This window comes from Zingiber officinale, chromosome 6B, assembly GCF_018446385.1.
Source record: "Zingiber officinale cultivar Zhangliang chromosome 6B, Zo_v1.1, whole genome shotgun sequence".
NCBI classification, from domain to species: domain Eukaryota; kingdom Viridiplantae; phylum Streptophyta; class Magnoliopsida; order Zingiberales; family Zingiberaceae; genus Zingiber; species Zingiber officinale.
Genome location: NC_055996.1, coordinates 79,962,465 through 80,034,553, shown reverse-complemented (window position 1 = coordinate 80,034,553; position 72,089 = coordinate 79,962,465). Strand labels below are relative to the sequence as shown.

At 43.5% G+C, this 72,089-nt stretch overlaps 3 protein-coding genes and 1 non-coding gene across 5 annotated transcripts; 1 reads left to right on the top strand and 3 right to left on the bottom strand.

Annotated features, from left to right (window-relative positions):
• Positions 1 to 38,634: 38,634 nt before the first annotated feature.
• Positions 38,635 to 42,090, top strand: LOC121992820 (SRSF protein kinase 1-like). The gene is made up of 4 exons (XM_042547408.1): positions 38,635 to 39,014; positions 39,724 to 40,503; positions 41,283 to 41,330; positions 41,393 to 42,090. Exons 1-4 carry the CDS (start codon positions 38,835 to 38,837, stop codon positions 41,708 to 41,710), a joined length of 1,326 nt encoding a protein of 441 aa, XP_042403342.1. The 5' UTR covers positions 38,635 to 38,834; the 3' UTR covers positions 41,711 to 42,090.
• A 1,846-nt stretch (positions 42,091 to 43,936) lies between these two features.
• Positions 43,937 to 44,242, bottom strand: LOC121991155. Its single transcript, XM_042545174.1, has one exon. It carries the CDS (start codon positions 44,240 to 44,242, stop codon positions 43,937 to 43,939), a length of 306 nt encoding a protein of 101 aa, XP_042401108.1.
• Positions 44,243 to 44,540: 298 nt separating this feature from the next.
• On the bottom strand, positions 44,541 to 44,612 carry TRNAT-CGU. The gene has a single exon. It is a non-coding gene; the product is annotated as a tRNA-Thr (tRNA).
• A 463-nt stretch (positions 44,613 to 45,075) lies between these two features.
• LOC121992819 (protein RNA-directed DNA methylation 3-like) lies at positions 45,076 to 52,455 on the bottom strand. 2 transcript variants are annotated; one of them, XM_042547406.1, is made up of 11 exons: positions 52,145 to 52,455; positions 50,599 to 50,687; positions 50,213 to 50,406; positions 49,190 to 49,229; positions 48,257 to 48,338; positions 47,432 to 47,509; positions 47,203 to 47,328; positions 46,688 to 46,806; positions 45,850 to 45,889; positions 45,499 to 45,573; positions 45,076 to 45,422 (listed from the first exon to the last, which is right to left on the bottom strand). In XM_042547406.1, exons 1-11 carry the CDS (start codon positions 52,399 to 52,401, stop codon positions 45,266 to 45,268), a joined length of 1,257 nt encoding a protein of 418 aa, XP_042403340.1. In that variant the 5' UTR covers positions 52,402 to 52,455; the 3' UTR covers positions 45,076 to 45,265. The 2 variants fall into 2 exon arrangements, with proteins under 2 accessions (XP_042403340.1, XP_042403341.1); XM_042547407.1 differs by having other exon boundaries at positions 47,432 to 47,506.
• Between the last annotated feature and the right edge of the window lie 19,634 nt (positions 52,456 to 72,089).

Below are 72,089 nucleotides of genomic sequence, written 5' to 3'. Positions count from 1 at the left end.
TCATCAACGATTACCAAGCAATATCTACTTCCATTCAATGATATTACACTACTGCAATCAAATAGGTCCATGTGCAATAAATCTAAAGCAGTAGATGTACTTACAATGCTTTTACCTTTATGAACACCTTTTGTTTGCTTACCCTTTTGACATGCATCACATAGTTTGGTCTTGTGGTACTTGATGCTGGGTAAGTCTCGCACTAATCCTTGGTTGGCCAACTTCCGGATGTTCTTCATATTGACATGTGCCAACCTTCTATGCCATAGCCAAGACTCTTCTTCTTTTGACATGAAACACTTAATCAAAGCATTAGTAGCACTTTTAAATGATACTTGATAAATATTATCAACCCTTGTGCCTACTAGTACCGTGTCAAGTGTGTCAATGTGTTTAACCAAACATTGACTTGAATGAAATTCAATTGTGTAACCCGTATCACACAATTGACTGACACTTAGGAGATTAAAAGTCATCCCCTTGACTAGAAGGACATTCTTGATATGGAGACATTCGGATATATGAATGTCTCCAACTCCTACAACCTTAAGACTACCATTGTTACCAAATGACACATTACCTCTATTTTTTTTTTGAATGGTAGAAAATAGTGACTTGTCCCCGGTCATGTGCTTGGAGCATCCACTATCAACAAACCAAGTTGATAGACGCTCCCCCTTTACCAATGCCTACAAGACACGAAAGATAGATGTTTTAGGTACCCAAATCTTGGGACCTAATGCATCTACAATGAAAGACTTAGGCACCCATGCCTTTGTTACCTTCTTTCTAGTCTCATGAACCCTAGAAACATGCGATCTATGAAATTGGGTTCTTGACACTAAAGAAATAAAACTAGACTCCTTAGGTTGGTATCCTAATCCAGCCTTGTTGTAGACCGCCCTTTGGGCATTTAGAATCATGTCTAAGGTCTTAGAGCTGGTTGAGAATTTCTCAAGCATTTTCTTGAGCTTCTCAATTTCACCCTTCAAGGTTTTGTTTTCATCCTCTAGGGCCTCTTGATAAAGGTCATCGACCTCATCTTCCCTAAGGGCCCTTAATTTCTCTATTTCATCTTTTAGCAGTTTAGTTTCTGTTTTTGATTTTTTAAGGGAAGTAGACAAATGTGCAATTGTTTTATAACACTTTTCTAAATGGGGAGATGTTACCTCTTCATCATCCGAAGATGATGAAGTCGCGGCTGAAGAGCTTGAATCCTCACTCTCGGACTCGGACTCCTCTCTTGCCATGAGGGCTAACTGCCGTGTACTCTTCTCCCTCTTCTCCTCCTCAGATGAACTTGAAGAAGACTCATCCCATGTAGCTTTTAGAGCCTTTTTCTTCTTGACTCTTTCCTCCTTCTTTTTGGCTCGTTCCTCCTTCCTTTTTAATTTCGGACACTCGCTCCGATAGTGTCCCTTTTTGTTGCACTCATAACATGTAACATTAGTTTTGTCAATATTTTGTTCACTAGGTTTACCTTTCCTTTGTATCTTCTGCTCCTTCTCATGATTCTTCTCACGAAGTTGGCCATCTCGCTTGATGATGATTCACCTTCATCATCGGACTCGGAGGAGGATGAAGATGAAACAATTTCTTTCTCCTTCTTCTTTTCTTTCTTTCTTCTTCCCTCCTTGCTCTTTTCTTCTGCAACCAAAGCAATACCTTTCTCTTTTTGCCCTTTGTTAGCAAGTTCATGTAATTCCATTTCACAAAAAAATTCATCTAACTTAACAATGGAAAGATCCTTGGATACCTTGTAGGCATCCACCATGGATGACCACAAGGCATTCCTGGGAAAAGCTTTTAGAGCATACCTTACGAGGTCACGGTTTTTTACTCGTTCATCCACCGAATGAAGACCATTGATGATCTCCTTGAACCTTCCATGTATCTCACTTACAGTTTCATTTTCCTTCATGACAAGGTTCTGTAGTTGGTTTAGGAACAAATCCCTCTTGGCGATCCGAGAGTCTCGAGTCCCTTCTTGGAGCTCGATGAGCTTGTTCCATAGATCCTTCGCACTTGTGAAAGGACCAACCTTGACAAGTTGATCCTTGGCTATCCCACATTGCAAAGTGACAACCGCCTTGGCATCGGCTTGTCCCTTGCGAGTTTGCTCGGTTGACCATCTCGATGAGTCAAGTTCCTTACCTTCTTCGTCCTTTGGAGGTGAGAATCCCTCCTTGACCGAGAACCACATGGAGATATCAGTCTTGAGGTAATACTCCATGCGACTCTTCCAATACTGGAAATCTGCTCCATCGAAGAAGGGTGGTCTGTTGGTGCTGAATCCTTCCTTCATGGCCATCTTGTTGCTCCTTGGAATGTTAGTCCAGATGAAGAGCACCAGGCTCTGATACCACTTGTTGGGATCTTAGATGGCTAGAGGGGGGTGAATAGCCTCTTTGAAAAACACTAAACAGAAATTTCTTCAAGAACTTTGTTAGCACAGCACAGCGGAAATAGAAAAACTAAAACGAAAGAAAACAAACACACAGCAGACACAAGGATATACGAGGTTCGGGGATAACTTGCCCCTACTCCTCGGCGTGTCCGTAAGGAGGACGACTCCTTGATCTTTCGGTAGATCACACCCCGGACAAGATCCGGCTAAAGATGTCTCCTTCTCGGTGGAGCAACCTCTCAACAAAGTCTCAGATGATTATAGATTTAAGCACAAGACTTACAGTGGTGGCTGAGAAAAATATTAAGATGAGCTTACAGCCACGCGGAGAAGAGAGCGCACAATCAACCTTCACAGCAAGGAGCTCACAGCTTCACCAACTTGCTCTCTAGAAGGCTTGATCACAAAAGACAGAGAATTCAGAATTATCTTTCTGAACTCCTCTTCTTCCTACTTATGTCTCTCTGATCGTATCACCGCCGTCTGCAGAATCGCTGCTGCCAGCAAGGCGTAGCCAATCACCTCTCCTCCTCTTCTGATTCTCTGAACACATGCCAATGGAAATCACTGGCGTCTCTGGATACCAACCAATGGGTAGAAGTCAAACTGAGCAGCCCAATCGTAATCGGATTTCGCCAGTGAACGTTGATGCCCCAAACGTATCTGTTGCAGCAAATTACAGTGAAAAGGGTACTTGTCTCCTTCTATTAATGAAGCTTAATTTGAATCCAAACATGAGAATGTGACCTGCAACCTGCAAGCTAGAAAGACTCACAGCAGATGGTTAAAAACAGATGGTGAAGACAAATACGGCAATCAGAAAAAGTACATGCAAAACAAACAATACTGTGGATCGGTCTGCGATCCATTTGTCAGATCTCCGATCGGTCTACGGACCGATCGGGAACTAATCGATCGGTCCCGCCGATCGATAGCGATGTTTGAAAATACTCACGGCTCTTGATCGGTGCGGACCGATCAGAATTAATCTGATCGGTCCCGGACCGATCGATAGCGTTCTTCCCAAAGCGTTTACGCTTCACGATCGGTCGGACCGATCTGATGAGCTCGATCGATTTCGATCGGTGCACCGATCGAATGGCGTTCGTAGCTCGATCAATTCTGATCGATCGGCACCGATCGGTATAAAAGCTGGATCGGTGCCGCCGATCCGGTGTCAAGTTTCGATCGGTCTGCCGACCGATCCGACCGCTCCCGAGCTCCGAGCCCTCTCGACCTAGTCCGGAGAAACGAGCTCCCTAGCTCTCTCCGACTTCATCCGGTCCTAGAGAACGAGCCCGAGCCCTCTACGACTTCGCATGCCAAGCTTCCTTCTTGGACTTTTCAACACCAGATGTCCGATCACCCTTGATCCATCTGGATTTTCCCTTGCCTGGCTTCACTCACCAGGACTTGCACCTAGCTTCACTCACTAGGGTTTTCACCTGGCTTCACTCACTAGGATTTCCAATCTGCCTGGCTTCACTCACCAGGACTTTCCAACTGCCTAACATCCCAGTTAGGACTTTCTCAATCAGGTCAACCTAGTCAACCTAGATTAGTAATTAATCTGAGTTAAATATCTGATACAAACTTAAATCAGTGTCAACAGCAAAACAACATCCAGGTCAGACTGTATCAACAGCTACGACTTAAATTCTGCAATTGTCGGTATAGCTTTATTTTTGTACTGCACTTTAATTCTGTAAGATAGTAGAAGTGTTACTATCTTACATATCTGTACTTGTACGATTCACTTCTTTTCGAGGAGTTCAGAAAGAAGGATTATAGTGTTTTGCCCATCAGTGCGGTCAAGGACCGCGGGCCTCCGAGTAGGAGTCGAGTTAGGCTCCGAACGAAGTAAACGATTGTGTCTCCTTTCTTATTTTCCGCTGCACGATTCTGACTTAAAAAGAAAAGAATAGTTTTAAAAAGAAGCGATATACACCCCCCCTCTATCGCACCCCTCGATCCTATCAATTGGTATCATAGCCAAGTTAGCTCTGAAATTTCTTAACCGATTTTCTAAGCATCTTTAAAATCTTTTCTTTTCTTCAAATTTATTTAATATTTTTCATTATCTCTATTTTTTTCAAGCACTACTAATCCCAAGACAAAAGTCTTGGAAATATTTTTTTTCCTGTGCCTTGCAAGGATGTCGAATTCATATCAAGAAGGCTATAGCAAGGTCCGACCTCCACTATTCAAAGGAGAAAACTTTAGCTACTGGAAGAATAGGATGAAGTGTTTCCTGAAGTCCGACATCGAGCTCTGGTTCACAATCTTGAAAGGTTATACTCCTCCAACGAAGGACGGAACAACTCTAGAACCGGAAGAATGGACTCCACAAATGGTCAAAAAGGCACAACTAAATTACAAGACGATCAACACCATTTAGTGTGAACTCACAATGGAGGAATTGAACCGAGTTGGTCCCTACGACAATGCCAAAGACTTATGGGACTCACTAATCAAATTGTACGAAGGAACCGATGACTCAAAGGTAAACAAGCGAGATCTTCTTTTAAATAATTTACTTAATATAAAAATGTTTCCTGAGAGACAGCCTCGCAACTACACGCCCGACTAAAAGACATCCTCAACGGTCTTCACCTAATCGGACACGAACTCGAAAATCGCGACACGATAAGGTACGCTCTGAACGCCTTTCTAAGGAATGCTTTGTGGGCATCAATTATAGATGCATACAAAGTTTCCAAAGATCTTTCAATTCTTAAGTTAGACGAATTGTTTTGCGAGTTGGAATTACATGAGCAATCTAACATGAGCCATGTCGAGAAAGGAGTTGCTTTGTATGCAGGTTCAAACAAAGAGATAAAATCAAAAACGAAGATCGAGTCTGAAAGCGAGTCAGACTCAGATTCAACAAACGAAGAAGAACTAGTCAACATGGTCCGAAGATTGTTGACTAAGAAAAAGTTCAGAAGAAATACCAAAAAGATTCCACCGAACCAGATCGAAAACAAATCAGAAATGATTTGTTATGGATGCAACAAAAAGGGGCATTTCAAAAACGAATGCCTAAATCGGAAAGAAGAACGACCCAAATCGACAAGACGGAAGAAGGCACTTCAAGCGACTTGGGACGAAACCTCTTCCGACGAATCCGACACGGAACAAACGAAGCACTCGAGTCACCTTGCATTTATGGCAAGGAACGAAGATTCTGAGTCCGAGTCCGACGAAGAATATGAGTCCGAGATCGACCTCGATTCCGAGAGAAGCCCCGGATCGAAAGATTCGAATATGGTAATGATTTATTCAAAGTCAAATTTACTTAAAGTAGTTAAATGTTTGTTTAAAAAATTAGCAAATTCGAAAAAACAAAATAACTTGTTACTTAAGGAAATAGACCACCTTAAGCAACAAGTTAGCTTGAGTGACTCGACTAACCAAGTTCAAGTCAGAACTTCGACTCAAGTTGAAAAACTCTAGGAAGAAAATTTTGATTTGAAAGGTCAAGTCGAGCGACTCAAGAAAACTTTTGAAAGGTTCGAAATGGAATCCAAGTGTCTAAATATGGTACTTGGATCGCAACGAGCCGTGTACAACAAATCGGGGCTTGGTTATAAACCGAACAAAATAAACAAATCATACATGTCTCTAATCAGTCAAAATGTTAGAAGTCAAGTCCAAGCATGGGTTCAAACAAAACACTTAACCAAACCAATCAAACCAAACCACTACTTGGTCCCTAAGAGTCAAATCAATTACTTAGATAGACCTTATCTAAGCTATGACTCAGGGGGAGCAACTAGAAAAATAATCCAACCAACTTAATTAAACCAAACTCAATACTTAGGATTAGGATTATTAGAACGGTTAGATGAAAAAGGTTTACCAAACCCTATAACATAGCACCGGAATGGATTGGGATGATAATACGTCAAGGAAACTCTGTCGAAGGCATGTCTAGGTTGAATATGGAATTCTACCTGGTGCACTAGACTTAGTGGATCTGACCGAAGCTACCCCAGTCAAACATGGGCTAGTTAGACCAAAATTTAGTATTAAGTGTTTTGGGCAGGAATAGTTTGGAAAGTCTTCAGCAAGTGGTCTAATGATATTCAAGTAGGTCATATGCCTCGCCACTGAACTGAAACTTATCCTTAGGACGCCTGCTTGATTAACCCAAAGCTAAGTTTGAATCTAACATGGGTTCAATAACCTCTTTCAATAAAATTATTTTAAACTTAAATTATTTTAAACTTAATTAAAATTATTTTAAACTTAATTAAAATTATTTTAAACTTAATTAAATTATTTTAAACTTAATTAAATTATTTTAAACTTAATAAAATTATTTTAAACTTAATTAAATTATTTTAAACTTAATAAAATTATTTTAAACTTAATTATTTTAAACTTAATTAAAATTATTTTAAACTTAATTATTTTAAACTTAATAAAATTATTTGAAACTTAATTAAATTAAAAATCATTTTAAACTTAAAACTTATTTTAAAAAAATTAATTTAAATTTTATTTAAACTTAATTAAAATTAATTTAAAACATTTTTTAAATTTAATTAAAAATCATTTTAAACTTAAAACTTATTTTAAAAACTTAATTTAAATTTAATTAAAACTTAATTTAAACTTAATTAAAAAACATTATTTAAACTTAATTTAAACTTATTTTAAAACTTTATTTAAACTTAATTAAAAATTATTTTAAAACATTATTTTAATTTAATTAAAATTATTTTAAGACATTATTTAAACTTAATTTTAAAACTTAATTTAAACTTAATTAAAATTATTTTTTTAAAAAAAATATTTTGGTTCCGTCGACCGATCAATTGGTTCGGTCGACCAAACCATGATGAGGATGAGGATGAGTGATTTAAGGATTTATCTTTTGTGACTTATTGTATCTATTACTTACCTTGAATTATGACTATGTTTAATCTTCAGTGTTTCTTTTTTCAATCTTTAGTAGTTTTTGATAAATTTTGTAGAATAGGTTCTTTGATTTTGAAAATTACTACCTAGTTTAATTTTCAAAATTTATTTTTGTAAAATTCCCATTTCAAATTTTTGTTTCAAAAATACTTTGAAATTATTTTTCAGTTTATGAAATAGCCTAGGTTTTACCGTAGAATTGCATGATCCTATAGTTCTAGGAGCCAACATCTCACAAGCACAGTAGGATCCCTTGTTTGATAACTTAGAATGGGTGAGATGCTTAGATCCTAGCCCTAGATTTCAGATGCTTATGTCAGTGCATCGCTATAAATTTGGGCTTTAAATAACAAACATTGATCAATTTGAGTTGACTAGTAAGTAAAACCTTGCTAGTTATAAATGCTCAAATTGACCAACCTGAGTCTATGGCTACTATCCTATGGTAGTTAGCATTGTACAAAGGTTGGACATTTCATCATAAGGATCTTTTTTCCTTAGTTTTATTACCCATGCTTGGACTTTTAGGATAAATATCATTTTTAGGGGGAGTTATCTTTACAAAAAAAAATATTTTTATACTTTATTAGTGCTTTCTTTACAAATTTTCTCAACTTAGTAAATTTAATTTTCCAAATTGTTTTCTTTAACATCTTCTTCAAAAAAAAAATTTCTTTAAAATCTTTTTCAAAACATTTTTTTTATAGTGTAATTTCAAAATTGTTTAAAAAAATATTAAAAAATATATATATATATATTTTTAACTTAGTAGATATACTCACAAAACACTTTAGTAAAATTATTTTTCCTTAAAAAATATTTTTCAATTAGTCTTTTTTTCCAAATTTATAACTTAGTAAAAATATTTTCATTAGACTTTTTACCTTAGTAAAATTACTTTACCTTAGTAAATTTTTGAATGGTTATTTTTACTAAGAGTTTTCTTTTTAATTTTTCTAACATTTAGTTTTCTAAATTTTTGTTTGTTCTGTCTTCTCCTATTTTTGATGTGTGTCAAAGGGGAAGAGATAGTGTATTCAGGGGGAGAGGTTTATTTCAGGGGGAGAAATAAGAATTGAAATTGCTTGTTTACTTTTTGCATATTATTAACTTAACTTTGAACCGTGGTTGCCAAACATCAAAGAGGGGGAGATTGTTGGTGCAAGCTGCACCAGAATCAAACCTAAGTTTTGATGTTGTCAAAGGTTTAAGTTAAGTCTTGTTGTGATCTAACAAGTTTACTGAGTGTGCAGAATGTTTACTCAACCGGGAAAGACCTAGTTGGAGGCTAGGCAGGAGAAATCTTAGCAGATCGTGGAACCCAGGTGAAAGTCCAAGAAGGTCGAGGGGAGACGAAACTTGGCAGTGTGATCGAGAGGTCTAAAGGACCGAAGATCAAAGGAAAAGTCCTGGGGAGCCGATCAAGGCTGAGTGAGAAGTCCAAACTAGATCTGGAGAATCAAAGTTTGGCAGGTAGGTTGAGGTAAGCAAACTGGAGGAGCGACAGTGAGGTCGGGTTCGTTGAGGGAACAACCTTAGGTCGTTGATCCAACTGAAGAAACCGAGAAGATTTTCAAGTTGAGATCAAGACAGTTCTATTGTCTTTTATATTATTCATGCATTATAATATTATTGTGCTAATATCTGTTTTGTAGGATGCTTTGTCTAACACTATTTTGTACGTTCGGTTGGATCAGTCGATCAAATAGGTGAATTGATCGACCGAACAATGAGAGATCAAAGCAGTGATCAGATCAGACCAGAACAGACAGAGTCCGATCAAGTCTTGATCGGTCGACCGAACCATGATGACTCAGCACAGGCCAGTTCATCAGCATCGATTAGAAGCAAAAGGAAAAAGGGTTGATCGATCGACCGAACCCATGGATCGGTCGACTGAACCAATCAACCATTAATGCAGCATTAAAAGTGGATCTTGATAAATTTAGACGAATAGGGAAAGAGCCTATTCGGTCGACCGAAAGGAAGGAACCATTGAAGGCAAATTAAAGCACAATTACGAGCCAGATCAGATTCGAGGTGATCGGTCGATCGAACGCGAGGATCGGTCGACCAAACCCTCAGTACTCCTATAAAACCAGGCTCGAAGACAGAGGCGGTAACAACTTTTCTGATCAACTCTTGTGCTCATTTGCAATCTGTCCACGCTACAAGTCTTCATCAAATTTGCAAGCGACTTCATCCGATTGTCGACCGAGCTACGACTTAAATTCTGCAATTGTCGGTATAGCTTTATTTTTGTACTGCTCTTTAATTCTACAAGATAGTAGAAGTGCTACTATCTTACATATCTGTACTTGTACGATTCACTTCTTTCCGAGGAGTTCGAAAAGAAGGATTATAGTGTTTTGCCCATCGGTGCGGTCAAGGACCACGGGCCTTCAAGTAGGAGTCGAGCTAGACTCCGAACGAAGTAAACGATTGTGTCTCCTTTCTTATTTTTCGCTGCACGATTCTGACTTAAAAAGAAAAGAATAGTTTTAAAAAGAAGCGATATTCACCTCCCCTCCTTCTATCGCGCCCCTCGATCCTATCAATAGGGGATCCAAAGGGCGCATTTAATGAGCGTCATTACGGCGCACAGCGCGCGTGCTTGGTCTTAATGGAGAAGATATGCATGAATCCCGAGGAGATCCAAAGGGCGTCAGCAATGACGGGCTACACGGTAGCAGAGCCAGCGCTCGGAGGAGGTCGAGCGGCCGAGGGAGGAACATTTCAGAAGGGGGCAGGGCGATGTCATTCAAGTCGACCGGCAGTCCAGTCAGTCGAACTTAACGCCTCCTTCGACTAAACTTGAAGGGGAGACATGTGATCCGGTGATAAGGAAGGGGGATCCTCATCGGCGGGGTCAACGGCACGTGGAGGTCAAAGGTCAAGAGAGTCAACCCTGAGATCGGCCGACCGGCCGACCGGATGAAGCGGGCTGAACGACCGGGCGAAGTGGGTTGGACGACCGGGCGATGCAGACCGACCGGCCATGAATCCCCCGAACCGAATGAAAGACAACCCGACCAGGGGTCGGGTTTCCGATGCTCGAGGTAAAAAGGCTTCAAGGGTCGAGCGGGATGTCCGTTCGGCCGGTGCACAAGGCAACACAGGCAGGAGCAGTCTCATCCGAGCATATGACCGATGTAGAAGTGATATGCTTGCCGAGCGGCCGAGCCACTCGGCCCTGGAATAGACAGGGAGCGCAAGAGGACAAAGAAGACAGGGGATAACATCATCCTCGAGACACCTGCCGCCGACAAGCAGCAGAGTTAGCGGCCGAGCCGTACACAGAATCATACTGTGGAAGCTTCCACCGTCACATCCGGGATATGCTCAGACGATTGCAGAATGGCGCCAGAGGTACTTTTCTGGCAGAGACTTGTTAAGGTATGTTTGGGGAAGCGTGCACGCATAGAGAAACGTGCCCGCACTTCCCCGAGGTCCTATATAAGGAACCCCAGACGTCGACGAAGGTATGCACACATCTCTACTGTAGCCTCATTACGCTGTCTCTCTCGTTGCCTTACTTGAGCATCGGAGGGCCGTCGCCGGGAAACCCCTCCCGGCTCGGCTTCCTTGCAGGTTCGTCGGAGAGCTACACCACCAGTCGGAGACAGCGGAGCGTGCCACGTCCCCAGCGTCCGTCGACTCAGCGCTCGGACAGGATCATTCACCATCTTAACATCTCACTTATATCTAACGTGTATTAAAACACATACAAGTCACCTTATAGTTCTTTGTGAGATGTATATTTAGTCTTGCCCTAAACTAAGGGATCATGCATCTCTATCTAGGCATTGTAAAAATCATGATCATCCATCTAGGATGTCATTTGATATGATCCCTCTGTTGGGACACTTCCATACATAATAAATGTCTTTTGTCCTTAATTACAAGGAAATTGACATACTGCATGATGATTAATGACATACATCAAAATAAGTAATTTTCAAAAGCAAAGCATGTTATAGTTACATGATGTATGTATGACATGACATGGTATTTTTGTATTTTTCATAATAAAATGTGAATGCTAAATATGATGTCATGGCATATGATGGGCAAACAATCATGGCAAGTTAGCATAAATAAAATTTACCTAGATTACCTATCTAAGTTTCTTAACCCTAGCTAACTCAAAATTTAACCCTAGATTGCCCAATTTCATCAAGAAAGTGTCAAACCCCAACTTGACATTTCTTTAATTTCTTTCTAAATTTGTGTCATTTTAAATTAAACAAATTCCTCAAAGTATGACACATTTTACTCTTTCCAAGAGTAAATGAAATCAAATTAAGACTTAGATTTGCCTTTAACCTTCTAAGAAAATGTCAAAACCCCAACTTGACATTTCTTATCCTTTTCTAAATGTGTCAATTTAAATTAAGTTCAAAACCTCAAAGTTTGACACATTTTACTCTTCCAAAGAGTAAACATCTTACATTATGACCTAGATTTTCCTTTAATTACCCTAAGAAGATACCAAAACCTCAATTTGGTATTTCTTATGTTTTTCCACATTGTGTCAATTTAATTCAAACATAATTCCTTAAGATTTGGCACATGTTACTTTTTCCAAGAGTGACAATTTGGATTAAGGTTTACATTTCCCTTAATTCCATAAGAAAATGCCGAATTCCAAATTTGACATTACTTTTACTTCTATCTAGTGTGTCAATTTAAATTAGATTTAACTCCTCAAATTTTGACACATTTTGCTCTTCAAGGCTTTAATCACATTTGATTAAAGCATGAGTTTTCTCTTAATTCCTTAAGAAAGTATCAAAATTCTAACTTGATTTTTCTTATACTTATCTTAAGTGTGCCAAGTTAGATTAAATTCAACTCTTCAAATTTTGGCACATATATTACTCTTTCAAAGAGTAACCCTAGAATCCTTTTCATTTTCAAAGGTTAACAATAACCATGAAAATGCTCTCAAGTGTCAACTTTAACAAGTTTGGATTAACTACCCTTCCAATTAGAGTTGACACTCTCTAAACCTATCTAGGGTGTAGAGAATATGCTCCTAGGAACCCACAACCTATTGGTGCTCCTTGGATGCTCTAGGTACTCACTAGGGATGACTTCCCTAGATACATTCCTAAGGACCTTTCTAGGCTTCTTAGAAGCCTTGGTCACCTCTACTAGGTCACTTCTAGGAATAACTTTCCTTGTAACCTTCTTTGTGACTTTATTAGGCCTTTTTGGAGCCTTAGTCACCTTTACTAGATCAACTTTAGGGATGACCTCCCTTGCGACATTCTTTGTGACTTTGTTAGACTTCTTAGAAGTCTTTGTCACATTTGTCTTGTCAAAACTACTCTTAGGGATTCCTTCCCTAGTATCTTTGACTTGACCTCTACACCTAGGGTTGGCCCCATAACTATATGGAACCCTATGAAAGGAAGTCACATCCTCCTTGGCTTTAGGTTTGTATCCCAAACCCCTATCGCCATTGGATGGCTCTTGTCTAGCTTTTCCTAGGTTATGCTCATTTTGACCCCTAAGCATGTTTTCCATTCTTGCTAAGGTCCTTTCTAAATTATCAAGTCTTGTCCTCAAGACTTGATTTTCACTCCATAAATCCCTAGATTTTGGTTTTTCATTGAATCCCAGAGCATTTCTATTTTTAGGCTTATATCTAAAATCCTTGGTGTTATTGCCTAAGTTGTTATTTACCTTCCTAACCTTAGGTGTGGTAAATCTAGCACGAGGAGGAATATATTTATCCTTAAGGTTATCATGCCTCCTATTCTCATGATAAATAGCATTAAGATGATAAGAGTTATTTCTAGCATGCTTTTTATCATGTGTCAACGGAATGGATTCATTAAATGATACCTTGGTTTTTACCTTGGAAGCTCCCTTCTTCTCCCACTTCTTCAAGTGCGCCAATTTGTTGAGCTCTCCTCTCCTTGGGCACTTTGTGTGGTAGTGACCCCACTCACCACATGTAAAGCACCTAATGTGCTTCTTCTCCTTCTTCTTCTTCCTACAACTCACATTAGTTTCTAAATTAACTTTAGTGAGTTTAGGGTTTACCTCCTTTACCTTCTTGAGCGAAGGACACCTACTCTTGTAGTGCCCCATCTTACCACACTCAAAATATTTGATGTGGTCCTTTGTGCTCTTCTTGGTAGTTGAGGTGGAGGGTTGAGCTTCCAAGATATCCTCTTCCTTGGATTTCTCTTCTTCCTCTTCACTTGAAGATGTGGATGATTCCACTTCTTCCTCCCTTGAAAATGTGGATGATATCTCCTCATCTTCCTTCTCCTCCTCGGATGTTGAACTCGTGTCAACATTCGATTGGTCCTTCTCTTCTTGGACCAATAAGTCCTTCTCCTTGGGTTCCTCCTCTTCTTGGATTTGTGTAGGACTCTCATGAAGTGAAATTATCTTTTTCCAAAGGTCGTTTGCATTCTCGTACTCACCTACACTCAAAATTATGTTAGAGGGTAATAGATTTAACAAAATTTTTGTTACCTTCTTATCTGCCTCTGCTTGCTCTCGTTGCTCTTCGGTCCAATGTCGAGGTCGGAGGTGTTTACCCTTCTTGTCCGTAGGAGCTTTAAATGGGTCACTCAAGACAACCCATTGGTTCCAATCCATTTGGAACCATGTCTCCAACCGCTTCCTCCAATAATTGATGTCTTCTTTGTCGTACGGAGGTGGAATTCGGATATCCCATCCGAGCGGTCCTTCGGACTCCATCTTCTTCTTCCTCTAGCTTCTTGTTCTCTTGGCGGTTAATCCGTAGAAGAGTGACCTCGCTCTGATACCACTTGTTGGGACCTTGACGCCCGCTAGAGAGGGGGGGTGAATAGCGTCTCACCCAAATCGATCGCTTCCTATAATGTTAGTGCACAACGGAAATACAAAAACAAATACTAACAAGAGAAAGCAAACCTAACACGTTGATTTAACGTGGTTCGGTGATAAAGCTCCTACTCCACGGTTGTCCGTAAGGTGGACGATCCCGATCCATCGATGGATTACTCCCCGGAAAACCTCAGGCTAGCTCAAGCTCCTTGTCGGTGGAGAAACCTCGCCACAAACACTTGAATACAAGCACACCGATCACACAAAGGCTTGGGAGACTCTAATAGGTTTTAACCAAGTCTATTTCGTCAACCATGCCCAAGCATCTCGAGCTCTATTAAATAGAGCTCGAGAGGAAAACACTAAGCTGTTTTCCCGCAACCAGTCGACTGGTGTATGCACTAGTCGACTGGTCCTTTAAGTGAAGCCGACCGTTACCCAACGTTCGGCTACCAGTCGACTGATATAGTGTACCAGTCGACTGCTACAGTGTACCAGTCGACTGCTACAGTAACCATTCGACTGCTATATTGCTACTACAGTGTCGCAACAATACTTCTACAAGGTCGCTACAGTACTGCTACGATAAATCCTAAAACACATAGAATTTTGCCCTGAGTACAATCACTCAGCACTCGTCCTCGCCCGACCAACCTAGACCTAGCCTTCTAGCCTCCTCCATCAGCCTCGCGTCCCTCGGATGTCTCCCCATCCTTCACGTCTTGCATTCTGGAGATTCCTTTGGCCTTGTCCATATTTTCGGGTCTTCCTTTGCCAAGAGGCTCCTCACCTCCGGGACTTCATCCATTGCCAAGTCACACTTGGACTTACGTTGCCAAGACTACATGCTTGGACTTATACCACCAAGACTCATTCTTGGACTTTCCTCCTTTGTCATGATCACACTTGGACTTTCCTTGTTGTACCTGTATCCTGCACACTCACAATGCATATCAAATACAACAATAAACCTAACTTAAACATTTGCCCAAACATCAAAACCTATGGCACCTAGATTGCTCCAACAATAAGGAGAAGGTCGAAGGACTTCAGATCAGCTTCGGCCTCAATGATCTGGAAGGGGTTGAAATCCCTCATGATGATGCTTTGATCATCCGAGCGGTGATCGCCAACTACACTGATCCGGTGGTAATAGCCCGGGGCCCCATAATGAGGGGTCAACGCCACGTGGAGGTCAAAGGGCCAGGTGGTCCGTCGAAGAAGGGTGAGCCGACCGGACTCATGAGAAAAGGGCAGACCGATCGGTCTGCCAGTAAACATCTGAGACACCCTGACAGAGATCGGGGTTCCGACGCTCAATGGAACAGTAAATAATGACCGAGCGGAAGGGTGCACCGCCCGGCCGGCGCAGGGAATAAGGTGTCGTCCGGACGGCGCTCTTCGTCAAGCCGGCCGGACGGACGGACATCCTGGCCGGCTAGGGGTAAATAGGGACAGGAACATCTGCTGACAGCCGTCAAGTCCTAGAGCTAGGCCATACTCCTAGTCTGACGGCCAGGTGTTCTCTTGTCCCATCAAAGACATGCTTGGACTGTAGCAGTATGGTGTCAGGTAAGCCTTCTGACAGGTGCATACCGAGGTATGGGCTGCGGACACGTATGCGCCTCGGTGGACGTGCATTGGTTCTTTCACCGCTCTATATAAAGAGCCTCTTACTTCGCCGGAGGTACGCGTTCTACAAGCTTTGGAGCTGCTTTTTCCACCATTTGCTTACCTGACTTGAGCGTCGGAGGGTCACCGCCGGGAACCCCTTCCCGGCCCGACTTCTGTGCAGGTCCGCCGGAGCTTCGGAGGCCTACTCCATCGACTAGGAGCGCGCCACGTGCCCAGCGTCCTTTGGTTCGGCGATTCGGACAGGATCAATTTGGCGCCGTCTGTGGGAACGCTCCTGCATCCGATCGGAAACAATGGATGAGGCTGGACGACAACACATGGTGACGCTTTCAAACGAGGAACTCGACGCTCTGATCGAGATAAGGGCCGCCAAGCTCGTGGAGCAAAAAATAGAAAGCCACGGCCGAGCGGCCGGAGCAGCAGGCAACATCAGCGTCTGGTGGTCGAGCGGAGGCACCACCGGCCACCGTTGCATTTCATCGGGCCTTATTCCGCACCCCTGAAGCCGCAGCAGCTCAAAGAGATCGGGGATCTTCTTTGGATGAAATGCCTAGACGAGAAGACAGAAAAGGGAAAGCCCCCCGAGCGGATCAATCGCCAATTTTCAGAGGCTATTCTACGAGACCCTCTGCCAAAGCACTACGTGCCTCCGACGATCGGCGAGTATAATGGAACAACTGACCCGGATGATCATCTGGGTAAGTTCGATAACACAGCTACTCTCCATCAATACACAGATGGAGTAAAGTGCCGAGTTTTCCTCACCACTCTCTCGGGATCGGCTCAACGGTGATTTCAGAGGTTGCCGGACGGATCCATCACTAGCTTCAAGGAGTTCCAAACGGCCTTCCTCCACCATTTTGCAAGCAGCCAACGCTACCAGAAAACGAGCGTGAGCCTGTTCGCCGTCAAGCAAGAAGCCCGTGAATCGCTTCGAGCTTACATCCAGCGGTTCAACCAAGTGGCGATGGACATTCCAACGGCCACCTCGGAAACCATGATGAATGCCTTCACACAAGGCCTAGTGGATGGGGATTTCTTCCGATCTCTCATCCGAAAGCCGCCCCGAGACTATGATCACATGCTACATCGGGCGAACGAATACATCAATTTTGGAGGAAGCGCAAGCGGCCAGGAAAAAAGAAACTCCAATCGAGCGGGCTCCTCCAGCCGAGCGAAAACAGCAAGCCGCTCATCAGCCTCCTAGAGGACCAAGGGCCAAAGCAATTCGATCCCCCCATGTCCGATCCCACGTGCAAGAGGTAGCTGCCGCTCGGCCCAAGCCAAAGAAGAAATGGACCCCGATGTTCTGCTCCATCCACCGGACAGATATGCACAACACAAGGGATTGTCGAAGTCTTCCCTTCGTGGCTCATCCTGTGCCCCGGAATGCTGGACGACGGTCTCCCTCAGTCGACAGGCGACAGAGAACTCATGAAGCCGAGCGGACGCGAGCTGATAGGCCGCAGCAACAGACTCCCGATCGGCATCGTTCTCCAAGGCAGGAGAATCGCCGAGCGTCCAGAGAACGGTCCCGACCGTCCGCTCGGGAAGAGGAAAATAGAAGCAATATTTCCCGAGGCGAGATCAACGTTATTGCTGGCGGGCCGACCGGAGGAGACTCCAATCGAGCTAGAAAGGCAAGCGTCCGACAGCTCCAAATTCATGCAGTCGGCTGTAGCCGAGAACAAGCGGAAGGACCCGAAATTAGTTTCGGGCCCGGGGACTTGGAAGGAGTTGAAGTACCCCACGACGATGCTCTGCTCATCAAAGCGGTAATAGCCAATTACACTATTCACCGCGTATTTGTTGACACCGGGAGCTCAGTCAACATCTTATTCAAGAAGGCGTTCGATCAGCTGCAAATTGATCGAGCTGAGCTGTTACCCATGACAACTCCGCTCTACGGGTTTACGGGTAATGAAGTTCAGCCGGTCGGACAGATCCGGCTGGCTACCTCGCTGGGAGAAGAGCCGTTCAGGAGGACAAGGACGACAAACTTTGTGGTGGTCGACTCTCCCTCGTCCTACAACGTCATCTTGGGACGACCGGCGCCCAGCGAATTCCGAGTGATCGTCTCAACCTTCCATCAGAAGATCAAGTTCCCCGTGGAGGGCAAAGTGGGAGAAGTACGGGGAGATCAGATAGCAGCTCGGCGATACTACATCGAGATGGTCCGAGCGGAAGCCAATTCCGCTCGGAAGGCGCCCCGGATCGAGGTAAACGCCGTCACTGAAAAGCCACCCTCTTTAATTTATGAAGAAAAGGAGGAAGTGCAGATTCACCCAACCCGACCGGAGGCCACGACTTTTATTGCATCCGATCTGGAGGAGAAGCAGAAAGAGGAGCTAATCCAGTGCCTCCGGAGAAATCATGATGTCTTTGTCTGGTCGACACATGAGCTGCCCAGAATCTCACCGAGTATTGCACAGCATGAGCTCCATGTCCGACCGGACGCTCGGCCAGTCAAGCAGAGAAAAAGAGATTTCAGCGCCGAGCAGAATGCCATAATCCGGGCGGAGGTGGAGAAGCTTCTAGAAGCCGGCCATATACGCGAAGTGCAGTTCCCGAGCTGGTTGGCGAACGTAGTATTAGTCTCCAAGCCGGGCAACAAGTGGAGAGTATGCATAGATTTCAGGGATCTCAACAAAGCTTGCCCGAAAGACTTTTATCCCCTGCCCCGGATAGATCAGCTGGTGGACTCTACGGCCGGCTGCGAATTAATATGTATGCTCGACGCTTACCAAGGTTATCATCAAGTGCCGCTCGCCTGTGAAGATCAAGAAAAAGTCAGTTTTGTCACGGCCGACGGCACATATTGCTATAATGTGATGTCGTTCGGATTGAAGAATGCGGAAGCCACATATCAGCGCTTGATGAATAAAGTATTTAGAGAGAAGATTGGGCGAAATCTGGAAGTGTATGTGGACGACATTCTCATGAAATCCGTCCGAGCGGCCGATCTCTTCAAAGACATGGAGGAAACCTTCCGAACGCTGCGCAAATATGGAGTCAAGCTCAATCCCCTGAAGTGCCTGTTCGGAGCAAAAGGAGGACGTTTTCTGGGGTACATAGTGACCGAGCGGGGAATCGAAGCAAATCCCAGCAAGGTAAAAGCTCTAAATACAAGGGAAGTGCAGCGTTTGACCGGTCGGATAACCGCTCTGTCCAGATTTATCTCCAAAACCGCCGACCGGAGCCTACCATTCTTCAAGATCCTGCGCAAGGCTACTAAGTTCCAGTGGGATGAAGAATGCGACCGAGCATTCGAAGAATTGAAGACATATCTTAATTCTCTGCCTGTGCTTGCCAAGCCGATCGGGGGTGAGTCACTTTATATTTATCTGTCTTCAACTGAGCATGCTGTAGGCTCAGCACTTGTGAGATCGAGCGGCGATGAGCAGCCGGTGTATTTTCTGAGCCACATTTTAAAAGATGCTGAATCTTGTTACACCGGGCTCGAGAAGTTGGCCTTTTCTCTGGTTCTAGCCGCTCGGCGCCTTCGACCATATTTCTTGGCTCACACCATCATTGTCCGGACGAACAGTCCACTAGGAAGAGTACTGTTGAATCCAGAAGCGTCCGGACGGCTCATCAAATGGATTACAGAATTGAGCGAATTCGATATTCAATACCAGCCCCGCTCGGCGATCAAAGCGCAATCCTTGGCCGATTTTGTGACTGAGGTGCAGAGGCCGGAGCCGGAAGCAATGTGGAGAATATATGTGGATGGGTCGTCCACTCGGCTCGGAAGCGGGATTGGAATATTATTACTCTCCCCTCAAGAAGAAAAGATGCACTTATCCGTCCGGCTGGATTACAAGGCTACCAACAATGAAGCAGAGTATGAAGCCCTCATAGCTGGCTTGCAGGCTGCCCGGCATGTGGGAGCCGGTCGGGTAACGCTTCACTCGGATTCGCAGTTGGCCGCTCAGCAGCTCTATGGTACCTTCGAAATCAATAGTGCTCGGCTCAAGCTCTACGCTGAGGCCTTCGAGAAGTTCAAGGCCGATTTTAGAGAAGTTATTGTCCAGAAGATACCCAGAGCAGAAAATCAAACAGCTGATGAGTTAGCCAAACTTACGAGCTCAATAACGCCGGTCACCATTCAGCAGCCAATTGAAAAAGTACTGTTGGTGGCGCACGTCGACCGGATGGCAGGCCTCACGTTTCCGAGCGACTGGAGAACACCTCTCACGGAGTTTTTGCGCTCGGGAGCCACGTCATCCGACCGGAACGAAGCCCAGCTGTTAAGGAGGAGGGCCGGTCGGTTCACACTCATCGGCGATCAGCTTTACAAGAAGGCTTTCTCTCGCCCTCTGTTGAAATGCGTGAGCTCAGAAGACTCGGCTTACATCCTCCAAGAGGTACATCAAGGATTGTGCGGAGGACATCCGGGCGGACGATCGCTAGCTAAGAAGATCCTGCTAGCCGGATACTTTTGGCCGACCTTACAAGCAGACGCCGCTCGGACCGTGTCGACATGCCTTTCATGCCAGAAGTACCATAACTTCAACCACCGACCTGCAGAGGAAATGAAGGCATCAACAGTTTCATGTCCGTTCGATCAATGGGGAATGGATATTGTTGGTCCATTTCCGATGGCGACCGGACAGCGGAAATTTTTGCTAGTGGCGGTCGATTATTTTTCCAAGTGGGTGGAGGCCGAGCCGCTAGCCAAGATCACCGAACAGATGGTCAAAAAATTTATCTGGCAACACATCATCTGTCGGTTCGGCATCCCTCGCCGATTGGTGTCCGACAATGGGCGGCAATTCACAGGGAAGATGCTAGAGGATTGGTGCAAAAGCTACGGCATCGAGCAACACTTTACGTCCGTGGCTTATCCCCAGAGCAACGGTCAAGCCGAAGTAGCCAATCGGGAGATTCTTCGTATTCTGCGTGCTCGGCTCGACCATTTGGGAGGAAGTTGGCCAGATGAAGTGTCGGGCGTCTTATGGGCCATCCGAACGACTCCAAAGGAAGGAAAGGGCGTCACGCCTTTCCACCTAGTGTATGGCGGCGAAGCGGTCATTCCTGTTGAAATTGGAGTCGAATCCGCTCGGATCCAAAACTATGATGAGGGCAACGCCGAGCGGAGGAACATGGAGCTGGATCTGGTCGAAGAAGAAAGAGCCAAGGCGTCCGTCCGGCTGATGGCGTACCGGCAACGGATGAAGTAAAATTACAACCGCTGTGTAATCCCCAGATCATTCCAGGTCGGCGATCTTGTCTGGAAGAAAGTCAAGCCGGTCGGCGATGTCGGCAAATTGGAGGCACCGTGGGCGGGCCCCTTCAAGGTTATTGAAAAGCTCTGCTCGGGAGCCTATTATTTGGAGGATGAAGACGGGCGGCAGCTGGATCGACCGTGGAGTGCGAATCATCTCCAGCCTTATCGAGCGGGGTGAAAGGTGCACGAATGTAAATAATTTTTGTATATGTTAGTCGCCCATGTCCTTGTAATGCAGGAAGCAAAATTAATTCAAAGAATGGCCAATGGGTCCGCCGAGCGGCAGCGTCAAAATTAGCCTTAAAGGTCGTCGAGCTCCGACGTTAAATATCGAGAGACGAGCCGGCGTCTATAAACGTCCGAGCGGAAGACCGTCGAGCTCCGACGTTAAATATCGAGAGACGAGCCGGCGTCTATAAACGTCCGAGCGGAAGACCGTCGAGCTCCGACGTTAAATATCGAGAGACGAGCCGGCGTCTATAAACGTCCAAGCGGAAGACCGTCGAGCTCCGATGTTAAATATCGAGAGACGAGCCGGTGTCTATAAACGTCCGAGCGGAAGACCGTCGAGCTCCGATGTTAAATATCGAGAGACGAGCCGGCGTCTATAAACGCCCGAGCGGATAGCCATCCACATGATACAATCAACGATAGCCTGGTCGTTAAGATCAACATACGGCTGAGCGGTTCGCTTATCAAAAATATACGGAAAACCCCTTTGGGGTAAGGCACAGAACAAAAATTGGTCAGTAGAAGTTAGAGATATTAGCATGTAAACGCCGAGTGGCTTCGTTAGAACGCCGAGCGGCTGCTCAGTCGCATCATAAAAGACATTAAAGACGATCAAATTGAGTCTGACAGAAGCATGGTACCGAGCGGAGTAGATATAAAGAACACTAGATATGAAGAAGGAAAAATTTCTTGCCAAAACAAAAGTTGAAGGAACAGAAAAGATTATCTATTATGCACTGGGTGAACCGGAAAGGTTACTACAAAATAGGTTGGGCCGAACGGCCGGAATACAAAAAAGTTCATAAAAAGAAAAAAACGCTTATCACGCGTCAAAGTCAAAGAGATTGTCAGGGATGGCGCCCATCACGGTCGCGAGGTCCTCGGGGGGGATGGCTAGCTCGGCGGGCAGATGGCCCTTGGTCTTCAGGTAATCCATCGCCGCCTTGATCGCTTCTTCAAAAGTGAGGGATATCTTGTCGGTAAACTTCTCTCCGAAATCTTCCGAGCGGAGATACGCCTTCCTCACTTTGTCAGAACGAGCCGACTCCCCCTCTTGATATTCTTTGAGCGCGGCGTACGCAGCGTCGCTGGCGGCTTGGAGATCCTTCAAGTCTCCATCAAACCTTTGGAGATCGGCCGAGCGGCTCTCCTTCTCGGTGGCCAGCAGAGCATCCAGGTCCTTGATGCGTTGCTCCAGCCCCCTGATCTCCACCTTCATTAGGTCCATATCATCGATGGCCTAGCGCTTCCGGGTGGTCGCCGTCTTGATCTCCTTATCTCGTTGCTTGATCATCGCTTCAAGATGAACAACCTTGCTCGCCAGATCGGAAGCCCGTTTCCGTTCGGCTTCTAGTAATTTTTTGGCTTTCTCCAGAGCGACCGTCGACTGTTGGCTGTCCCCCGCGGCCTTGAGTTTTTTCAACTCATCCTCCAGCTCGGCCAACCGATCGCTAATGGCGATCTGCTCCACCCAGTTCTACTAGCAAGTGTGAACAGGTTAAAAACATAATTCAAATACGCAAAACAAAGAAAAGGAGCATACCCCGGTGGCCTGTTGTAGATTGCTGTCACCGGTACAAGTCCGCGAAGACCTCAGCTATGACAGTCGGCCTATTCAGATAATAGACTGAGCAGTTAAGAAATTGCGGAACAATGAAGTACCATTAGTGAAAGTAATTTGGCAAAGTCACACAGCAGAAGAGGCAACCTGTGAGACAGAAGTCAGTATGAGACAGAAGTACCCAGAGTTATTCTAAGTTTGAGGACGAACTTTTTATAAGGTATGGGGGATTGTAACACCCGAAAAATTCTCAAAACTATTTTAGAAATATTCTATGATTTTTCTGGAATTTTAGGATATTTTTATGGAATTTTTAGAATAGCGAAAGTAGCAAAAATAAATAGAAAATGAAAATAGCTTACGCGGGAATTGAACCCGAGACCTATTGAGTCCTATGACTTATGGTGAACCATGGTAACCAAGTGAACCCAGCAGGGTCGTGCTGAAAGAAAAGGGAGGCAATTAAATTTATATTAGAGTTGAGCGAAATTACCCACTTATTATAAATAGGGAATTAATAAGCGAAGAGTTATTTTTTTAACGTAACTTTTCCATATCCTCACCCTAGCCACGCCGCCCCTTCTCCTCTTCTTCTCTCTGCGCCAACCACAAGCACACCTAGGGATTCCGTCCCTTGGGCCATAGGAGGAATTTCCAGCGACATCTTGGATACGAGGACGCTCCCCTCCGCGAGAGGAACGCATAGACGCGAGAAGATCGTCGAAAGGATCGTCTTCTCCGGAAATCTAGCGATTAGAATCGTAAGAAACTTCGAGCAGGAGGTAAGAAACCCCTCACCTGCAGTATAAGTAGCTTCCGTATGAATTTTATGCTTCAGTTTAGTAGTATGTAGATTTTTGACACCAGGGATGAGAATCAGCGCATACCAAGTGTTCGATTAAATTGCTAGCCCAGTTAAAATGCAACTTAGGCATTTTATTAGCTTAGAGAAATGCAATAGAAGCATTTTTACAGCTTATTTAGTCTTGCTTCAACTTTTACAGGACTAGACGTCCAATGGGTGGGCTCCCACAGTCGCCTCTAGGTTTAGATAACCTAGTTCTGGGTTTAGACAACTTAGTAAAAGCAAGACAAGAATTATTAGCTTATGTTCAGTATTTTATTTTCTCAGTGGCACTGTACTGGATTAGATATACATTGGGTTGGGCTTCCATAGTCGTCCCTAGGTTCAGCTAACCTAGTAAACCCTACTAGATTCGGAATTTGTAACCCCGGGTCTAGTTAGGGATGCGCGCACAACAAGTACAGTTGTCAGGCCCGAACCGCAGCATGATTATGTATTTTCACTTATTATATATAGTTTTCAAACTCTCACAAGATTGTTATGTGAATGCAGTATAGCTTCAGCATTAGTCTAGCACTAGCTTAGCTCAGCTTTCTGTATCAGATTAGTTTTCCTATTGATACAATGTGCTAGTTATGATTAGCTTTATTGCCATGATTAGTTTGATTTCTACGTGTTGTATGTCATGCCATGCTTAGCATTTTCAGTATACATATATTTCAATAGCATGTTTTCAAAGCATAAATTACATCGTATGCATGTTTTGTGAGGTAGATGGTTTCTTACTAAGCATAAAGCTTACAGATACTCTTTCCTTATACTGCAGATAAAGGTAAAGGAAAGATGGACTAGCGGAGGCTGGAGGGCAATGCGATGAAGATGTGTGTGGATGGAACTTGGAATAAAGACCTTGGAGAAACTAGAAATAAATCTGAAACTTTAGCATTTTATTAAGTTGTTACTTTCCTTATTTCAGTTATTTTAATGTTATGAATCATGAAAGACCTGGTTAGATTGTTAGTATTCCTGCTTAGAATGTCAGTTAGTATTATTGGGATGTTTATGGACATGTTAGAACTTGTGTGTGTGAGTTTGGCACGAAACAGTGCTGAAATCAGACTGGTGGTACGAAATCAGAAACCCCAATCGATCGGCCGATAGATTGGAGGCTTCTCAATCGATCAGCCGATCGATTGAGAAGTTCGTACCGCGAACAGTAGGCCTCTGGATCGATCAGCCGATCGATCCAGCAAATTCTGTCGCGAACAGAGAGCTCTGGGATCGATCACCGGATCGATTGACCAGTCTGGATCGATCATCTGATTGATCCAGAATATTGTCGCGAGCACTTGCCCGGGAGTCAGCATGGCTATTCGACGCCGAGCATCCACCCAAGCTTGGGCAAGAGGGCCCGTCAAGGTGATCTGCTGCTCAGGGACCATTGGCCGATCAGCAGCAGCCATGTACGCCTCCGAAGGAAGGCGCAGAACAGTTTTAATTAAATTCTGGCCGCTCGGCTCGCTCTGAGAAGCAGCGGCCTTACCGGATGGCCCACCGGTGGACGAGGAAGGAAGTTCACCCAAACGCCTGATACGGCGCAGAGTTCTTGAAGGGCTGGACAGCGGCACCTCAGAGCTTGTCCTCGGAGAGCCATGTGGGGTTGGGGTACTCTCTAGGGAAACCGTCCCGGACAGCACCGGAGCATCCGTGCCCCGCTCGGGCTGTGGCTCATCAAGTGGAGTTGAGGCAGTGGCAGGTTTCGGTCATCGGCGCTTCCGAGTGACTAGCGGAACGTCATCGGCCGAGCGGCCCTCTACCTCAGCTTGGTTGGAAGGTTCAGTGTCGCCCGCTGCCTCGTCGTGAGAGGTAGCAGCGGCTAAGGCTTCAGGGGCATCCTGAGTCCCCTCACCTGATTCGCCGATCGGATCGGCTGGATCAAGGCCCCACTCGGCGACCTCCTTGTTCTTCACCGCCTCAATCTGAGCGGCTTTCAATTTGAGCTTCTCGGTCGCCTTAGCACGCCACATAACTTCAGCTGCAGAAACAAAGATTAAATCAATTAGAACAAAAGAAAAAGGAGGGACGAGAATCGCTTACTCATGCTGCAGGGCAGATCGGCTGCGGTGGAAGACAGGCTGAATATATACATTACTCCTGGGAGGAGTAGCTTGTCAATGTGATAACGCTGACCCACCAACCGCTCGGCCGCATGAAGGTAGGCCGCATCACCTCTAAATTTGCCGAGCTCCAGTTGCGCCGGCATCGCCGTCTGCCACTTGGTACGAAAAGTTGGCCGCTCGGGAAAACGCACATAGAAAAAGTGCTCCTTCCAATGTTTGTTGGAGCTCGGCATATTGTCAAAGAGGACTAAGCCTATCCTAGACTGGAAAATAAAAGTACCCCACTCGGCTTGCTTGGGATAAAAAAAGTAGTGAAAAATCTTAGGCTCGAGGGGGATGTTGTTCAGTTTGAAAAGAACTATTACTCCGCTCAGCAGCCTAATAGAGTTGGGGACTACCTGGCCGAGCGGAATGTGAAAGTAATTGCAGATTTGTGAGAAGAACTTGTGAGGGGGGAAACGCAGCCCGGCCAAAAATTGGTCTCGGAAGAAAAGAACGGTGTCGGGCGACGGTTCATGAGGCCGATCGGCCGGTGTGGCTAATTCTATTTGGTGGTCGGAAGGAATGTCGTAAGCCCGAGCGAGACGCAACGCGTCCTCCTCGTCAAAATGGCTCTCCATGGTCGTGTACCACAGACCCGGAGCGCCGCCGGTCGACTGCGAGGTGCTAGTCATGGTCGAAAGACAAGAATACGGGACCAAAAGGGAAGGTTCAAGCAAAGAATGGAGGAAGACCGATTGAAGGAAGCGATTAACAGAAAGAAGAAAACGTTGGGAGCGGGAAAGAGGATCTTACGAGCAAGAGAGAGGATCGCCGAAGGCCTGGGGGTTGCCGAAGAGTTGAGGGGCAAGGTCGCCGGAGAAGAAAACGAGCAGAGGGGTGCCGGAGGAGGATGAAGCAACAATGCGGCGGAAGCGGAGTCGCGGGCTTTATATCGCCGCCCGGGAGCAATCTCCACCGTCCGATCCAGGTCGCCGATAACGAGGTCATCATCCATCCGTCCATTTCAAACGGCGGCTGTCCCATCGGAAGTGACGCCACCGCCATACGCTGACAAACGCACGATCGCCACGTGTCAGCAGGATACTGGCCGCATTTAATGAGCTCCCCTTGCCGTGCGTAACGCACGTGATGGGTAATGGGGGAGAGCATTGGACAGAGATTCCAAGAGGACACAAGGCACAGACAAGATACCGCCGAACGGATGAGTATCCCTATGCCTGGCCGAGCGGCCCAACGCAGTGATCATTGCTCAGTCAGAGCGGCAGTCCAGTCAGTCGGACTTCGCCTCCTTCGACTAGACTCAAGGGGAAGGCAAGTGATCCGGTGGTAATAGCCCGGGGCCCCATAATGAGGGGTCAACGCCACGTGGAGGTCAAAGGGCCAGGTGGTCCGTCGAAGAAGGGTGAGCCGACCGGACTCATGAGAAAAGGGCAGACCAATCGGTCTGCCAGTAAACATCTGAGACACCCTGACAGAGATCGGGGTTCCGACGCTCAATGGAACAGTAAATAATGATCGAGCGAAAGGGTGCGCCGCCCGGCCGGTGCAGGGAATAAGGTGCCGTCCGGACGGCGCTCTTCGTCAAGCCGGCCGGACGGACATCCTGGCCGGCTAGGGGTAAATAGGGACAGGAACATCTGCTGATAGCCGTCAAGTCCTAGAGCTAGGCCATACTCCTAGTCTGACGGCCAGGTGTTCTCTTGTCCCATCGAAGACATGCTTGGACTGTAGCAGTATGGTGTCAGGTAAGCCTTCTGACAGGTGCATACCGAGGTATGGGCTGCGGACACGTATGCGCCTCGGTGGACGTGCATTGGTTCTTTCACCGCTCTTTATAAAGAGCCTCTTACTTCGCCGGAGGTACGCGTTCTACAAGCTTTGGAGCTTCTTTTTCCACCATTTGCTTACCTGACTTGAGCGTCGGAGGGTCGCCGCCGGGAACCCCTTCCCGGCCCGACTTCTGTGCAGGTCCGCCGGAGCTTCGGAGGCCTACTCCATCGACTAGGAGCGCGCCACGTGCCCAGCGTCCTTTGGTTCGGCGATTCGGACTGGATCATACACCATTCACCGAACCTTCGTCGATATGGGGAGTTTGGTGAACATCATTTTTAAGGAGTTCGATCAACTACAGATCGATCGCAGCCAACTGCTGCCTATGGCAACCCCACTCTATAGGTTCACGGGCAATGAAGTCTTGTCGATCGGCCAGGCAAGATTAGGTATCTCGCTGGGAGAGGAGCCATTGAGGAGGACTCAGACCACCAACTTCATAGTTGTGGACGCGCCATCGGCCTACAACATTATTTTATGCCGACCAACCCTCAACGAATTCCGAACGACAGTATCCACTTACTACCAGAAGATAAAGTTCCCGGTGGACGATCAGGTGGGCGAGGTCAAGGACGACCAACTGGCCGCTCGGCGCTGCTACTTGAAGATGGTCAAAGGCGAGGCCAAAGCAGCTCAGAAAACTCCGACTAGAGGTAAATGTTATTACCAAGAAAACTCCCACCTTTGTATATGAAGTAAAGGAGGAGGTGCAGATCCACCCTAGCCGGTCGGAATCCATGACCTTCGTGGCTGCCGACTTGGAAGAGAAGAAGAAGGCAGAGTTGATCGCCTGCCTCAGGGAAAACCACGATGTGTTCCCCTGGTCAACACATAAGTTACCCGGCATCTCTCTAAGCGTAGCCCAGCACGAGCTCCACGTCCGACCAGACACTCGGCCGGCTAAACAAAAAAAATAGGACTTCAGCGCCGACTAGAACGTGATCATCCGGGCGGAGATGGAAAAGCTATTGGAGGCTGGCCACATCAGGGAGGTTCAATTCCCGAGCTGGCTAGCCAATATAGTGCTAGTCTCCAAGCCGGGTAACAAATGACGGTCTGCATCGACTTTTGTGACTTAAACAAGGCATGCCCAAAGGATTTCTATCTGCTGCCCCGGATAGATCAAATGGTGCACTCGACGACGGGCTGCGAGTTGATCTGTATGCTCGATGCGTATCAAGGATACCATCAAGTGTCGCTAACTCGCAAGGATCAAGAAAAGGTCAGCTTCATCACGACCGACGGAATATACTGCTACAACGTCATTCTGTTCGGACTGAAGAATGTCGAAGCCACCTACCAAAGACTAATGAATAAAGTGTTCCAACGGCAGATCAGCCGTAATATGGAGGTATACGTCAATGACATACTCATCAAATCCCTCCGAGTGGCTGACTTATGCGCAGATATCAACGAAACCTGTTGGACGCTAAGGGCATACGGAATAAAGCTGAACCTGAGCAAGTGCCTGTTCGGCGCAAAAAGTGGTTGCTTATATCGTCACTGAGTGAGGCATCGAAGCCAATCCGAGCAAAGTCCATGCTTTGCAGAACATGCCTCCGCCTCAGAATTTGAAGGAAGCTCAGAGGATGACCGGTCGGATCATGCCATTATCCCGGTTCATATCCAAATCATTCGATCGGAGCCTGCCATTTTTCAAGATATTGCGTCAAGCCACCAAATTCCAATGGGACGCTGAGTGTAATCGGACGCTAGAGGAGCTGAAGGAGTATTTGAGCTTACTACCTATGTTAGCCAAGCCAGTCGCTGGTGAGCCGCTCTAGATATATTTATCATCCAACGAATATGTCGTTGGGTCAGCTTTAGTCAAGCAGAACGGCCAAGATCAGCAACATGTATATTTTCTGAGTCATATATTGATGGATGTTGAATCTCGTTACACCGGTCTCGGAAAATTGGCCTATGCACTGGTACTCGCCGCTTAAAGGTTTCGTCCATACTTCCTAGCGTACTCAATAATAGTGATGAATAATAGTGCTCTAGAAAGAGTCCTCCTCAATCCAGAGGCGTCCGGACGGCTAATCAAGTAGATGACCAAACTTAGCGAGTTCGACATCCAATATCAACCCCGTGCAGTGATCAAGACTCAAGCCTTGGCAAATTTTGTGATAGAAGTCCAAAGTGACAAGCCAGCGTCGACGTGGAAGATATATGTGGACGGCTCGTCCACTTGGCAGGGCAGCGGAATCAGCTTAATCCTCATCTCACCTCGGGAAGACCAGATGCAGCTGTTCGTCCGGTTGGACTACCGGGCTACTAACAACAAAGTAGAATATGAGGCATTGATAGCTTGCCTGCAAGCAGCTTGACACGTGGGAGTGGATAAAGTCTTCATTCACTCGGATTCCCAGCTCGTCGCCCAGCAACTATCTGGGACCTTTGAAATAAGCAGCATACAGCTAAGGCTCTATGCAGAGGCTTTTGAAAAGCTGAACACCAACTTCCAAGAAGTGGTTATACAGAAGATTCCTCGATCGGAAAACTACGCGGCGGATGAGCTAGCAAAGATGGTCAGCTCGCTAACACCGATTGTCATAGGTCAGCCGATCGAGCAAGTCTCACTAGTTGCTCACATCGACCATATAGAGGGAATCACCTTCCTGAATAACTGGAGGATGACCTTGACAGAGTTCTTGCGTTCGGGGACTATACCTACCAATCCGGAGGATGCTCGCCTGATAAATAAGAGGGGCGGTCGGTTCACGATGATCGGCGACCAGCTCTATAAGAAAGCCTTTTCTCGACTCCTACTCAAGTGTGTCAGACTAGAAGACGTCAATTACATCCTAAATGAGGTGCATCAAGGCTCTTACGGAGGTCATCCGGGCGGCCGCGCATTAGCCCAAAAAATACTACTGGCTGGATACTTCTGGTCGACCCTCTAGGAGGATGCCGCTTCGATGGTAGTCATTTGCCTGTCCTGTCAGAAGTACCATAACATGCCGCACCGACCGACCGAGGAGATAAAAACGTCCATGGTATCGTGCCCATTCGACCAATGGGGCATGGATATCATGGGGTCTTTCCCTATGGCAATTGGTCAGTGCAAGTTCCTGCTAGTGGCGGTGGACTACTTCTCAAAATAGGTTGAGACTGAGCCGCTTGCTAGAATTACCGAGCGGATGGTCACCAAATTTATTTGGCAGAATATTATATGTCGGTTCGAAGTCTCGTGCTGACTCGTGTCTGACAATGGGAGGCAGTTTGTCGGTCGGGAGCTTAAAGAATGATGTGAGGGCTATGGCATCCAACAGTCCTTCACCTCGGTGGCCTACCTCCAAGGCAATGAGCAAGCGGAAGTCACCAATCGGGAGATCCTCAGAGTTTTGCGTACTCAGCTCGACCACATGGGAGGTAGCTGGGTCGACGAGCTCCCCAATGTGCTATGGGCTCTCCGCATAACTCCGAAAGAGACAACCGACGTAACCCCATTTCAATTGATGTACGATGACGAAGCAGTCGTCCCAGTGGAGGTTGGGGTAGAATCTGATCGGGTACAATACTATGACGAGGGGAACGCTGAACGGAGGTTGATGGAGCTCGACTTGGTGGATGAAGCAAGGGCAAAAGTTGTCATTCGACTGATGGCCTACCGACAACACATGAGGCAGAATTACAATTGGCGGGTGATCCCGAGGTCCTTCCAGGTCGACGACATCATCTGGAAGAAAGTGAAGTCGGTCGCCGACGTCGCTAAGCTTAAGGCACCATGGGCGGGACCATTCATGGTCATGCGGAAGCTCCGTTCGGGCGTCTACTATTTGGAGGACAAAGAAGGGAGGCAGCTCGAGAGGCCCTCAAGCGCGAACCATCTTCAACCCTACAGAGCTAGATGAGAGGTAAGCAAGTGAATCTTGTATTTTGTAGATGTTGTATGTTTGTCGAATGCAGGGCAAAGTTTGAATAAAAAAGCAGAGTCCTTTCTAAGTGCATCTCCATCAACCGTTGAATGGTGACATTAAACGCGGGTCTACAACAAACCGTCGAGCGGCGACGTTAAACATGGGTCTACAAAAAACCATCGAGCGACGACGTTAAACGCGAGTCTTCACCAAATCGTCGAGCGGCGACATTAAACGCGGGTCTACAACAAACCATTGAGCGGCAACGTTAAACGCGAGTCTTCACCAAACCGTCAAGGGATGACGTTAAATGTGTGTCCCCACCAACGATCGAGCGGTGACCTTAAACCCTCGTCTTCATCAACAGTGGAGCGGCGACCTTAAACCCTCACCTCCACCAATGGTCAAGCAACGACCTTAAATCCTCGTCTCCATCGATGGTTGAGCGGTGACCATAAACCCTCGTCTGCACCAAATCGTCGAGCGGCAACATTAAACGCGGGCCTACTTTGAATCGTCAAGCGGCGACGTTAAACCCGGGGCTTAATGAAATAGCCAAGCAGCAGCGATGAGACCCGAATCTACGCTGGTTGTCGAACGGCTGACTACGAATAAGGGTTGCCCAAGAGCCTCCAAAGTTGCAAATGAACATCCCGTTCGGGAGGATGTACCAAAATACTTCAAGCTTCACGACTTAAAATGAAAGGCGAAGCGAGCAAACGTGCATACAAACAAAGGCCGAGTGGAGGAATTATGGGACTACAATACAACCCAAGGAAGACCAGAAAGCTAACACAATAAGAAAAAACCTGACCAAACGACCAGACATGCATTAATACTTTAAAGTTTATAAAGGAGAAATTACAAGGATAGAGCCCTCAGCCTCACTCTTAGTAATCTAATACGTCGTCGGGTAGAGCGGCTGTCAGCTTGTCCCGGCTTATGACTGTTCGACCGCGTTGGCCAGCTAAAAGGGGGGTTGAATAACCCTACAAAAGTAAAAGAAAACTACCTTTCTCGAACCCTCAGAATAGCACTTACATAAAATAAATAAACAGAAGATAACAAAAAGAAGAGGCACCAGATTTGACTTGGTTATAACCGGAGAGGTTGTTAATCCAAGGAATGTGTCGCATTAGTATCTCCTTCAGGCGGAGAAGCCTCTTACAGCAATGACGCACAGAAAAATAGAAGTTAAACTCTAAAGAACCCATACAAGTGTTGGAAATGCTAATTGCTTGAGTTCATTCAGCTTCTTGGACCAAGGCTATATTTATAGCCTTGGTCAGGGCGCCTGGAAGGGTTCCAAGCGCCTGAGAGGGGATAAAACTTTATCCCTTCTCGCATAGATCATGTTTGATAGCGATCTTGATAAACTCCAGGTCCGAGCGCCCAGAAGGGTTCTGGGCGCCCGAAATAGTTCCGGGCGCCCGAACCAGGAAAGTCAATAGAGTTGACTTTTTCTGGTTAGGGCCTTCTGCTCCAGTGCTGCTTGCCTTGGTCCGAGTCTTCCGCTCCGGCTCCGCTTGCTTCGGTGATTTCAGCCAACCGAAATAAGGCTCACCCAAAATCAATTTCGGTCTTCTCGAACAACCTTCCGCTCCGGCTTCTCGTCCCTCGGAATCGTCGCGTACTTCCTTCTTGTCTGCCAGAGTACTCATCCGCAGCTCTTCGTCCCTCGGTCGCACCCCATGTCGACCTTCTCGCTAGCTGCATCTCTTGCTCCTCGAGCAATCTTCCGCTCTGGCTTCTCGTCCCTCGGAAACACCGCACGCTTCCTTCTTGTTTGCCGGTGTACTCTTCCGCAGCGCCTCGTCCCTCAAACGCGCTCTCCCGTGCCATCCTTCTCGCTAGCTGCGTCTTCCGCTCAACTCCCTGTGCTCCTAAGCTCCTGCACACTTAGACACAAGGTTAAAACACCACAGGACTTAACTTAACTTGTTGATCACACCAAAACAATCTTGGGGTTCCAACAATGGCCTTGCTGGTCATAGTGGCCGGCAGGTGGCCCCCCTCGTGAAGCAGACTGATCGTCCATTCAATCACCAAGTCGAACAGTCTAAGGGCTCAATCAGTGAATTTATCGCAGAATGTGTCCGAACGGAGGCAGGCTTGCTTCATGGTTTCAAACCTACTCCCTTCGGCATCCTGGTAAATCCGCAGCGCCGCACAGGACCCCTCCAACGCCGCCCGAGATCCCTCCAGCTCACCCTTGGTGGCGGCTAGCGCGACATCCCTGGAGGCCACCTGATCACGGAGGGACTTTTCCTCAGTCGAGCAGCTATTGCGCTCGACCACCAAAAAATCCTCGGCCTCCTTAAGCTTCTGGGCTAGGCGTCGGGCCTCCTTGTTCTTCAATTCGAGGTCGTCGATGAGCCGTTGCTTCCTGGCGGTGGCCAACTCTATCTTCTTATCGAAGGTGGTGACCTATTTATTGAGTCGAGCTAGCATCACCTCCTGATCGACCGACTTTTTTCGCTCGGCCTCCAGAAGCTTATTACTTTTCTCCAGGTCGGCCTTCAGTTTCTCAACTTCAGAGATCGATAGCCCCTGGGAGGAAGAGGTGTCGCTCGAGATTTTAAGTTTCTTGAACTCATCCTCCAAATAGGCTAGCTTGTGGCATGTGGTCAGGTTCTTCACCCAGTACTGCGGGCAAACAAGAAATGATTATGGCCGAACGAAGGTAAGCCATGAGTTTATAATAAAGAACTTACCTCGGTGGCCATTTGGGTGTGACTGTTGACCAGGACGCCTGGAGGTAGCATCGCCGCATGGGCCCATGCATCCTCCTAGATTTCGACGAGCGGCCCACGGATGAGGATCTGGTGCTCGGGGGTCCGGGACTGGGCGCTCGACTCGCTGTAGTCCTCCGTTAGCAGATGGAGGATCGCCATAACAGATCGTCGGCCACTCAGGGCCGAGTGGAATGAGGCCACCTGACCGGAAGCTGGTAAGATGTCAGACCGTTTAACCGCCAGAGGTTTCGGTGGTGGTGGCATAAAGGCCACGGGCGATGTGGCAACGGTCCCTTGTGGTAGCTTGGCCAGGGAGGGCATCCGATTGGACGATGAAGCCTCCACAGTTTCAGGGAGCGGAGCCAGAGTCGAAGTTTCGACCCTCTCAACCGATTGTGCGCCTAAGGTAGCGGAACGCGAAGATGGCTCCGCTCGGCGCCTCTTGCGCCTGGTCAGTGGCACGTCGGAGGAAGCCAAGCCCGAGGGTTCCTCAACGGGAATGATAGGGCACCGCTCCGTCTGAGGCTGTGAGCTTGGGGTGGCCCCTCCGCTCGGCGCATGGCTAGCCGCACCTTCGCCCACTTCCACGGGCGTCTCGTCGCTCAGCCCAAGTGGATCTTCGTGGGAGTCGACCGGCTGCAGACGATGGCTCGCCAGTTCCTCGGTAGCAGTCGCCTCGATCGCGCTGTCCAAAAGCTTCGCCTTGCCGGTCATCCGCGCATGCATCATGATTTCGGTTGCAAGAAAAAAGGCAAAATCAATTAGCATCAAAGGAATGGGTAAAGTAGTGTCTTACCTAGGCTGGTCGATAGCCAGGTACGGATCGGACTCAGGTCAAAGCTGTAGAGGAACCCTCAAACAACAACTTATAGATGTCGTACTTCTGATCGGCCAGCATCGCTGCAGCATCCAAATAGTTCGATCGGCTTTTGTAACTCTTCAGTGGGGGCTGAGGCGCCACTTCGAGCTGCCAGTGGGTCAAGAATTTCGACCGCTTGGGAAGACGTAGGAAAAAGAAGTACTCCCTCCAATGTTTATTGGAGGATGACATTTTATCAAAAACCACTAGACCAACCCTAGACTGGAAGAGGAAGGTCCCCAGCTCGGACAACTTCGAATAGTAAAAATAGTGGATGTCGTGCAGCCGAAACAAGACGACGACACCGCACAGAAGACGGAAGGAATTCGACACGAGTTGTGGGAGGGAGATGCGGAAGTATTTACTGTTGGATCGTGAAACGTCGATAGAGGGGGGTGAATATCGATTCGAAAAACAACGAGTATAAAAGAGTTAAGCGCAGCGGAATAATAAAAATTGAGACAAACTGAACACGGTATTTTTTACTTCGTTCGGAGCCTATGACGACTCCTACTCGAAGGCCCGTACTCCGTGAGTACTTTCGTTGGGCAATCACTAGCAGTTCGAAAATGATTACACTTTAATAGTATAGAAATGCTAGAAAAATAAAGAAAAATACCGACAGGAATTAAAGAAAAAGAAAGAAGCGTATTGTAGGATCTTTGTTAGCGTCGCTGGAGCGCAGAGCAGTAGAGCAAGCAGTAGAAGACTTTCTTTCTGATGATGTTCTGAAGCTTCCCTCTGACCCTTCTTTTATATGAAGCTCGGGGCTCCCCGGATCTTCTCGCCAGCTATCCGGTCAGCCCGTCGACCTAGCTGGACTTCTCGCCAAGCGTCCGGTCAGCCCGTCGACCCGCTTGGACTTCTCGCCAGCTATCCGGTCAGCCCGTCGACCTAGCTGGGCTTCGTGCCAGACATCTGGTCAGCCCGTCGACCTGTCTGGACTTTTCCTGCACACTCGATCAGAGTGTTAGACAACAACAAGATAACTTAACCTGATTTGTCATTCATCAAAACCTGGTTTAAATCGTTAGTGCAAACCGCACGAACATTTACAAACTATGATAATGAAAGGATAGACAGGGAACAGTAGACCGGTAGAAAAATGGTCCCTGAACAGATAGATGCATCCTGTCGGTGGGGTATTTGGTCGATCGGACGAGAAAGGCAAAACAATCTCGTGGTCAAGAGGAATCTCAAAGGCATTTCTAAGGCCCTCCGCATTACCCTCGTCAAACCTAGACTCCATGGTGGTATACCAGGGTCCGGGGACGGGGGTTGATGGCTGCGAATAGCTGGTCATAGCGAAAACACAGGAAAAAAGGGGGTCGTCGGAGGAAAGAAATACAACCGGTAGAGGAAAAAACTGCTAGGGGTTTCAATGGAATCCGAAGACGAGTCAAAAGACCCAATAGTGGACACGAGGGGGAGAGAGCTTATTGGAAAGGAGAGGAGGTCGCTCGAGAAAAGGAGCGAAGGATCGCCGGAGGGCAAAACGCAAGGAATCACCGGAGAGCACAGCGCGAAGGAGCACAGGTGTCGTCGGAAATGCAGCAACGAAAGTGTGAAGAAGGAGGTGGCACAGTGGGCTCATATACCCCGGGCTCGGCCAACCAGAGCCGTCCGATCTAGGTCACGGAAACCTAGGTCAAGATCTCGCCGTTGAATTCAAACTGCCAAATGTCGTAATCAATGTCTGTCACGACAGGCATGCGATAGCTACGGGCGTGACACATGGCGTGCTACCATGGGTCGGCAATTAAGGCAAACATGGGAACCTTTTCTACCTTAATGAGAAGGGATTTGCACGCTTCCCAAGAAATTAAGATGACGTCAGCCTAACCCGTGCTCGCCCGAGATAGCTCGAGGAAAAAGTTCTACAAGTGCAAGCCTTTGTCCGCCCGATCGAATCTAGGGAGCGTGTTGATGACCAAGTGACAAGCTTCAAACGGTCGATCGGCGAGGATCGGGCCCATCCTGATCGGAGTCCATACAAGGATAAAGACCGATCGGGAGGGAATCTGCGCACACTAGTCTAGTCAGTCGAACTACAACCTCCTTCGACTAAATTTGAAGGGGAGACTTGTGATGTAGTGATGATAAGTGGCTCGCCCCGCTACCACGGTGGAGGTCAATGGTGGTCAAAGTCAAGACGGTGAATGGACGGATGGTCTTGGCCGGTCGGGCGAGGCACTTTCCGACCGGGAGTTGAGCACCAACCCATCATCTCCGACACGGAGTAATCAAACCAACGCTCAAGGGACGTGTAGAAGCTGAGTTGGGCAGCCATCCCGCTCGGCCCAGCCACAGGTGACACGAACCGATGACTTTCAGCCGAGCGGCTCTACCGCTCGGCGTGACAGTGTGCTTCCGGCCGAGCGGCCATCCCGCTCGACCCGATAACAAGCGACGCTTGGACAGCGGACTATCAGTCGAGCGGTTATCTTACTCGGTGTGGCAACAGGCACAAGGATGTCATAATCCTGGCCGAGCGACCATTCCGTGTGGCCAGGCAACAGGCACAGCAAGGTATCCTTCAACATCCTTTTGGGAGTTAGCGTCGCTGACAAACGGTATGGTCAGACAGAGGATCGTACGGTGAAAGTTTCCACTGTCACTTCAAAGATATGCTTGGTCCGTTAAGGTACTGTGTCAGGGGCACTTTACTGATATGTCTCTTTATGGAAAGGTTAGGATAGCGTACCCGTTTTAAAAAGCGTGCGCACACGCTATGAGAGCCCTATATAAAGGGGGGATCTAGACATCGATGGAGGTATGCTTTTCTCGTGATTTCTACTGTTGCGCTACAGTTCTCTTTGCTTCTTGCTTCGCTGGAGACTGACTTGAGCGCTGGAGGGCCATCGTCGGAGACCTCTTCCCTGGCTCGGCACTGACGTTGCTGTGTTGTTGGCGGGAGTGAAGTCTACTAGAGATCAATAGAAATGTCATATCCCTAGTATTCATCTCTTCGACTTTTGGACAGGATAAGTGGGGATGCCTCACAGGGAATGATTTATAGATTTGATTTAAGTTGATAGAATTTGGATGATTCTATTTTCTGGATTAATTGGATTGAAGGATTAGATATCTGAATAAAAAAATATAAAAAAAAATAAGTTCGGGAGTGCATTATCAGTGATAGGTAAGTCTTATTTTGTTTCTATCCACTTAGTCAAATCCAATTTGGTGCACGTCATCAACCCCTAGTCGAATCTATTGCCAATACTTCAGAGATGACACGCAAAAAAAATTTAAAAACCAAAAAAAAAAAAAATCACCAATCTAACTCGACCCGAATCGGTCCGGTTCGAGATTAGGAGAATGGACCGCTCGGCTGAATCCAATCCGGTGCACGTCTACTCCGTGTCTCCCACCGAATCAAACCTCGACCGAACCGGACGACCCTCGAGAGATGATACGTCACATCCAATTGACCGGTTCATCTCGCCCAAGCAATCAATCATTTATCTGCATCATCGATTCGCTGACCAGGATGCAATCGTAGCCGTTGGTCGTCTCCATCGCTTCGCGATTCGCGGTCTGAGGAGCTTCCTTCGCAGGTTCGCACTGGTCTCCCGATCCTTTATTGGTAAAAGAGGTGATCCATTCCTCCGCATTCGCCCAATTGTAGCCATCGCCTCCGTCCTCCTCAGATCCGCGTCTCCTCCTCCTCCCCCTCTTCTTCTCTTCTCTCCCTCTTCTTCCGTCGTCTTCTTCTTAGCTCGCTGGAAAGTTGGGATCCTTAGGGGTGGTTCGTAAGGCAGGCGATAAAGGCGAGAACTTTCGCAGCGGAGAAATATGTCGTACTCTTCGTCGTCGGGGTCTGAGGAGGACGAGGGCGTCGACGCCTACCGCAAGGGAGGGTACCATGCTGTCAGGGTCGGCGATCAATTCGCCGGTGGGCGGTACATCGCCCAGCGGAAGCTCGGATGGGGTCACTTCTCCACCGTCTGGCTCGCCTATGACACCCGATCCGAGGTACCATCCCTTAACGATTGTGCCGTACGGGAAGATCTCGCCTTTGACGCCCGATCTCTGTGTGAATAGTCGCAAAATATTGAAATTTTCAGGCAATTGTCGAGGTTTTATATCTGATTTCGCCCATTCGCTTGTCTCTTGTCGAATTGACTTTTGACTCGGACTTAATTACTCGATCAGCTGTTCAATTTACGAATTATTGCAACGGCAAATCTCTGTTTCGTCGCTCTTTGATTCGCTCCAGCGCTTTTCTGCAATCGATGTTGTACGAATTAATAATTGCAGTTCAATAATGGTCAAAGGAATTTATTCCTGATCGTGCTTCATTCATTTTCTGCAATTTCCTCGTTTGGTTTAATTACCTGATATTTTTAACGGGAACCTTTTATTTCCTTTAGCATCCACATCTCCCTACTCGTGTGGCGTGAAACTGATCTGTTGTTGCATCATCTGTTTACGTCTCTACGAGCTTTTCCTCATTTTAAAGTCTGGATACTTGTATGTCAACTCTACTACCTGTGACTAGGTCCCTATCTGATCATCTTGCATTCCTTTTTCTATTTTTGAATTTTTCTCCTTTAGTTTATGGTGCACTATTACAGTATGTTATTTTTTCCCCCTTTTGCTTTTTTTCATGTTCCAAAATCCAAATTCTGTCTACTTGCCTTTGGTTGCATTATTTAATAATGTTCATCTCTTTGTTCTGCAGATTTTTGTTGCTCTCAAAATCCAAAAAAGTGCACCAGAGTTTGCTCAAGCTGCTCTTCATGAGATTGAGCTTCTTTCAGCAATTGCAGAAGGAGATGCCTCGAATTCTAAGTGCATAATTCGACTGATTGACAACTTTAAGCATTCTGGGCCAAACGGACAGCATCTCTGCCTGGTAATTGAGTTCCTTGGTGATAGCCTACTTCGACTCGTGAAGTACAACCGCTACAAAGGCATTGGGCTAGACAGGGTGAAATACATATGCAAGTCTATCTTGGTGGGTCTTGATTATTTGCACCGGGAATTAGGCATGATTCACACGGATTTGAAGCTGGAGAATGTTCTTCTGGTCTCCACCATTGATCCTGCAAAAGACCCAGTTAGGTCTGGATTTACGCCAATCCTAGAGCGACCAGAGGGTAACCTAAATGGGGGAGTAGTGGTCAATTTGATTGAAAAGAGGCTAAAGGAGAGGGCAAAGCAGGCAAGGGCAAAAATCTCTGAGAGAAGAGCATCAGCTGCAGGTCTTGTACTGAATGAAAGGAGCTTGGATGGGATTGATCTTAGATGCAAGATTGTAGATTTTGGGAATGCTTGTTGGTCAAACAACAAGTTAACTGATGATATACAGACTAGACAATATCGGTCACCAGAGGTAATTCTTGGTGCTGTATATGATTGTTCTGCGGACATGTGGTCCTTTGCTTGCATGGCTTATGAGCTTGCTACTGGGGATATGCTATTTACTCCGAAAGGTGGCCAAGGGTATAGTGAAGATGAGGTATAACTCTTCCCTCTATGTAAACATGGGCATATAATTATTGAACATTAAGACAAGTAAAAAGTACTTTTGAGAGAATTTAGAAAGTTCGATTAAGAAAAGCTTATATAAGCTTAGGTGAGAAGCAATACTTTCATATCTGTGGATTCACTAGGATAAACTGATAAATGTTTGTTACCAGTGAAAGTCACAGTTTAGCCTAAGGATGCCTGTTGATAGTTTTTTTTTTTTTTATCTCTTTTGTAAAAAAAAATTGAATATCAATTATATCTATCTTGGACAAGTTGATTTAAGTGTCTTTAGTGTCTCTGAAACCAAGCTAATGTAAATTATATATGACACAGAATAGCTTTCTGTGTTATATGTCTTTTGTTTTGTCAATTTGATCATCTATGATGTAAGATCTGTCATTATAGTAAAATCCTTAATAGGTTGAAGACAGATTTAAAGAAAATATATTTCTAGGGATTATTAGAAGACTTCTTAAATTTATTTAACCATTGCTCCTTGGACATATCTAACTTTTAGAGACAATTTCCGTATCAACTTCTTGTTCCAAGTGTGATGGCTAGCATTTTTTGCTGTTTGTTAGCTTGCATTAGTTCTGTCACCAGCTAAATCAGCATCTCCTGTTGCTTAGCTTTGAATAAGTAATGAATTTGAAAACGTCTAAATAAGATACATGCTGACATACCAAACTGCAATTTTCTTTCTTAGGAAACAAGTTCATATTCTGTTATGATTTTAGTTTCCAGCAAATGACTTGGGCCTCATTGCAGGATCACTTGGCTTTGATGATGGAGCTCCTTGGAAAGATACCCAAAAAGGTAAGACTACGTGTTTCAACTCTATTAATTTTCATATCATCTAACCCCTTTTATCTGCTCAGATTGCTACAGCAGGATCCCGATCGAAGGACTACTTCGACAGACATGGAGATCTCAAGAGGATCCGACGACTCAAATTCTGGCCACTTTACAAACTCCTGGTTGAGAAATACAAATTTCCGGAGAATGATGCTCGTGAATTCGCAGAGTTTCTTAGTCCTCTACTTGATTTTGGTCCTGAGAAGCGGCCAACAGCGTCGCAGTGTCTGCAACATCCATGGTTTCAGGTTAAAGATGCAAAACCTGGTGTCGAAAATAATGAAACCAATGCGAAGAAGCTGGAGATCGGTATGAGCAAGCTCAAAGTTCAGGTGAAATGAAGAGCTTTTCGTACATGGCACACCCAAAGGATTCTTTTTGCTGGATGTCGATTACTTTGATCAAAATTGGATCACTATCATGACACTGGAGAAAGCAGCTTCATCACGGTGAACATGGAGCTAACAACATACTATATATGTTTTGTGCAAAATATTTTTGTTCTTATGTTTTTTTGTATCTGATCATTTTGCTAGTTGGTGAATGAGGGGGAGGGAGTAAGTTTCTTCACATGGATTCATACTGACCTCAACCAAAAGTTATCGACATTGACTAAGCTTCTATGTTCTTATTGGTCAGGGTTCATTTTTGTGTGGACATCATCATTAATTTGTGTAGTATTTTCTATTATCTGAGGAATTCCATTAATTTATTTACTTACTAGTCGATGTAAAGATAATTACTATTGGATTTGGATTCAAACTTCCACGCAATTTCTTTCCTAACCATGGTATCTAACCTCATTGAAAAGACTCATAAAATGAGTCGCAAGACGTTTACGGAGTTTAGTAGAGTGGTGATTTATGAAATTTAAACAATTTGAATGCGTATACTTTTTTTCACTAACATTATTATGTGTTTCTAAACTAATTAAAAATAAAAATAATAAATATACAACAATTTAAGTGGTTTTAATAAGTACAACAATTTAACAATTTGAATGCGTATAAATTTTTTTTACTAACATTATTATGTGTTTCTAAACTAATTAAAAATAAAAATAATAAATATAAAACAACAATTTAAGTGGTTTTAATAAGTACACCAATTTAACAATTTCAATGCGTATAAATTTTTTTTACTAACATTATTATGTGTTTCTAAACTAATTAAAAATAAAAATAATAAATATAAAACAACAATTTAAGTGTAAATTAATAAGTACAACAATTAAGTGTCTTTACCCTTCCCTAGTTGATGATAAAGTGTGAAGTTGTCTTATAGATCCTTTCAGTTACATTCAAAAAAACAGAGATGAAATCATGATGAGAACTTATTCAACTTTAATTTAGGATCCTTTGTAGACAAAGGGCATAAGATAATCTGTACAGTGTATGTATTCGTCAAAAATCCAACCATTCCATATAGGCGTATAAATGAGTTCATGAGCTATTTGAAAATCGAAAGTTCATTTGAGTTCGTTTAATGAGGCTCGTTAAAATAAATAAATGAAACACAAATTTCACAATACTCGACTCGTTAGCTCGTGAGCATATTCGTTATTAAGCTCATGAATTAACTTTTAAATAAAAGAATAATAATTTTGATATCAAATTTATAGATTTTACACTCTACTTATGAAAAATATAGACAAATATATTAAATTTATTTATTAGAATAAAATTATAAATTTTTATAAAAATATTACAATTTTATCTAAATAAATAATTTAGTTTTTAATAAATATTTAAATTTATAATTTATATTTATTAAACTCATTTAGGTTTGATAAAAAATCGTGAGACATTAATATATTCGATAAATAAAACTCAAGTTCGACTTAATTATAAACGAGTCAAACTCAAATATTCAAAAATTCTATTCAACTCAACTGAATTACATTACTAATTCCATAAATTCTGTCCAAATATCAACTCAACTTGACTATATCGCAAATACTAACTCGACTATACTCACACATTTTTACTTGTCTTATCCATCCTTATCTCTCAACCCATTTGTGTGCGTGTAATCCGATCAAATATTTACTCAGACATAGTTTGAAAATGGAAACCAGATGTCGAAAATTTTATTCCATAAAAATATTTTATTAATATTTGCCATGGAAAAAGTCATTTTTATGAATTTATTTAAAGAAAAATGGCTGCCACGTGTCCTAAGGACGGTGCGGATCTAGCGAATCAGAGGAGATCGAACGTGGATCGTCATCCCCATGAGATAGAACAAACGGCTGCAGCTTCGCCACGTGTAGACCCAAAAACCATGGCGGAAGTCATGGACGCGTGGCGAACCGCCAAGAGTGCCACGCGTCGAGGAAACCCCTGGCGGCGGATTCGGTCGGTTGGAGGGCCCGCAAGTCTTTTCGAAGTGGATAAGGTTTCAAATTTACGGAAGGGACGTGGGGACCGCCTGGGATTTATTAATTAGATAATTAAGTCTACATATTTCATATTTGGGCTGCGACTGGGACACCAGATCAGCAGCCTGTGCTGGGCCGCTTTAGCCTTCGTGATGTGCATCATCAGGACACGTGCCGTACCCGCAGGCTACTGAATATACGACTGGCCGGTGATATCCAGATCGCGGTCGCCCGTCGACGGCGGCGGCCTGTGCTTCGGTGGAGCGTCAGGCTGCGCGGGGCCGTCGGCGGACTGAGTTGCACTGGCCAGCGGCGCCCCCGGCGGTCTCTGATCGGTGCCGTAAAGTCCGCCGCCGTAGGCCTCGCGAGTCACCGGCTCCATGGCAGAGATTTGCTGCGGATCGGCCGGCGTCGTCGGTCGAGTTCGCCGTCCCTCAGGTGCAGCCTCGGTATCCTTGGCCAGTGGACGTCCCCGGTCATCCATGATTTGCATCGAACAGGAATCTGATTGATCCGGAGGTCTGCACATAATGATATAAATAAGGTGGAAATACAAGTATTTGAGAGCTGATTATTAATTATATATAATATTGATTTGCATGCATGCAGTTGTAGAGAATGGAAGCAAAGGCCACGTAGCTGCCTTGTTGCAACGTGGAGGCAATAAAATGAAGATCATAGAAAATTGGAAAAAAATTGCTCTTGGAAAAAATAAATCCTTGAAAGATCATGAAACATGACGGTTAAAAAATAAATCAACGCGCGCGAAGGAAAACCTTGCCGGATCTTGGAGCTCCCAGCGAGGATCGAACTCGCGACCTTTCGCTTACGAAGCGAACGCACTACCACTATGCTATGGAAGCTTTCGATACAAGTGTCTGCAAGGATCTAATCAAACTAGAATTTAACTAAACATATTACTTTTTTACCAATTTAAAAATATGGGAGAAAACAGACCGTTTTTGTTTGAAAAAAAAAGTCTCAAAGGGAATCTTTCGAAATTACTGTTTTTTCTTCAAAAATATCTTTTATTTTTTTTCCAGGATCGCCAATTAAGCCTATTTACTCTGATGGATAGAAATGATTTTCTCAAAATGGAGCCCGAGCTCTGATTACTTGTATAGAAATTAGAAATGAAAGGATTCAAAACTTCCTTTCCTCATAGAATGGAAGAGGTTTAGCAAGATGAGGTTGTCTTGGAATAAGATGTATCGAGGTTTTCTTGAAATGCATCGCTTAGTCACTTGTATCGTCGATCATCCAGAAGTTTTCATCGACAGTGGCCTTTGGGCACATTCAATATGTTCTATTTTGCACACCATCTACTTTATCAAACATGATTGGAAATAATTTTGTTCCATTGAATGATCTCAATGACAGGATCAAAGAAATGAAACGACCAAAAACGTAAAAGAATGAAACAATGGACAGAAGAATGACTTCAGAAATCAACCCACATAAATCCTTCAGCAGAAAAGCTAGAGTACAAAAAGTTGAGTGCCTGGAAAAAATTTAGTCACCACGACAGATTTTCATCTGGAGGGCCGTCTTCCTCGGCTGATGCATCAAGCTTAATATTTGGGAATTCACCTGGTGGCTTTTGTTGAGGTTGAATCGATAACAATTGGGTGGAATCACCGACTACATCTGCCCATCCATAATGAGGCATGGCCCTAGTAAAAGAGAGAAGAAATTAGAGATCATAGAAAAAGGTAGTAGGAATGTATAAGCAATGAGGAACTATCTCACTCGTAGTGGGTTTCTTCATCCACAACTATATCCCAGCTTTCTCCTGTAGTGCTTCTTCCGTACTTGTGTACTTTCCTGAACAAAGGCAATGTAAGAAATTTCATTCGAATTGCTTCAGAAAGCAGAAGCAAACTTGCCGATTGAACGATGTAGATAAATGTAGGTAAAGAAGATTACAGCTATTATTTAGTAGTTGTTAGAATGAAGAACAATCAAAATTTGATTACATACTAATTTAGAGGAAAATGTTGAGTTATCAAGTTAGATTTGTTTTAACATTATTGCTTTTGTAGCCGAAAAGATCCACATGACTTAGCAAATGAATGAAATGAAATAAACTGCAAACCTTACCCATTTCCAAAATGTTCTTCCCCCCAAGTTCTTGACCAGCCTACAAAATGAAATAAATGATTATGTAGATATGTTATTAGATGATATCAGGCATACAAGAAACAAACATACAAAGAAAAAGGATCTCTATTAATAAATTCTACAAAATGATTAATCCAATAGCAGATAGTTGGAATGTGAGGCAAAATCTAACTATAAAAAAAAAATAGCCCGGTGCACGAAGCTCTCATCATGCGGGGTCCAGGGGAAGGATCCATTATACGCAGTCTTACCCTACTTTTTGCAAGAGGCTGTTTCCAGGATTCGAGCCCGTGACCTTTTGGTCACATGACAACAACTTTACCGTTGCGCCAAGACTCTTCTTCTGAGGCAAAATCTAACTGCTTTAAAAAAAAATTCTCATGTCAATTATATTAGTGCCAAAAGAGTAGTGCAGAAAGGATATGAGCCGAAAGGACCAGCAACAACTATTATTCTAGAGATCTGCCTTTAATGTTATTAAATACACCTCAAATAATCTCTACCAAATTACTCTTATTTTTATCATTATATATATACATCTTAATCACTCGTGCTGAATATTACATGAGATATGATTAAAGACCTTTTAAATATATAATATAGTATCTGTTATTATTTTTGTTATTACATGAGATAGTATTTGTTGACATTTAAATTAAACAGTCGCTTAAGCTAATAATTCATATAAAAGATTCAAATAAGGAGTACAAGTTATCTATCATCTCAAATTTTATTTCTAGGTAGAATCAATTTTCATTAATATTGAATGCTGCATCTACTGAACAAGACCCAGAAGAATAATGAAATTATAACTTACGTTCACCAGCAGATGCACGCCATGTTTCACCTTGCCGAGCACCTAACCCTGCGAAAAATTTCTCCTCCCACTTATCCCCCCATTTGGTACCCATCTGTGTCTCTGCCCATTTGTCAGTCCTATTAATAATTAAGCATATAGTAAGCAGTTTTGAATACTGACTATTAGAAGCAAGATCACTTTAGCAACCAATTGCCATCCAGAAACATGAAATGCAAAATCTTAATATTGAGCATTAACAGATCAATCTAGAGTACATTCTCCTTTTCATCAAGAGACCAAACAGATGATAAATGACAAACTTTTGGATGTATGATCTAACAAATAAAATCAACAAGACCAGTAATTTCTAGAAAAATAAGTTCAAATAGAATAAATAGCTTATATTAACAGCATTAACATAACAATTAACAAGTCCAACTCCTATTATTTGGTGTTAATAGGAGAAATTATCATTGCAACAAGCAGACATAACTTATAAAAAAGAGAGTGCAAGTAGATAATGCTAATCTAACCATTTAAGTACAAATCCTCTCCCATCAAAATGTTCTCCCCACTTTTCCCACCAAGATTGTTCATTTAGCCTTCCATATTTATGAGCTCCTTTTTCTGTCCAGCCTTTTGCATCATATTTTTCCCACCTAAAATAATGTTAATATGCAGCAGGTTAACTATTTAAAATAACAGAAAATGCGAAGTAGGAACAAAAAGTAAAATATCACAAACAATCAATACACTTCTCACCATTTTTCATACCATCCAGCATTTTCTGTGCCTGATTTTGCTTGCTTTTGTGCGCTTCTCTCTATCCTTGCAATACTACTAGAAAACAAACTCTAAGTTCTTCATTGCTTTATATTCCAGATAACACATCTCATACTTGGAAGCTTTTGTAAGAAAAACAAGAAAAAAAAGGTGCAGAAAGTTCTGTTTTGAATATTCTTTAAAATATCACAAGGTTTTCCAAAAAAACAATAATTTGTATATTCTATCTTAACAAAAGATTCAGAGAACAATATGCATTGACCGAATTGTGCTTAAAGGCTAAGAACAAGCCATTTACAGCTCCAAAGCCTCTCAAACTTGTACGCAGCGTAGCTATCAATTTAAAGTACACTTGTTTTCATTTATAGCACATTCTATTTGTGTCTAAGGGTCCATTAAGTAGTGAATGCTTTATTGATTATTAAAAAAAAATAGTAAATGATTAAATAACATGAAAACATATGTACATAGACCTCACAGTATGCTATATGCTTAAAGATACTAGTGTTTGTATGTTTTATGTATTATGGTATTACTACAATAAAATCATTTTTTTTCCTCACCAGGAATTCTACAACAATACTACTTCCCACTGTTTTTTTCCTCACCAGGAATTCTATGATTTACTTCTCTTCTAATCCAAAGTTTCATGGATGGTTGCATTGAATGTTATTAGTTAGAAAGTGTATGAGCTAGAACCATGTTCGCACATCTACAACATTGTGCTTGTAAATAAGCCAAAAATTAATTTAATAATGAAACATAACTTTTATTGAAATATGTTATGAAGAAAGACCTGATTACCTCCACTCATCCTGATAAAGAACTTCTTTCCATGTTTCCCACCAGGAATCTCCTTCATCATTTTCTCCAGATTTCTCTGCACCTATAAAATGTGATAGCAAAAAAAAAAAAATTAAAAAACATATCAACAAGGACATGAAATCACCAAACATAGATTAAATTAAATAATTGAAACAAATAAGAATATAAACACATCTTATTTTTAACCCCATGAACAGATTGAAAATATTAATTTCAGAGACATACTATTATGCATATGAAATTAGACTATTTATCTGAATTAAATGTCATCTTAAATGGATCATGTTGTATGAACATATATACTAGAAAATGCATATTTAATAAGAGATAAAATCATAGTCCTATCAATATTATCATTCAGAACACCACATCATAATACATTGTACCTGACAAATATTTGATGCATTTGAATGAAGCATTTTGAAATACTTTGTCGCAAATATAAATTTGATAGCGTTGTAACACAAATAGTCAAATACAAAATTCTCTCAACAGACATTGTCCACAAGTATCTAATAAATGTGAACAAAACAATTTTGAAGTTTTTGAGTTGGATACTCGCTAATCATATTCTTGTTTTTCCAATTTTCAACTACACGCTATAATATTCTCCTACCATAAAAAATAACTGATTCCAGGATCATTGGATTCATAACATCACAGAGAAGCCCTTAGTTCTGATTCTAAGTTAAGAGAAGATAGATACTTGCAGAGAATAGCTAAAACTATAAGATCAATCTGTCCTTAAGACCAAGCTGAACAATTTGATGTTACAAAACAGCAGCAGCTCACTTCCAGTTGCATGAACAATTTCCATTAGCAACAAAGTTTATTTTCACTTACTAGAAAAAGTATTTAGTCTTTAAATTAAGAAGAAAAGAAGATACGGGCAGCCCAAAAATATTCTTTTACCTAGCTCTTTATATCCACTCCAATCACTCTTCTCCCACCACTGCCAAAGAACCAAAAAAGCAAGTAAATCCATTTTGTCAAAGTTGCAAGAAGTTGATATAGGCTTCGAAGATATTTGTAGAACTAATAATAAAACAATTTCTACATGGCAAGTGCCTGATTTTACATGTAAATATGATCTTACTTGCCAAAGGATAAAACTTTTAAGTTGAACATCAGCATTTTAAAAAGAGAAAATAAGGACAGATTTTAAAAAAATCTAGTCAGATGAAATTACAATAAACCAAACAGATTGAGAAAATTGCAGACACAAAGTGCAATCAGCATTCATGATTAATTTTATAAAAGCATTGTGGTATTCAAACTTTTAGATTGTCTTAGATTCATATAAAAAATCTCTGCCTCTTTCTAATAGCAACCGTCTAAAAAAATGATTTAGAATAATAGGTCTGCTATATTTATCTCTCCAATCAGAGACGAACTGAACTTTCCCCCTAATTCTGCCTTCATGACAAATTTCTCACAATTCCTTTCCCTTCAATCCTTGGAAAAGAATAATAGCCAGGAAAAAACAAGTAACCCAGTTCACAGTTAGGTAGTAGCATCTTCTAGCTAGCCTATCTTCATATTCTAATATTTTCAGTTCCACCAAAATCTCACGGACTAAAATAAGTGTATACAACAAATATTTTTATAAGAGGAACATTCAATCTGGTACAGTAACCAAAATACATTTGGACAACAGCAAACTTGGTCATTAGCAGAACATCTAAACAGTAATGAGTTATATTTTTTCCTTATTTTTCTTTACTTTATGGCATGAGCTTTATTATTTTGAAAAAGGAAAAAACAATAATTTTTGTATTATAATAAAATACACCATAACACTAACAATTTACCAATAGTTGATGATAAATGAATCCCATAAAAAAATATGATCACAGAACGTACATAGAAAAAATAAATTATTTTCGATTTATTGAAATATGTAGGGTATATAACATATATAGAAAAAAAAATTACCGTTTCTTTCCATACTGATTTTCCATCATGTGATTTACCTCCCATCTTAGCCCATCTACACCTAAATCCCTTTTCACCTAGCTCTTCACCACTTTCCCGATACCATGTGCTCCCATCTTCATTTTGGCCAGACTCGCTAACCTTTTCATCAAGTAAGTTGATGCCCCATTCTTTCTCACTAGCAATACCAGTATCTGTATGGAAGATGTCAAAGAAACAAATCAATTTACTAATGTAGACCACAATAGTAAAATCATTTCAAATAGACATAATCAGTTGAAAAGAAGACAATGTTGATAACTGATGCAAAAATGCCCAATGTTGTAACAACTTAACAAAGTTATGAGTCTAATATTACTACGGTAACTTTTGGCACTAGAAAAAACCTCTTTGTGGTGGAGTATCACGAGATTCAGGAGGAGAATTCTTAGGGCTGCAACGAGAAGAGAAGTCGTGCTTAGAAAGCCTTTTCGAGCTGCAATAAGAGATTCAATAGGTCCAATAAAACTTAGTGAAGAAGTATTACTTGTAGTTAACAAAGATTAATATTGCACACTTGATAACTATGATCTTCAATAGTATAAAAACTCTGCACAACAATGTGGCACGATATTTCCATGCAAACCATGGTTCAAGATTTATTTTCAGAATTTAATCAAGAATACCTCAAGGAAAAAATTACTAGATAACAACTCAAGTAGTGAAGATGTACGTTCATAAGGACGATGATGATGATGATGAACTCCAAAAGTGGGTATTTAATATGAGTACTACCTATGAGCACAAAACATATCGATTATTTTAATAAAATACATTGCATGGCACCAACATATCTTAGATTCTTGGAAAATTATTTTAAATATTTTATTGTAGCCTTCATTGAAAGTGGAATGCCAGTAGAGAAAGACACCAGAGGCAGTATACTGTATGGTTCCCTTGCAACATCTTGAAAAATCATCCTCAATTTCTTCAATAATATGATAACTTAAAGTGCAATTTTAATAAAAATTTCAAATGTTGGGCTTTCCCAAGATTTAGCCAAGTTCTCAAAGCGCACCAGCATGCATCAGGAATAAAAGATTTGTGATTATGCACGAAGTAGTAGGAAATTCACAAGGTTCACACACTATAGAGGTATTTGTAGTCAACTTGGGAATTACATAAGAAAAACCTGAAAAATGGTTTTAGACCTATCATTTTTTACTTTTTTTTATTTTAAATACCAAGCATTATTGCATTAACACAGTCATCACATATGGATGATAAAAATGAGATTTGAAATAAAAATGCAGTAACAAACTCATTTACCAGAGAGCCTTTAGTTTCCATTAACACAATAGTTAAACTATGTAGACGAATTAGTTTTGCACTCTTAATGAATCATTTTTTCCTGCTGGACTTCATCCCCCTATATTTTACTTGAATAAACCTAAATCTTATCTGCAATGGCTCTAGAAAAACCAAGAAGATAAATCTTGGTCGGCATAGTAAACAAAAATCATTATTCAAGGTAGCATCTCGAGGATATCAGAGAAGAATTTAACCATATTATACAAGTAAACCTACATAATTTATTGAATGAGTAGAAATACCTATAGTTCCCCAGGAATATACATAAACCTTCAAGATACGAAAGCGGAACAGACTGGAATCCCAAGAAAAAGAAATTCGCCCTTTAAATACATACTGATAAACCATACACGAAGACGCTAAACCCACACCGAGTCTGGCGCATTTTGTAGATATGGATCCAAGAATAGAAAGAAGAAAAAAGAGATATAAACAGAAATCACAGGATAACCCACACCGAGTCTCAGAATGTATCCAGGACCTAGTTTCATTTGAGCAAGAATCTTGGACCAATGTTAACCTACCGGAAGAAACCAAGCGTGAACAGAACTTAGATTCCCAATCAAGGGAGAAAATACGTACCGGGAGGAGGAGAAGGGGAGAGAAGGTAAGGCCTCCGCCCGAGTTCTCCGAGCAACCCCGCCGGCATTTTTCTTCCGCTCGATCCGCCATTCCTCCGCTTTCTCCGTCGGGCTGCAGCAGCGCAACCTTCCGGCCGCTCCTCTTTGGGTCCGATCGCAGGAAGGCGGCAAAGGGAGCGGCAGAGGCGGCCAGGGGCGAGCCCTACCGACACGGAGTTGGAAGGAAGGCGCAGCGAACCTACTCGAGCTCGCGGCCATCTCCCTCTCTCTTTATCCTTCTCCCACACGCACTTTTAAGAAGACGGAGTTTAAGTAAACAGGACGAAGGAATACAATTTATTTTTTTAGAAAGTAAACAGTGGAAAATTTCCACGATGGAAATAAACAAAGGCTTAGACGCCCATTTATAAGGGCCGTGTCGAAAATCATTTTAGATAAGATACAAATTCAAAAAATACAAAAAATTCTTAAGCACATTAAAATAAATAAAAAAATAAAAATATCTTTAATCCCCTCTAAGTAGCATTTTGTCCCCTTATATTTTTTAAAAAATATTTAACCCTCTTTAACCAAAATTAAATGTGAAAATAAATTATAAAAATAATCATGCCATTGTCTTTTTAATAATCTTCGGAATAAAAAATTATATTAAATTTATTAATAATTTACGTCCACTTTATAATATCTAATTCTAAATAATTCAAGACCCTAATTGATATTTCCATTTATATGTGATGCGGTGATAAGGGGTCCATTCAATGGAGGGGTATTGTTACGGTGAAAGTCAAAGGTCAGAGTCAGGGTGGTCAGCACCCCTATACCATCGGCAGGTCGGACGACCCACTCGCCCAACCGGGATAGAGAAGGTCCAATCCAACATCATCATAGCTCGGCCACATACCGAGCTTTTGACGCTTAGAGAAGTGTCTGGGAGCACACGCCGAGCGGCCAACCTCGCTCAGATGTACCTCGGAACCAGCCTAGCAGAGCCACAACCAAGCAGATTACATTCAAAGCAGAGCTCGGTGGGTAGTTGGCCGAGTGACCATCCTGCTCGACCCGAGAACGATAGTGTCTGGACGACTGATGGTTGGTTGAGCGGCTCACCCGCTCGGCCCAGTAACGAACAAGAGGAGGATCTGTGATATCCTTCTGGGAGCCCATGCCATCAACAGACGACATGGTCAGGCAATGGATCGTTCGACGGAAGCTTCCACTATCACGTCAAAGATATGCTCAGGTTGTTAAGGTATGTTGTCAGGAATACTTTCCTAACATATCTTTTCAGAGGAAGCTTTGAGAAGTGTGCACGCCTCGAGGAGCGTGCACACGCACCCTCGGAGCCCTATATAAAGGGCCCCAAGCTTCAACGAAGGTATGCTAATCTTTACGGTAGCCACACTGTTACGCTGTTACTCCGCTTCCTTGCTCCCACATCGTGGGTGATTGACTTAAGCGTCGGAGGGTCATCGTCAGGGAACCCCTCCCTGGCTCAGCAGTGACGTTGTTGTGGTTGCAGGTCTCTCCAACTCGAAGTCCACACACAATCAACAGGAGCATCACGTCCCAGTGGCGGTGATGAGAGGCCCACCCAGTGGAGGGTCATTGCCACGATGAAAGTCAAAGGTCAGAGTCAGGGCGGTCAGCGCCCCCTGTACCATCAGGCGATCGGGTGGCCCACTCGCCCGACCGGGATAGAGAAGGTCCGACCCAACATCATCATATCTCGGCCACATACTGAGCTTTTGACGCTCAAAGAAGTGTCTGGGGAGCACACGCCGAGCGGCTAGCCCTGCTTGGATGTACCTTGGAATCAGCCCAGTGGAGCCATGACCGAGCAAATTACGTTCAAAGCAAAGCTCGGTGGGTAGTTGGCCGAGTGGCCATCCTGCTCGACCCGAGAATGATAGTGTCCGGACGATTGATGGTTGGCCGAACTGCTCACCCGCTCGGCCCAATAACGAACAAGAGGAGGATCTGTGATATCTTTCTGGGAGCTCGTGTCACCGACAAACGGCGTGGTCGGCGGCATGGTCAGGTAGTGGATCGTACGATGGAAGCTTCCACTGTCACGTCAGAGATATACTCGGATCGTTAAGGTATGTTGTCAGGAACACTTTCTTGACATATCTTTTCAGGGGAAGGTTTGAGAAGCGTGCACACCTCGAAGAGCATGCACGCGCACTCCCGAAGCCCTATATAAAGGGCCCCAAGCTTCAACGGAGGTCTCTCCAACTCGAAGTTCACGCACGGTCAACAGGAGCGCCACGCCCCCCAACATCCATTGCCTCGACTCTCGGACAGGATCAATATGTATGACTGTTAATTTACTAATTAAAATCATTGTACGTCGTCTCTAATAATATATAAAGATTAATATTTAATTATATAAATAAAATAAAGTAGTTTAAAATATATATTTTCGTCGCCCTGACTCTACACAACCTTTGAATACAATGTATAATAATTATTTTCTTCATTTCCCCATAAATTTAAAATTTTAGATTCGTCACTATCCATAATTATATAAAGTTCCGTGAAAATAGGTGAAAGTGTAATTTTTTTCTTACGCGAAGGTAATTTTCTTTGTCTTCTTCGAGTTCTTTTTGTTTTATCATACATGCATGCGAGCCTCACATCTCAGTTTATTACAGACTTAATCGTCAAAGAGGGTAATATCGATAATATCAATTTATTCTTTTATATATATGTTTTCTCGTATGTACATCATCTATCTAACTAAATAATAATTAAAGAGTCGACCTTAAAGAATGTAATTATTTTTCACTTCAATTTAATATATTTTTTTCTCTTAATATCAAAAATTACAAAGACCAACATAATTATCTTTTATATTTTTTTTTACATTTAATTTTAGTTAAAGAAGGATTAAGTGTTATTTTTAAATAAGGGGTAAAATATTGATAGAAAATAAAGGGGATTAAAGGTTCTTTTTTTCTTAAAAAAATACAATAAAATTTGATTAGTTAGTTAATCTAACAAATTTTTATTTAATAAATACTAAGTATCCATATATTTTACATTTATAGTCTGCCAAATAGTTGTTAATTATTATTTTAAAAAAGTTATTAATTAATTTCTATCATCAGTTTTATTTTATTTATATCAAAAGTTGTTAAAAAGTCTGCAAATGTTGCATTTATCTTTTTTACAAATATAATTTCATCTCTAAACCTCTCTTTTTATCTAAGGTACTTGTCTTTTTATCTTTTATTTTTTATTTTTCTATTTTCATGTATTTATCTTGGTTTATTTTGGACTCTTCAAATATATAAGTTTATACTAATTGAATTTTACAAATAAATATTTCACTATAATGAATAATTTTTAAAGAAAATTCATAGTTTATCATTACTGTGATTAGGCGGGCCCCATCCTATCGTCGTGTGGAGATCAAAATCAAGATGGTCAACGAATGGTGACCGGGTGGTCGATTGGGCGAGTTACACGCCAATCGGGAGGTTGAGCATCGACCCATCATCTTGGGCACAGGGAGTAATCAGACCGACGCTCAAGGGACGTGTAGAAGCTGAGCCAAGTGGCTATTCCGTTCGGCACGACGGCAGACGACATGGACAGAGGACTTTCAGCCGAGCGGCTCTCCTGCTCGGCGCAACAGTGGAATTTCAGCCGAGCGGTTGTCCAGCTCAGCGTGGCAGCAGATAACGCAAGGATATCAGAATGTTGGCCGAGCAGCCATTCCGTTCGACCAAGCAACAGACACAGCGGGATATCCTTCGACATCCTTTTGGGAGCTAGTGTCGCTGATAGGTAGCATGGTCAAACCGAGGATCGTACGGCGGAAGCTTCCACTGTCACTTCAGAGATATGCTCGGCCCGTTAAGGTGCTGTTTTAGGGACATTTTACTAACATGTCTCTTCAGGGAAAGCTTGGGATAACATGCCCGCTTTAAGAAGCGTACACACACGCTACAGGAGCCCTATATAAAGGGGGGTCCAGACATCAACGGATGCATGCTTTTCTCACGATTTCTACTGTTGCGCTATAGTTCTCATTGTTTCTTCATGCTTCGCCGGAGATTGACTTGAGCGTCGGAGGGTCATCGCCGGGGACCCCTTCCCTAGCTCGGCACTGACGCTGCTTGTGTTGCAGGCAAGAGCAAAGTCCACCGAAGGTCAGCAAGAGCGTCACGTCTCCAACATTCGTCTCCTTGACTTTCAGATAGGATCATATTTGGCGTCGTCTGTGACAACGTACCTGAATCCGGGTCGAGAAGATGGAAGTCGCTGGACGACTTACCACCGTGACGCTCACTCAAGAGGAGCTAGAGATGCTTGTGCAAGCACGAGCAGCAAAAATGATGGAGCAACAACAACAACAAGTGATAGCTGATCGACCAGCACCGCAAACTGCAACCTCAGCGGCCGATAGGCGAGTAGGGCAAGAAGACCAAGCGAAGCAACTCTCTGTATAGGGGCAGAATCGAAGGTCGACCGGCACCCAAGGGGAAGTGTCGCCCGCGCCGATCCCCTTCCATCGGGCTCTGTGCCAAACCCCCTCGGAGATAACCCAAGCGCATTAGGAGCGGGGATCATCTTCCGACGAGGCACCCGTTCAGGGCACGCGGAAAGGAAAAGCGGCCCGAAGCGTCGGGCCCCCTAAACATATCAACGGGCAATTCTCAGAGGAGATCTTACAAGACTCTCTACCTCGACACTATACCCCGTTGGCGATCGAGGCGTACAACGAGACGACCGACCCAGATGATCATCTGGATCGGTTCGACAATGAGGCTACGCTGCACCAATATACAGATGGAGTAAAATGCAGAGTCTTTCTCATGACTCTCTCCGGATCGGCGCAGCGCTGATTTAGAAGACTGCCGGACGGCTCGATATGAAGTTTCAAAGACTTCCGAGCCGCCTTCCAACACCACTTTGCCAACAGCCGACGCTACCATAAGACAAGCGTCAGCCTCTTCGCCCTAAAATAAGAGCCCAAGGAAGCGCTCCGAGCGTACATCCAGCGCTTCAACCAAGTGGCCATGGACATCCCCTCGGTCTCGTCCGAGACCATGATGAATGTCTTCACCCAGGGGCTCACCGAGGGGGACTTCTTTCTGTAAAATACCAGAAAATGGCGAATAATGATAAGGAAATTTTCCGAAATTTTTGAAAAATTTTCGAGAATTTTTCGGAGCTCGTATGGATGAGTTAGCGGGGGTAAAAACGGGGCCCGGAAAAGCATGTTTAGGTTACCTAATTTAAACGAGGAAAAGTTTCATTTTTCCTTTTTGTTTTCTTTTTCTTTATTTTTCTTTCTCTCCTCCTCTCCCGTTGTCGTGCCCCAAACCTCCCGCGCGCCTTCTCTTCTCCTCCCGATCTCCTGCCCTAACCACTCATCTCCTCCAAACCGTCGCGACGCCTCGCCTTTGCCCTTGTGTACAAGACCTCTCGGAGTTGGAGAATGGAAGCCTCGAGCCGATTTCTCCTCTTCTCCTCTGTGCGGCGCCGAAGCTTCTTCACTTCCTCTCGACGTCGAACACCTCTTCGGCTCTTCCACCCGACAACGCTAGGGAACATAGAGCGGGCGACTGAGCATCTCCTCTTTCCCCATCGCGATCTTCTTCTTTCCCCTATTGCGCCGATCAGGGGCGACTGGCATCACGCCGACGCTGTGAGAGCCATCGCCGGCCGGCTTTCACCTCTCCTTCTTGCTTTACCGGTTGCCACAGCCGACCGCCATCGTGCACCTCCGATTGTTGTCGCCGGCCACTAGGTCTGACCCACCACAGACCGTTCCTCCTCAGCCCTAGCACCGGTTGGTAGTGAGCCCTAACTGTGGTCGCAGGATTCTGCCGAGCCGAGGTTCTCCCTTTTCCTCTCTTCGCTAGTGCTGATCTAGGGCTTCTGTGTGGTGTGAAACTTCAGTGTGGCTGTTCATTGGTCCTGGCTGCCGGAAAATTTTGTGTTTGCTAAGGGCCATCAGTAGACACTTAGGGGTAAGCTTGGATTCGATCTCTTGTTGTCTGATCATTGTAGCTCCACTAGAATTCTTATGCTGGCTGGAATACTTGCAGGTGTTGGCGATACGGACAGAACTTAGAGAGCAGTGAGAGGTAAGGTGCTCAGGTTGTTCTGGAAATTTGGTTGTTGTTTGGATGTCGATTTCTTGAGTTCCATTTTGATCCAGACAGTACATTGCAGGGTGTTTCTTGATTCCAACAGCTACCTCTGTCCCGACAGCAAGTTGTCTTTGCTATGGATTTTGTTGGGCTGTGGATTAAGGTAAGAAGTAGGGGAATTGGTTTGTATTGTTGATGAATTATGTATGTGTTGAATTGGAGATGATATGGATTACTAGATGGTTAGTATATCACTAGTTGGTACATGATTAGTGTGATTGATTAGTTAAATGTAGGTTTTGATCTTATATGTAGATCATGGTTGGATTTGATTATTTTAGATGGATTATGCTTATTGCAAGTTCTAATTCGAATGGATTAGAAACGATTGAGGAGTTAAATGATTCAATTAGGGTCTATATTTGGATCTGGATTTATATTAGCTTTTCGAGGATTTGATTTAGCTAATTTGTTTATATGTAATTAGCTAAATTTGGATACCATGTACTACAGGACTTTGACGCGAGACGAGTATCTCGACGTCGGATTTGGACCGGATTGGACATTTGTATTTGAGGCGGGTACCTCTTGACTTATCTTTTATGATATTGTTATTTGGATATGCATAGTATTTTATAGCTACAAGCAATGATCATGTTTGTCTTTGGTATGTCACGGTTTGATACCCATAACATGTTCTGTTTTTGTCGTTTGTTATGTATCCATGTTTATGCCTCGTGATTATTGTCATGGTTACCTTAATTCCTAGAGTAAGTGACATACCATGCTTTACTGAGTTTAGGACTAGACTCTGGATTTTTATTATCTGACATGTGTATCTATATTTTTATATCATACCTGATCTGTGTACCTAGACCTTTTGCTTTGATCCATGTACATTGTTGGTACATATGTTATGGAGGTGGATATGTTCAGGACCTATGTTGTTATACCATAGAGGACCTGTATACCCTAGATCTGTGGATTTGACTTACTGGTACTAGGGTACACATTTTTATATGTATATGGATTTGGTTCAGGATATTGTCCTGCTTAGTGTCATGCACCATTCGTATGATTGCATGCTGCGTGATAGGCTACTCCATTATTGTAGAGCATATCGCCAGTTTCATCACTGTTCGGTGCTCCGTTGGTCTTCTCATGGGTAGCGTGACGCAGTGTGGTAGCACGTCAGTTTTACTCTGTTCGGTGCTTCGTTGGTCCGCTCATGGGTAGTATGACGCAGCGTGGTAGCACGTCAGGGATCCCTCTCCGTCATGGTGTACCGAAAGATGAGAGCATTGCGCTCCCCCTCTTATGATTTGGAGTAGGAGTATGTGTGTACTCCGACAACATCCCGTCCACTCGATCACTCATCAGGAGCAGTGACGTCAGAGTGCACGGTTGCCACAGCTCTACCCACTCAGTCTCACCATTGTGTGTGAGATAACTGACTGACGTCAGGGGCGACCATGTCATTGGCACCATATGCATTTATTGCATTTATTTGCTTGTGTTTGCTGCACTTATATGCTGCATTTTGGTGGATGCATTTGTTTGACATGCATACAGGAGGCATATTATGTATCTGGTTTGACGTCCCTTTTGTTCTGGATAGGAGTTCCTGGTGAGTACAGCTTCCTCAGTTACCTTTCAGTTTTACATATTTCCTATATATGATTAGGAAGCTGTATTCCATATTTATTGTTGTTAGATATATCTTACTAGACATGTCTATTGGTATTCGCTGAGTTATTGAACTCACCCCCGTGGACACTATCTTTTTCAGGTACCAGATTGGTTATGATGTCACTTGGAGTATCCTGTCTGCTGGTCCCCACGTCACCTCAGAAGATCTAACGGTTTCATTTATGTTTTGGTTGTTTTATGTGTCAGTGTGTTTAGTTTGTACTCCGATTTTGCTTCTGGAGCGTTGATGTTGTTTTGTGGTATTTTGTATTGGTTGTTGGTTGTATAAGCCTAGCCGGCTAGCAGATTTGTTTTTGGTTTGTATTTGGTTTCTGTCATTTTGCGTTGTGTTTTTATATTTTGGTACAGCCGAGTGGGCTGCTTTATATATAACTGCGTGGTTGAGTTTTTATTGTATCAGCCGAGTAGACTGTATCATATAACTGTGTGGTTGTGTGTATATTCCAGTCGTCTGTGGCTGATGTATATTGTGCATGTAGAAATGATTCAGATTGTCAGCTGTACAAGGGAGGTGCTGCCGAAATTTCTTCGGGCAGTGTCTCCCCCGGGGCGTGACAATTTAGTGGTATCAGAGCCAGGTTTACGATACTTGCTATGTGTTCTGGATTTTCGAGATTTATCTAATACCAATTTATTTGGTATCAGAGATCGGCTTACGAGTCTTATTTTCCCTATGTTTCGGATTTCGTGTTTTGGTCTTCTCGATGTGACTTTTCGAGTTTTGGGACCTGGCAGCAGCAGGACATCTCCAAGCTATAGGAGGTATGTTGATATACTGTTATCCTACTATTTTGTTAGTGTATGCATTGTTGACTGGGATAGTTATGACATGTAATAGCACTTTGTATCTAGTATCTGTCTGATGTTGTAGCCATATTACATGTGATAGGTTAGCCACTGATGATGATCGACTGTAATAGAGATTTAAGGGTTACAGTTTCTGGTGATTTTTCATACCATACACCAGTAGTTTTTAGCTTCTAGTACTACTAGTAGGAGATGGAGACACATACCTGCCTCTACTATTATTAGCAGTGTAGTGGATAGTATCTACTTATTTATGTTGACATAGCCAGTAGTATACCATGTTATCTTAGTTAATTTCATCAGTAAATATTGGTTTACTCTTGTTAGATCAGTCAGTAGGAGTCTGATTTACACTTGTTGATTTGGGTAGTCGTATATTGATATACCTTAGTTGCTTGTGGAGGATTAAGGTATTCTTGATTAGTTAGTAGATGACTGATTTAGTTTTGTTGGTTTGATCAGTAGAGGACAGTCATACTCTATTTTTAGAGGTTCAAATTTTTGATTATTTGTGCTTAGTTAGGTATCTAGAGTACATTTGAGTACATAACTCATACTGATGTGGGAAAGACTGAATTAGCCGTATACCATTGTTGGCTGGGTCAGTCTATTGAGGATCGATGTATCATATTCCATGTGGACTTTAATTTTAGACTGTATGTACCTAGTTGGATTGTCTATGATTGCGTTTTCCTGTATGATCTTTATGTTTGATTTTATTTAGTTTTACCCCTAAACCATGAGAGTAGGTAGCATAGGGTTTGTGTGGTAGATTGGATTAAATATGCTGATTATACATATCTGTGTAGTTTATACACTTGATTATTATGTGTTGTAGGAGTTCTATGATAGATGGTCAAAATTGCATGTAGTGAGTGTATATTTGTCCAGATGATGATTATTGTGGGTTTCTAGTAGATTATACCCGAGTGGTCTGATTGGTTTATTGGAGGTATTTTTGTCGATTAAAACTATGTTGTGAAATGTGCACATGTGTTTGAGCGTTTTATTGGAGGTATCTTACCTATTTAATCTGAGTTGTGATATGTACAGATGTGTTCGGTGTAATATTCGAGGTATCTTGTTCATTATATTTGTTCTGTGTGTGCACTCGTGTCGATTATGATTTGTTGGAAGTATTACGTAGATTTTACTTTTGACATAGGTGTATATATGTCATGTGAGTGTTGTTTGAGGTGTATTGTTGATTATACCTATGTTGATATATGCACACGGGTTCGGTATGCATTGTTGGAGGTATCACGATGAATTATACCTATGTTGTGAGTATGTGTGGTGTGTACAAATTGGAGGATTATGTCGATCATACATATGTTGTGTGAGCACGTGTGCCAGGTGTATTGTTGGTAGCAGCATGATGATTCTACTTATGTTGAATGCAGGATGTGGAGTGTCTGCATTGTGTCATTTGTTGGATTACCCTGTCAACCCATTTTCTTATCAGTGGGTGACTCACTACGATGTTGATAGATTTGACGATGAGTTTGATTTGATTGCTGGATTGTTATATCTTTGGCTGCCCACAGTGATATGTGATTGAGTGATCTCGTGCAGCCTCTAGTTGGATAGTTAGGTGTCTTGGACACTTATGGATCGTTTGTGGTGGAGCGGAGCTCCCACATATTATTGTTGGTTTGTGGTAGAGCATGACTCTTACATATTTTGGATTGTTGTGGTGGAGCGTTACTCCCACATATTACAGATTGTTTGTGGTGGAGCGTTGCTCCCACATATTACGGATTGTTTGTGGTAGAGCGTTGCTCCCACATATGCGGTATTTCTTGTGATGGAGCGTTGCTCTCACATTGGAGTATTTATTCTTTGGTGATTTATGTTGTTGGTGATCAGATTTCCGACTTATTATCGGAGATCTTATGGTTAGGAATGCCTATCATACAGACATTATGTGTCTTGGTGTTACCATTAGGGCTTGCGGAGCCTTAGATGTTTTCAGGGGCTCGATGATTCTGGTATTTCGAGGATGTTTGGATCGATTTCCATTGTCTTTGTTGACGATGTTGTGATCTATTTCGGATCCGCGGTGAGTCACGTACATCATCTTCGTATAGTTCTAGAAATGTTTCGACGGAAACGTCTATATGTGAAGACCAGTAGTGCGTTTTGGGATTGTCTTCTGTGAGATGTTTGAGACACACGGTCACCAGTAGGGTATACCGTGGTTCCACAGGAGATCGAGGTTGTTACCATTGGGAGTAGACGGAGTCTATAGAAGAGGCTCGCAACTTCCTTTGTTTGGCTCGATATTTCCTGAGATACGTTGAGAGTTTCTTACGGATTGCTATGCTACTTACACGCCTGACCAGGAAAGGTGTGAAGTTCACTTGGACTGAGGATTGCAAGACCAGCTTCCAGGAGCTGAAGCGGAGACTGGTGTCGGCTCTGATTGTTGGTTATACCTTCTGGAGATGACGAATTCGTGCTCTACACCGACGCGTCTCTTCAAGGTTTGGGTGTTGTTCTGATGGAGCACGTCAGAGTAGTCTACTATGCTTCTTGTCAGTTGAAGGAGCATTAGAAGAACTACCCTGTACATGATCTGGAGTTAGCCGCCATCATCTTTGCTTTGAAGATTTGGCGACATCATTTATACGGCATTACATTTGAGATTCTCACTGATCATAAGAGTCTCAAATATATTTTTACTCAGAAGGAACTTAATCTCCGATAGAGGAGATGGATAGAGTTCCTGAAGGATTATGATGGTACCATTAGCTATCACCCGGGGAGAGCTAATATGGTTGTCGATGCACTTAGCAGGAAGCCACAGGGACTTTAGCTTGCCACCGAGTTGTGGTCAAGGACTTGATTCAGGGTTTCTCCGAGTTAGACCTTGAGGAGCAGGGACATATAGAGCAGGGTATTCTTATTACCATAGTTGCTCAGTCGTCGATCAGGACGAGAATCTGAGAGGCCCAGTTGTTGAGACCTCATAGAGCTCAGCGTGAGGCAGAGTTGGTCCATACTATCAGACGGAGGATGTTAGAGGCATAAGATTGTCAGAAGAGTTATGCTGACCGGAGTCGGAGACTCTTAGAGTTCTCTATTTGCGACCATGTATTTCTGCGAGTTTCACCCACGAAAGGGGTGAAGAGATTGACCTCAGAGGTAAGCTAGCCCGCGATACATTGGACCTTTCCAGATCTCGGAAACGATTGGAGCGGTAGTTTACCGGTTGGCACTATCACCGTCCCTAGCAGGCGTGCACGATGTATTCCACATATCTATACTGAGGAGATACGTACCCGACCCGACGCATGTGCGGACAGATATCTCAGTTCCCCTTTTTGCCTGACGTCACTTATGAGGAGGTTCGGATTCTGGACCGGAAAGAGCATCAGATGCGGAACAAGACAATCCGACTGGTTAAAGTCGGATGACAGTATCTTTCCGACGAGGAGGCTACCTAGGAGCTCGAGGATACGATTCGAGCTCGATACCCCCACATTTTCACTTGAGGTATGTGAGTTATGGTTCCGTTCAACATTTATATTTTTTTTACCTATTGTTACTACTTGTTGATGGTAGATAACGAAATTTGGGGAACAAATTTTTATTAGTGGGGGAGAATGTAAAATACCAAAAAATGGCGAATAATGATAAGGGAATTTTTCGGAATTTTTGAAAAGTTTTTGGGAATTTTTCGGAGCTCGTATGGACGAGTTAGCGGGGGTAAAAACAGGGCCCGGAAAAGCCTGTTTATGTTACCTAATTTAAGCGAGGAAAAGTTTCATTTTTCCTTTTTGTTTTCTTTTTCTTTATTTTTCTTTCTCTCCTCCTCTCCCGTTGCCGTGCCCCAAACCTCCCACGCGTCTTCTCTTCTCCTCCCGATCTCCTGCCCTAACCACTCATCTCCTCCAAACCGTCGCGACGCCTCGCCTTTGCCCCTACGTACAAGACCTCTCGGAGTCGGAGAATGGAAGCCTCGAGCCGATTTCTCCTCTTCTCCTCTGTGCAGCGCCGAAGCTTCTTCACTTCCTCTCGGCGTCGAACACCTCTTCGGCTCTTCCACCCGACGACGCTAGGGAACAGAGAGCGGGCGACTGAGCATCTCCTCTTTCCCCATCGCGATCTTCTTCTTTCCCCTATTGCGCCGATCAGGGGCGACTGGCATCGCGCCGACGCTGTGAGAGCCATCGCCGGCCGGCTTTCACCTCTCCTTCTTGTTTTACCGGTTGCCACAGCCGACCGCCATCGTGCACCTCCGATTGTTGTCGCCGGCCACTAGGTCTTACCAACCACATACCGCTCCTCCTCAGCCCTAGCACCGGTTGGCAGTGAGCCCTAACTGTGGTCGCAGGATTCTGCCGAGCCGAGGTTCTCCCTTTTCCTCTCTTCGCTAGTGCTGATCTAGGGCTTCTGTGTGGTGTGAAACTTCAGTGTGGCTGTTCATTGGTCCTGGCTGCCGGAAAATTTTGTGTTTGCTAAGGGCCATCAGTAGACACTTAGGGGTAAGCTTGGATTCGATCTCTTGTTGTCTGATCATTGTAGCTCCACTAGAATTCTTATGCTGGCTGGAATACTTGCAGGTGTTGGCGATACGGATAGAACTTAGAGAGCAGTGAGAGGTAAGGTGCTCAGGTTGTTCGGGAAATTTGGTTGTTGTTTGAATGTCGATTTCTTGAGTTTCATTTTGATCCAGACAGTGCATTGCAGGGCGTTTCTTGATTCCAACAGCTACCTCTGTCCCGACAGCAAGTTGTCTTTGCTATGGATTTTGTTGGGTTGTGGATTAAGATAAGAAGTAGGGGAATTGGTTTGTATTGTTGATGAATTATGTATGTGTTGAATTGGAGATGATATGGATTACTAGATGGTTAGTATATCACTAGTTGGTACATGATTAGTGTGATTGATTAGTTAAATGTAGGTTTTGATCTTATATGTAGATCATGGTTGGATTTGATTATTTTAGATGGATTATGCTTATTGCAAGTTCTAATTCGAATGGATTAGAAACGATTGAGGAGTTAAATGATTCAATTAGGGTCTATAGTTGGATCTGGATTTATATTAGCTTTTCGAGGATTTGATTTAGCTAATTTGTTTATATGTAATTAGCTAAATTTGGATACCATATACTACAGGACTTTGACGCGAGACGAGTATCTTGACGTCGGATTTGGACCGGATTGGACATTTCTATTTGAGGCGGGTACCTCTTGACTTATCTTTTATGATATTGTCATTTGGATATACATAGTATTTTATAACTACAAGCAATGATCATATTTACCTTTGGTATGTCACGGTTTGATACTCATAGCATGTTCTGTTTTTGTCGTTTGTTATGTATCCATGTTTATGTCTCGTGATTATTGCCATGGTTACCTTAATTCCTAGAGTAAGTGACATACCATGCTTTACTGAGTTTAGGACTAGACTCTGGATTTTTATTATCTGACATGTGTATCTATATTTATATATCATACCTGATCTGTGTACCTAGACCTTTTGCTTTGATCCATGTACATTGTTGATACATATGTTATGGAGGTGGATATGTTCAGGACATAGGTTGTTATACCATAGAGGACCTATATACCCTAGATCTGTGGATTTGACTTACTGGTACTAGGGTACACATTTTTATATGTATATGGATTTGGTTCAGGATATTGTCATGCTTAGTGTCATGCACCATTCGCATGATTGCATGCTGCGTGATAGGCTGCTCCATTATTGTAGAGCATATCGCCAGTTTCATCACTATTCGGTGCTCCGTTGGTCCGCTCATAGGTAGCGTGACGCAGCGTGGTAGCACGTCAGTTTTGCTCTGATCGATGCTCTGTTGGTCCGCTCATGGGTAGTGTGACGCAGCGTGGTAGTACGTCAGGGATCCCTCTCCGTCATGGTGTACCGGGAGATGAGAGCATTGCGCTCCCCCTCTTATGATTTGGGGTAGGAGTATGTGTGTACTCCGACAGCATCCCGTCCACTAAGTCACTCATCAGGAGCAGTGACGTCAGAGTGCACGGTTGTCACAGCCCTACCCACTCAGTCTCACCATTGTGTGTGAGATAACTGACTGACGTCAGGGGCGACCATGTCATTGGCACCATATGCATTTATTGCATTTATTTGCTTGTGTTTGCTGCACTTATATGCTGCATTTTGGTGGATGCATTTGTTTGACATGCATACAGGAGGCATATTATGTATCTGGTTTGACGTCCCTTTTGTTCTGGATAGGAGTTCCTGGTAAGTACAGCTTCCTCAGTTACCTTTCAGTTTTACATATTTCCTATATATGATTAGGAAGCTGTATTCTATGTTTATTGTTGTTAGATATATCTTACTAGACATGTCTATTGGTATTCGCTAAGTTATTGAACTCACCCCCGTGGACACTATCTTTTTCAGGTACCAGGTTGGTTATGATGTCGCTTGGAGTATCCTGTCTGCTGGTCCCCACGTCACCTCAGAAGATCTAACGGTTTCATTTATGTTTTGGTTGTTTTATGTGTCAGTGTGTTTAGTTTGTACTCCGGTTTTGCTTCTGGAGCGTTGATGTTGTTTTGTGGTATTTTGTATTGGTTGTTGGCTGTGTAAGCCTAGCCGGCTAGCAGATTTGTGTTTGGTTTGTATTTGATTTCTGTCATTTTGCGTTGTGTTTTTATATTTTGGTATAGCCGAGTGGGCTGCTTTACATATAACTGCGTTGTTGTGTTTTTATTATATCAACCGAGTAGACTGTTTCATATAACTGCGTGGTTGTGTGTATATTCCAGCCGTCTGTGGCTGATGTATATTGTGCATGTAGAAATGATTCAGATTGTCAGCTGTACAAGGGAGGTGCTGCCGAAATTTCTTCGGGGAGGGTCTCCCCCGGGGCGTGACATCTTTCGGCCACTCATCAAGAAGCCGCCCCGGGACTTCGACCACATGCTGAAAAAGGCCAATGAATACATCAACGTGGGAGAGGCCCAGGCGGCCAAAAAAAAGGAGGCGTCGACCGGACATTCGACGTTGACCGAGCGCTAACCGGCTAGCAGCCATCTTCCGCCCAAGGGTCCAAGGGCTGAAGGAGTACGACTGCACCAAGAGACCAGGGCGCATGTCGTACAGCATGTGGCGTCTGGTCGGCCCAAGGCGTTGAAGGGCAAGGGATGGATGCCCATGTTTTGTACATTCCACCAGTCGATGACGCACAACACACGGGACTGTCGAGGACTAACACCAAGCGTCAGCCGATCGACTCCCAAGGGATATTGTTGTCGCTCCCCATCTACTGATCGACGGGATCGTGTCTGCTCAATCGAGCGACGAGAAGAGAGAAGGAAGCCCAAGCGCCAGCACCATCAGCGGAGGGAGGTAACTAATCCCTCTAGGATCTCGGCCGAGCGAAATTGGTCACCTGCCCGGGAAGAGGAAAACAGGAACAACGCTTCTCGGGGAGAGATAGGCATGATCGTCGGAGGACCGATCGACGGAGACTCCAATCGTGCCTGGAAATCATACGCTTGGCGATTAGAGATCCATGCCATAGGATGCAGCAAGGAGAAGGTCGAAGGGCCTCAGATCAGCTTCAGTCCTAGCGATTTGGAGGGTGTCGAAATCTCTCATGATGATGCTTTGATCATCCGAGCGGTGATCGCCAACTACACCATTTATCGGACCTTCGTCGACACAGGGAGTTCGGTGAACATCATTTTTAAGAAGACATTCGATCAGTTGTAGATCGATCGCAGCGAGTTGTTGCCCATGGCGACCCCGCTCTACTGATTCACGGGCAATGAAGTATTGTCGATCGACCAAGCAAGATTAGCTATCTTGCTAGGAGAGGAGCCGTTGAGGAGGACTCAGACCACCAACTTCATAGTTGTGAACACACCATCGACCTACAACGTTATTTTGAGCCGACCGGTGGTGTCGGCCTTTTTGCATGTCACAAGGTGCTCCAAATTAATAAAGATTGGAACCCATTTAAGCTAAAGAAAATGCGTGTAGTAAGGAGTCCCAAGTCGTATTTTTTTTTCCAAGGTTAACTAGTAAATGTGTGCATTCTAGAATTGGTTCCAATAAAAAATCTAATTTAACTTGAATACATCTAATCTCCAAAAGTGCATTAGAACAATTTAAAATGGCTCAAAGAAATGTGTTCCTTATCCAAACATTTTCCACTTCATCTCAACACATTAGGATCAATTTAGTATCATTGAATCGAATTCTTCCACTAACAAATTATCCAATCTCACACATGATCAGCAACATATAACTGAGGTAAACAATCCGAATATCAAGTTAATTATTCAACAATAAGCTCCATCTCAGTTTCACAAATTGAATGCAGAAAATAAAGATTAGCTAACTAAATTACCTACACTAAGCAACTAATGTGAACCAGAACTTCTAATTCAAGACACAAACTAGTTAGCTGACTAATTAGTAGTTAAACAAGATTAGTAGTTAACTAATTAATGATTCAAACAAATCAGAATTGCTAAATCATAACATCAGATACGGGTTTGCAAAGTAAATTCAAAACAAAACTGAAACAAAGAGAAATTGTAAAGACAATGAATCAGATCTGACAATCTGAGCAAGTTTGAAACAAATCAAAGACAAAATAAAGACAAAACAAAAAACCCTAAACATTCCACAATTCAAATCCAAGCTCAAACTCCTCCAATCTGCTGTAAAACCAACAGAAATGCTCTCGGGACCCCTATAAGCATTCAACAACAATCAAACAAGCTTCCAGCTATTTCCCTAGGGCACTCACAGCTCACGGAAACCTCCGTACAAGCTCCATCCATCTGGAAACCTCATCGGCCGAAGAAACAGAGCCCAGGTCCTGTGAAGTTGCAAACCAGATCGAATGGCCAATTCAACACAGTTTGGCTGCGGAATGGAGATCGGAAAACATCCAGAAGCATCTGAGAAACCTCCCTTCAACTCTGGTGGATGCGAAGATCGCCGATTGGGAGACCTCCACAATCGGAATCGCGGCGATGAAACAGAACCCAAATCGCCGTTCGGGAAACCTCCCTCAAGCTCTCTGATCACCGGAAGATGAACGCCGGCAGCTGATGATCGTCGTCGTCAAAGAAATCTAGCTCACGGATCTGGATCGAGGAATGGGAGCAACGGCGCCGCAAGGAAGAAGAAGGAGGAACACTGTAGCAAAATCGCGAACACGCCGAGCCCAGGTGCACTGTAGCTTCTCACGAAGCTTTTAAACCTCCTAAAAATTGATCGGACGGTCTAGAACAATCTGGGTCTTGATCAACGGCTGGATGAGGTCAGATCTGGATCAAAACTTCTGGATATTCATCAATGGACGAGATCTGCTCCTCATTAGGTCGGATGAACCAAATTCTCAACGGATGGCTCAGATCTCTCTGATCTTCAACGAACGGTCCATAATGTTCCAAGGTTTGATCGTCTCGTTTAGCCCTTGATTTGAGCCCAAGTGTGGTACAATCTGATCGGGTCCATGACCCTTTTGATGCCTACAAAATAAGAATCAAATATTAGCACCAAATACCATGAAAATAAGCTAATTTACAATTAACTCCAAAATCAAATGTAATTACAAAATGTAATGTATATATGAGTTTAAGCTATGAATAGACCATCAAAAATATGCATTATGAATCAAAATAATATAGCTATATCATGGTTATCAAATCCCCCACACTTAGTCTTGGACGTCCCGTTCAAGTCAAGAAACTAAAAATCATCTCCACACAAATTTTCTAGCAATACCTAGAAGATGGTAAAAAGAATTTAACTAAGATCATCTAAAGATCACAAACAATCATGAATACAATCCAAACAATAATCAGTAGGTATGGTAGTTTCAATCCAATTGAAAAATTAAGCAAGATGCAATCTCGCAAGGGATTTACCTATTCTAGCTCTCACACTCAAAGTATGTATTAGTGGAGCTCACTCAATGTCACTCACAACATTTCACTACCATAAGCTTGCTTATTTTCTAATTCTCCACCACCATAAAACATAGCATACATGAATCAAAAGGATTTAATCAACAAGAATTGAAATGAAATCAAAAAGAACAATGAAAGTGAATGAAAATGGCAAAATAAAAGTATTTAATGAAGAAAATGAGAAGATAAGAGTATTGGAGGAATATACTTGATGAGTTGACCATTTTGATGTGTAAAAAGATGAATACCATTTGTTATTACCACTTCAACATATCAAGCTAACATCTCCTTCAATTTGAATGCAAACATAGAATCTTGATACTCTATCTTCCACTTGATACTCTCTTGATGAGCCATTTTTCAATTAAATCAATTAATGAAGAACAACTTCCTCCCCCACACTTGAAATGTTGACCGTCTCGGACAATGAAACACATTTCATGCCATCCTCTTATTTGATACAATCTTGCCACTGTTTCTCCTTTCTGCAGGTTGCTATTTCCTTTTCTCTCTGTGTTTCTGAATTTTTTTCTGTGGTTTTAAAAAATTCCAGCAAGTCACTGATTCCAGCTTTGATGTGCAACTGGCCAACTTCAAATTTTGAGTTTATCAATAACCAAGAAGCTGTTAATTGTTATTGTCACTTCCCTTCCTTCTAATGAGCGACCTCAAACTTTGGACAGAAACAATCACCAGAAATATCTATCGATTACATAGATATGGATTCAAACTGAGCCCTGCAGTAACCCAGCAAATCACCTCATTAAATCCTTAACAACAACAACAACTTAGAATTCTGCATTCACAGAATTAAGGCTAACATGAAAAGAAAGAAACACCAAAGGTTGATACTTCAGATCTCAGAACCTTGAAACTGTCCAAAGCAATCAATGTTCAGCAAACCAAATTTCTGCAAATTTATAGCAGATAACATTTTTCAGCAAATTTATCCTAGAAATTTGTTATAACAGAAACTCTTAAAAGCAGATTTGGAGTAGAAATTCTGCAATCGTCAGAAAACTTTGTAATTCAGTTCTGATATTTCAATTCCAAAAATAAAGATAAAGTTCAGGTTCCCTTTGCTGATCAAATGGTCTTTGTTAGTCTTCAACTTGATACATATTCTTTGTACCACTGTCTTGTTACTTTTGCTCCAGAATTCCAGCAACAAAATGCAAAAATCGAATTCTCTGATTTTCTTCTTTTCATTTCATTTTCTGCTATCAAATTTATTGAATAGAATTGGACAGTTTACAAACACTACTGTTGATTGTAACCTAGCAGTCAAATACAGAAATTCAAAATCTCAAACAGTCACTTCAATTCTATTTACAACAAACTCTAGTTACTAGCAGTGCAATGAAGTTTTGCAGTTTCACTTGAGAAT

Excerpts from the sequence above, each read along its gene's own strand:
- LOC121991155 (XM_042545174.1), bottom strand. The coding sequence starts at position 44,242 with ATGCAAATCATGGATGACCGGGGACGTCCACTGGCCAAGGATACCGAG.
- LOC121992819 (XM_042547406.1), bottom strand. The coding sequence starts at position 52,401 with ATGGCCGCGAGCTCGAGTAGGTTCGCTGCGCCTTCCTTCCAACTCCGT. Across the intron at positions 50,407-50,598 it reads TGATACTCCACCACAAAGAG|ATACTGGTATTGCTAGTGAG; the intron begins GTTTTTTCTAGT and ends TCTTCCATACAG. Across the intron at positions 49,230-50,212 it reads AATCAGTATGGAAAGAAACG|TGGTGGGAGAAGAGTGATTG; the intron begins GTAATTTTTTTT and ends GTTCTTTGGCAG.
- LOC121992820 (XM_042547408.1), top strand. The coding sequence starts at position 38,835 with ATGTCGTACTCTTCGTCGTCGGGGTCTGAGGAGGACGAGGGCGTCGAC. Across the intron at positions 39,015-39,723 it reads CCTATGACACCCGATCCGAG|ATTTTTGTTGCTCTCAAAAT; the intron begins GTACCATCCCTT and ends TTTGTTCTGCAG. Across the intron at positions 40,504-41,282 it reads AAGGGTATAGTGAAGATGAG|GATCACTTGGCTTTGATGAT; the intron begins GTATAACTCTTC and ends GCCTCATTGCAG.